Source organism: Heptranchias perlo, unplaced genomic scaffold (assembly GCF_035084215.1).
Source record: "Heptranchias perlo isolate sHepPer1 unplaced genomic scaffold, sHepPer1.hap1 HAP1_SCAFFOLD_112, whole genome shotgun sequence".
Lineage (NCBI taxonomy): Eukaryota > Metazoa > Chordata > Chondrichthyes > Hexanchiformes > Hexanchidae > Heptranchias > Heptranchias perlo.
The window spans coordinates 437,112-509,200 of NW_027138341.1; positions in this window are offsets into that span (position 1 = coordinate 437,112).

Genomic DNA, 72,089 nt, shown 5'->3' on the forward strand with positions numbered 1-72,089 from the left:
GAAATAGGTTCATTAGATGAAAACCAACAAAAATTGACAAGAACCACGAAAAGTTCTTGTATTTTAAGATAAAATCTTACTCTATTAAGAAAAAAACTTCCAGCTCGCTGAAATCTGTTCATTTGCTGAAAACCAACAAAACCACCAAAAGTTCTTGTATTTGAGGATAAAATCTTTTTGCTTTGAGAAAGAAAGATCTAGCTGACTGAAATAAGTTCATGAGATGAAAACCAACAAAAATTGACAAGAACCACGAAAAGTTCTTGTATTTTAAGCTAAAATCTTAGGCTATTAAAGAAAAAACTTCCAGCTCGCTGAAATCTGTTCATTTGCTGAAAACCATCAAAACCACGAAAAGTTCTTGTATTTGAAGATAAAATCTTTTTGCTTTGAAGAAGAAAGATCGAGCTGACTGAAATAAGTTCATTAGATGAAAACCAACAAAAATTGACAAGAACCACGAAAAGTTCTTGTATTTTAAGATAAAATCTTACTCTATTCAGGAAAAAACTTCCATCTCGCTGAAATATGTTCATTTGCTGAAAACCATCAAAACCACGAAAAGTTCTTGTATTTGAAGATAAAATCTTTTTGCTTTGAAGAAGAAAGATCTAGCTGACTGAAATAAGTTCATTAGATGAAAACCAACAAAAATTGACAAGCACCACGAAAAGTTCTTGTATTTCAAGATAAAATCTTACGCTATTAAAGAAAAAACTCCCAGCTCGCTGAAATATGTTCATTTGCTGAAAACCAACAAAACCACGAAAAGTTCTTGTATTTGAAGATAAAATCTTTTTTCTTTGAAGAAGAAAGATCTAGCTGACTGAAATAAGTTCATTAGATGAAAACCAACAAAAATTGACAAGAACCACGAAAAGTTCTTGTATTTTAAGATAAAATCTTAGTCTATTCAGGAAAAAACTTCCAGCTCGCTGAAATATGTTCATTTGCTGAAAACCATCAAAACCACGAAAAGTTCTTGTATTTGAAGATAAAATCTTTTTGCTTTGAAGAAGAAAGATCTAGCTGACTGAAATAAGTTCATTAGATGAAAACCAACAAAAATTGACAAGAACCACGAAAAGTTCTTGTATTTTAAGATAAAATCTTACTCTAGTAAGGAAAGAACTTCCAGCTCGCTGAAATATGTTCATTTGCTGAAAACCATCAAAACCACGAAAAGTTCTTGTATTTGAAGATAAAATCTTTTTGCTTTGAAGAAGAAAGATCTAGCTGACTGAAATAAGTTCATTCGATGAAAACAAACAAAAATTGACAAGAACCACGAAAACTTCTTGTATTTGAAGATAATATCTTACGCTATTAAAGAAAAAACTTCTGGCTGGCTGAAATATGTTCATTTGCTGAAAACCAACAAAACCACGAAAAGTTCTTGTATTTGAAGATAAAATCTTTTTGCTTTGAAGAAGAAAGATCCAGCTGACTGAAATAAGTTCATTAGATGAAAACCAACAAAAATTGACAAGAACCACGAAAAGTTCTTGTATTTTAAGATAAAATCTTACTCGATGAAGGAAAAAACTTCCAGCTCGCTGAAATATGTTCATTTGCTGAAAACCATCAAAACCACGAAAAGTTCTTGTATTTGAAGATAAAATCTTTTTGCTTTGAAGAAGAAAGATCTAGCTGACTGAAATAAGTACATTAGATGAAAACCAACAAAAATTGACAAGAACCACGAAAAGTTCTTGTATTTTAAGATAAAATCTTAGGCTATTAAAGAAAAAACTTCCAGCTCGCTGAAATCTGTTCATTTGCTGAAAACCATCAAAACCACGAAAAGTTCTTGTATTTGAAGATAAAATCTTTTTGCTTTGAAGAAGAAAGATCGAGCTAACTGAAATAAGTTCATTAGATGAAAACCAACAAAAATTGACAAGAACCACGAAAAGTTCTTGTATTTTAAGATAAAATCTTACTCGATGAAGGAAAAAACTTCCAGCTCGCTGAAATATGTTCATTTGCTGAAAACCATCAAAACCACGAAAAGTTCTTGTATTTGAAGATAAAATCTTTTTGCTTTGAAGAAGAAAGATCTAGCTGACTGAAATAAGTTCATTAGATGAAAACCAACAAAAATTGACAAGAACCACGAAAAGTTCTTGTATTTTAAGATAAAATCTTACGCTATTAAAGAAAAAACTCCCAGCTCGCTGAAATATGTTCATTTGCTGAAAACCAACAAAACCACCAAAAGTTCTTGTATTTGAGGATAAAATCTTTTTGCTTTGAGAAAGAAAGATCTAGCTGACTGAAATAAGTTCATTAGATGAAAACCAACAAAAATTGACAAGAACCACGAAAAGTTCTTGTATTTTAAGCTAAAATCTTAGGCTATTAAAGAAAAAACTTCCAGCTCGCTGAAATCTGTTCATTTGCTGAAAACCATCAAAACCACGAAAAGTTCTTGTATTTGAAGATAAAATCTTTTTGCTTTGAAGAAGAAAGATCGAGCTGACTGAAATAAGTTCATTAGATGAAAACCAACAAAAATTGACAAGAACCACGAAAAGTTCTTGTATTTTAAGATAAAATCTTACTCTATTCAGGAAAAAACTTCCATCTCGCTGAAATATGTTCATTTGCTGAAAACCATCAAAACCACGAAAAGTTCTTGTATTTGAAGATAAAATCTTTTTGCTTTGAAGAAGAAAGATCTAGCTGACTGAAATAAGTTCATTAGATGAAAACCAACAAAAATTGACAAGCACCACGAAAAGTTCTTGTATTTCAAGATAAAATCTTACGCTATTAAAGAAAAAACTCCCAGCTCGCTGAAATATGTTCATTTGCTGAAAACCATCAAAACCACGAAAAGTTCTTGTATTTGAAGATAAAATCTTTTTGCTTTGAAGAAGAAAGATCTAGCTGACTGAAATAAGTTCATTCGATGAAAACCAACAAAAATTGACAAGAACCACGAAAACTTCTTGTATTTGAAGATAATATCTTACGCTATTAAAGAAAAAACTTCTGGCTGGCTGAAATATGTTCATTTGCTGAAAACCAACAAAACCACGAAAAGTTCTTGTATTTGAAGATAAAATCTTTTTGCTTTGAAGAAGAAAGATCCAGCTGACTGAAATAAGTTCATTAGATGAAAACCAACAAAAATTGACAAGAACCACGAAAAGTTCTTGTATTTTAAGATAAAATCTTACTCGATGAAGGAAAAAACTTCCAGCTCGCTGAAATATGTTCATTTGCTGAAAACCATCAAAACCACGAAAAGTTCTTGTATTTGAAGATAAAATCTTTTTGCTTTGAAGAAGAAAGATCTAGCTGACTGAAATAAGTACATTAGATGAAAACCAACAAAAATTGACAAGAACCACGAAAAGTTCTTGTATTTTAAGATAAAATCTTAGGCTATTAAAGAAAAAACTTCCAGCTCGCTGAAATCTGTTCATTTGCTGAAAACCATCAAAACCACGAAAAGTTCTTGTATTTGAAGATAAAATCTTTTTGCTTTGAAGAAGAAAGATCGAGCTAACTGAAATAAGTTCATTAGATGAAAACCAACAAAAATTGACAAGAACCACGAAAAGTTCTTGTATTTTAAGATAAAATCTTACTCGATGAAGGAAAAAACTTCCAGCTCGCTGAAATATGTTCATTTGCTGAAAACCATCAAAACCACAAAAAGTTCTTGTATTTGAAGATAAAATCTTTTTGCTTTGAAGAAGAAAGATCTAGCTGACTGAAATAAGTTCATTAGATGAAAACCAACAAAAATTGACAAGAACCACGAAAAGTTCTTGTATTTTAAGATAAAATCTTACGCTATTAAAGAAAAAACTCCCAGCTCGCTGAAATATGTTCATTTGCTGAAAACCAACAAAACCACGAAAAGTTCTTGTATTTGAAGATAAAATCTTTTTTCTTTGAAGAAGAAAGATCTAGCTGACTGAAATAAGTTCATTAGATGAAAACCAACAAAAATTGACAAGAACCACGAAAAGTTCTTTTATTTTAAGATAAAATCTTCGTCTGTTCAGGAAAAAACTTCCAGCTCGCTGAAATATGTTCATTTGCTGAAAACCATCAAAACCACGAAAAGTTCTTGTATTTGAAGATAAAATCTTTTTGCTTTGAAGAAGAAAGATCTAGCTGACTGAAATAAGTTCATTAGATGAAAACCAACAAAAATTGACAAGAACCACGAAAAGTTCTTGTATTTTAAGATAAAATCTTACTCTATTAAGAAAAAAACTTCCAGCTCGCTGAAATCTGTTCATTTGCTGAAAACCAACAAAACCACCAAAAGTTCTTGTATTTGAAGATAAAATCTTTTTGCTTTGACAAAGAAAGATCTAGCTGACTGAAATAAGTTCATTAGATGAAAACCAACAAAAATTGACAAGAACCACGAAAAGTTCTTGTATTTTAAGCTAAAATCTGAGGCTATTAAAGAAAAAACTTCCAGCTCGCTGAAATCTGTTCATTTGCTGAAAACCATCAAAACCACGAAAAGTTCTTGTATTTGAAGATAAAATCTTTTTGCTTTGAAGAAGAAAGATAGAGCTGACTGAAATAAGTTCATTAGATGAAAACCAACAAAAATTGACAAGAACCACGAAAAGTTCTTGTATTTTAAGATAAAATCTTACTCTATTCAGGAAAAAACTTCCATCTCGCTGAAATATGTTCATTTGCTGAAAACCATCAAAACCACGAAATGTTCTTGTATTTGAAGATAAAATCTTTTTGCTTTGAAGAAGAAAGATCTAGCTGACTGAAATAAGTTCATTAGATGAAAACCAACAAAAATTGACAAGCACCACGAAAAGTTCTTGTATTTTAAGATAAAATCTTACGCTATTAAAGAAAAAACTCCCAGCTCGCTGAAATATGTTCATTTGCTGAAAACCAACAAAACCACGAAAAGTTCTTGTATTTGAAGATAAAATCTTTTTTCTTTGAAGAAGAAAGATCTAGCTGACTGAAATAAGTTCATTAGATGAAAACCAACAAAAATTGACAAGAACCACGAAAAGTTCTTGTATTTTAAGATAAAATCTTAGTCTATTCAGGAAAAAACTTCCAGCTCGCTGAAATATGTTCATTTGCTGAAAACCATCAAAACCACGAAAAGTTCTTGTATTTGAAGATAAAATCTTTTTGCTTTGAAGAAGAAAGATCTAGCTGACTGAAATAAGTTCATTGGATGAAAACCAACAAAAATTGACAAGAACCACGAAAACTTCTTGTATTTTAAGATAAAATCTTACTCGATGAAGGAAAAAACTTCCAGCTCGCTGAAATATGTTCATTTGCTGAAAACCAACAAAACCACGAAAGGTTCTTGTATTTGAAGATAAAATCTTTTTGCTTTGAAGAATAAAGATCTAGCTGACTGAAATAAGTTCATTAGATGAAAACCAACAAAATTTGACAAGAACCACGAAAACTTCTTGTATTTTAAGATAATATCTTACGCTATTAAAGAAAAAACTTCTGGCTCGCTGAAATATGTTCATTTACTGAAAACCAACAAAACCACGAAAAGTTCTTGTATTTGAAGATAAAATCTTTTTGCTTTCAAGAAGAAAGATCCAGCTGACTGAAATAAGTTCATCAGATGAAAACCAACAAAAATTGACAAGAGCCACGAAAAGTTCTTGTATTTTAAGATAAAATCTTGCTCTATTAAGGAAAAAACTTCCAGCTCGCTGAAATCTGTTCATTTGCTGAAAACCATCAAAACCACGAAAAGTTCTTGTATTTGAAGATAAAATCTTTTTGCTTTGAAGAAGAAAGATCTAGCTGACTGAAATAAGTTCATTAGATGAAAACCAACAAAAATTGACAAGAACCACGAAAAGTTCTTGTATTTTAAGATAAAATCTTACTCTATTAAGGAAAAAACTTCCAGCTCGCTGAAATCTGTTCATTTGCTGAAAACCAACAAAACCACCAAAAGTTCTTGTATTTGAAGATAAAATCTTTTTGCTTTGAAGAAGAAAGATAGAGCTGACTGAAATAGTTTCATGAGATGAAAAACAAAAAAAATTGACAAGAACCACGAAAAGTTCTTGTACTTTAAGATAAAATCTTACGCTATTAAAGAAAAAACTTCTTGCTCGCTGAAATCTGTTCATTTGCTGAAAACCATCAAAACCATGAAAAGTTCTTGTATTTGAAGATAAAATCTTTTTGCTTTCAAGAAGAAAGATCCAGCTGACTGAAATAAGTTCATCAGATGAAAACCAACAAAAATTGACAAGAGCCACGAAAAGTTCTTGTATTTTAAGATAAAATCTTACTCTATTAAGGAAAAAACTTCCAGCTCGCTGAAATATGTTCATTTGCTGAAAACCATCAAAACCACGAAAAGTTCTTGTATTTGAAGATAAAATCTTTTTGCTTTGAAGAAGAAAGATCTAGCTGACTGAAATAAGTTCATCAGATGAAAACCAACAAAAATTGACAAGAACCACGAAAAGTTCTTGTATTTTAAGATAAAATCTTACTCTATTAAGGAAAAAACTTCCAGCTCGCTGAAATCTGTTCATTTGCTGAAAACCAACAAAACCACGAAAAGTTCTTGTATTTCAAGATAAAATCTTTTTGCTTCGAAGAAGAAAGATCTAGCTGACTGAAATAAGTTCATTAGATGAAAACCAACAAAAATTGACAAGAACCACGAAAAGTTCTTGTATTTTAAGATAATATCTTACGCTATTAAAGAAAAAACTTCTGGCTCGCTGAAATATGTTCATTTGCTGAAAACCAACAAAACTCGAAAAGTTCTTGTATTTGAAGATAAAATCTTTTTGCTTTGAAGAAGAAAGATCCAGCTGACTGAAATAAGTTCATTAGATGAAAACCAACAAAAATTGACAAGAACCACGAAAAGTTCTTGTATTTTAAGATAAAATCTTACTCTATTAAGGAAAAAACTTCCAGCTCGCTGAAATATGTTCATTTGCTGAAAACCATCAAAACCACGAAAAGTTCTTGTATTTGAAGATAAAATCTTTTTGCTTTGAAGAAGAAAGATCCAGCTGACTGAAATGAGTTCATCAGATGAAAACCAACAAAAATTGACAAGCACCACGAAAAGTTCTTGTATTTTAAGATAAAATCTTACGCTATTAAAGAAAAAACTCCCAGCTCGCTGAAATATGTTCATTTGCTGAAAACCAACAAAACCACGAAAAGTTCTTGTATTTGAAGATAAAATCTTTTTGCTTTGAAGAAGAAAGATCTAGCTGACTGAAATAAGTTCATTAGATGAAAACCAACAAAAATTGACAAGAACCACGAAAAGTTCTTGTATTTTAAGATAAAATCTTACTCTATTAAGGAAAAAACTTCCAGCTCGCTGAAATCTGTTCATTTGCTGAAAACCAACAAAACCACCAAAAGTTCTTGTATTTGAAGATAAAATCTTTTTGCTTTGACGAAGAAGATTCGAGCTGACTGAAATCAGTTCATTAGATGAAAACCAACAAAAATTGACAAGAGCCACGAAAAGTTCTTGTATTTTAAGATAAAATCTTACTCTATTAAGGAAAAAACTTCCAGCTCGCTGAAATATGTTCATTTGCTGAAAACCATCAAAACCACGAAAAGTTCTTGTATTTGAAGATAAAATCTTTTTGCTTTGAAGAAGAAAGATCTAGCTGACTGAAATAAGTTCATTAGATGAAAACCAACAAAAATTGACAAGAACCACGAAAAGTTCTTGTATTTTAAGATAAATTCCTACTCTATTAAGGAAAAAACTTCCAGCTCGCTGAAATCTGTTCATTTGCTGAAAACCAACAAAACCACCAAAAGTTCTTGTATTTGAAGATAAAATCTTTTTGCTTTGAAGAAGAAAGATAGAGCTGACTGAAATAGTTTCATTAGATGAAAAACAAAAAAAATTGACAAGAACCACGAAAAGTTCTTGTACTTTAAGATAAAATCTTACGCTATTAAAGAAAAAACTTCTTGCTCGCTGAAATCTGTTCATTTGCTGAAAACCATCAAAACCATGAAAAGTTCGTGTATTTGAAGATAAAATCTTTTCGCTTTCAAGAATAAAGACCCAGCTGACTGAAATAAGTTCATCAGATGAAAACCAACAAAAATTGACAAGAGCCACGAAAAGTTCTTGTATTTTAAGATAAAATCTTACTCTATTAAGGAAAAAACTTCCAGCTCGCTGAAATATGTTCATTTGCTGAAAACCATCAAAACCACGAAAAGTTCTTGTATTTGAAGATAAAATCTTTTTGCTTTGAAGAAGAAAGATCTAGCTGACTGAAATAAGTTCATTGGATGAAAACCAACAAGAATTGACAAGAACCACGAAAAGTTCTTGTATTTTAAGATAAAATCTTACTCTATTAAGGAAAAAACTTCCAGCTCGCTGAAATCTGTTCATTTGCTGAAAACCAACAAAACCACGAAAAGTTCTTGTATTTCAAGATAAAATCTTTTTGCTTCGAAGAAGAAAGATCTAGCTGACTGAAATAAGTTCATTAGATGAAAACCAACAAAAATTGACAAGAACCACGAAAAGTTCTTGTGTTTTAAGATAATATCTTACGCTATTAAAGAAAAAACTTCTGGCTCGCTGAAATATGTTCATTTGCTGAAAACCAACAAAACTCGAAAAGTTCTTGTATTTCAAGAGAAAATCTTTTTGCTTTGAAGAAGAAAGATCCAGCTGACTGAAATAAGTTCATTAGATGAAAACCAACAAAAATTGACAAGAACCACGAAAAGTTCTTGTATTTTAAGATAAAATCTTACTCTATTAAGGAAAAAACTTCCAGCTCGCTGAAATATGTTCATTTGCTGAAAACCATCAAAACCACGAAAAGTTCTTGTATTTGAAGATAAAATCTTTTTGCTTTGAAGAAGAAAGATCTCGCTGACTGAAATAAGTTCATTCGATGAAAACCAACAAAAATTGACAAGCACCACGAAAAGTTCTTGTATTTTAAGATAAAATATTACGCTATTAAAGAAAAAACACCCAGCTCGCTGAAATATGTTCATTTGCTGAAAACCAACAAAACCACGAAAAGTTCTTGTATTTGAAGATAAAATCTTTTTGCTTTGAAGAAGAAAGATCTAGCTGACTGAAATAAGTTCATTGGATGAAAACCAACAAAAATTGACAAGAACCACGAAAAGTTCTTGTATTTTAAGATAAAATCTTACTCTATTAAGGAAAAAACTTCCAGCTCGCTGAAATCTGTTCATTTGCTGAAAACCAACAAAACCACCAAAAGTTCTTGTATTTGAAGATAAAATCTTTTTGCTTTGACGAAGAAGATTCGAGCTGACTGAAATCAGTTCATTTGATGAAAACCAACAAAAATTGACAAGAACCACGAAAAGTTCTTGTATTTTAAGATAAAATCTTAGGCTATTAAAGAAAAAACTTCTGGCTCGCTGAAATATGTTCATTTACTGAAAACCAACAAAACCACGAAAAGTTCTTGTATTTGAAGATAAAATCTTTTTGCTTTGAAGAAGAAAGATCTAGCTGACTGAAATAAGTTCATCAGATGAAAACCAACAAAAATTGACAAGAACCACGAAAAGTTCTTGTATTTTAAGATAAAATCTTACTCTATTCAGGCAAAAAACTTCCAGCTCGCTGAAATCTGTTCATTTGCTGAAAACCAACAAAACCACCAAAAGTTCTTGTATTTGAAGATAAAATCTTTTTGCTTTGAAGAAGAAAGATCTAGCTGACTGAAATAAGTTCATTAGATGAAAACCAACAAAAATTGACAAGAACCACGAAAAGTTCTTGTATTTTAAGATAAAATCTTACTCTATTAAGGAAAAAACTTCCAGCTCGCTGAAATCTGTTCATTTGCTGAAAACCAACAAATCCACGAAAAGTTCTTGTATTTGAAGATAAAATCTTTTTGCTTTGAAGATGAAAGATCCAGCTGACTGAAATAAGTTCATTAGATGAAAACCAACAAAAATTGACAAGAACCACGAAAAGTTCTTGTATTTTAAGATAATATCTTACGCTATTAAAGAAAATACTTCTGGCTCGCTGAAATATGTTCATTTGCTGAAAACCAACAAAACTCGAAAAGTTCTTGTATTTGAAGATAAAATCTTTTTGCTTTGAAGAAGAAAGATCCAGCTGACTGAAATAAGTTCATTAGATGAAAACCAACAAAAATTGACAAGAACCACGAAAAGTTCTTGTATTTTAAGATAAAATCCTACTCTATTAAGGAAAAAACTTCCAGCTCGCTGAAATCTGTTCATTTGCTGAAAACCAACAAAACCACCAAAAGTTCTTGTATTTGAAGATAAAATCTTTTTGCTTTGAAGAAGAAAGATAGAGCTGACTGAAATAGTTTCATTAGATGAAAAACAAAAAAAATTGACAAGAACCACGAAAAGTTCTTGGACTTTAAGATAAAATCTTACGCTATTAAAGAAAAAACTTCTTGCTCGCTGAAATCTGTTCATTTGCTGAAAACCATCAAAACCATGAAAAGTTCTTGTATTTGAAGATAAAATCTTTTTGCTTTCAAGAAGAAAGATCCAGCTGACTGAAATAAGTTCATCAGATGAAAACCAACAAAAATTGACAAGAGCCACGAAAAGTTCTTGTATTTTAAGATAAAATCTTACTCTATTAAGGAAAAAACTTCCAGCTCGCTGAAATATGTTCATTTGCTGAAAACCATCAAAACCACGAAAAGTTCTTGTATTTGAAGATAAAATCTTTTTGCTTTGAAGAAGAAAGATCTAGCTGACTGAAATAAGTTCATTAGATGAAAACCAACAAAAATTGACAAGAACCACGAAAAGTTCTTGTATTTTAAGATAAAATCTTACTCTATTAAGGAAAAAACTTCCAGCTCGCTGAAATCTGTTCATTTGCTGAAAACCAACAAAACCACGAAAAGTTCTTGTATTTGAAGATAAAATCTTTTTGCTTTGAAGAAGAAAGATCCAGCTGACTGAAATAAGTTCATTAGATGAAAACCAACAAAAATTGACAAGAACCACGAAAAGTTCTTGTATTTTAAGATAATATCTTACGCTATTAAAGAAAATACTTCTGGCTCGCTGAAATATGTTCATTTGCTGAAAACCAACAAAACTCGAAAAGTTCTTGTATTTGAAGATAAAATCTTTTTGCTTTGAAGAAGAAAGATCTCGCTGACTGAAATAAGTTCATTAGATGAAAACCAACAAAAATTGACAAGAACCACGAAAAGTTCTTGTATTTTAAGATAAAATCTTACTCTATTAAGGAAAAAACTTCCAGCTCGCTGAAATCTGTTCATTTGCTGAAAACCATCAAAACCACGAAATGTTCTTGTATTTGAAGATAAAATCTTTTTGCTTTGAAGAAGAAAGATCCAGCTGACTGAAATAAGTTCATCAGATGAAAACCAACAAAAATTGACAAGAACCACGAAAAGTTCTTGTATTTTAAGATAAAATCTTACTCTATTCAGCGAAAAACTTCCAGCTCGCTGAAATATGTTCATTTGCTGAAAACCATCAAAACCACGAAAAGTTCTTGTATTTGAAGATAAAATCTTTTTGCTTTGAAGAAGAAAGATCCAGCTGACTCAAATAAGTTCATTAGATGAAAACCAACAAAAATTGACAAGAACCACGAAAAGTTCTTGTATTTTAAGATAAAATCTTACGCTATTAAAGAAAAAACTCCCAGCTCGCTGAAATATGTTCATTTGCTGAAAACCAACAAAACCACGAAAAGTTCTTGTATTTGAAGATAAAATCTTTTTGCTTTGAAGAAGAAAGATAGAGCTGACTGAAATAGTTTCATTAGATGAAAAACAAAAAAAATTGACAAGAACCACGAAAAGTTCTTGGACTTTAAGATAAAATCTTACGCTATTAAAGAAAAAACTTCTTGCTCGCTGAAATCTGTTCATTTGCTGAAAACCATCAAAACCATGAAAAGTTCTTGTATTTGAAGATAAAATCTTTTTGCTATCAAGAAGAAAGATCCAGCTGACTGAAATAAGTTCATCAGATGAAAACCAACAAAAATTGACAAGAGCCACGAAAAGTTCTTGTATTTTAAGATAAAATCTTACTCTATTAAGGAAAAAACCTCCAGCTCGCTGAAATATGTTAATTTGCTGAAAACCATCAAAACCACGAAAAGTTCTTGTATTTGAAAATAAAATCTTTTTGCTTTGAAGAAGAAAGATCTAGCTGACTGAAATAAGTTCATCAGATGAAAACCAACAAAGATTGACAAGAACCACGAAAAGTTCTTGTATTTTAAGATAAAATCTTACTCTATTCAGCGAAAAACTTCCAGCTCGCTGAAATATGTTCATTTGCTGAAAACCATCAAAACCACGAAAAGTTCTTGTATTTGAAGATAAAATCTTTTTGCTTTGAAGAAGAAAGATCCAGCTGACTCAAATAAGTTCATTAGATGAAAACCAACAAAAATTGACAAGAACCACGAAAAGTTCTTGTATTTTAAGATAAAATCTTACGCTATTAAAGAAAAAACTCCCAGCTCGCTGAAATATGTTCATTTGCTGAAAACCAACAAAACCACGAAAAGTTCTTGTATTTGAAGATAAAATCTTTTTGCTTTGAAGAAGAAAGATAGAGCTGACTGAAATAGTTTCATTAGATGAAAAACAAAAAAAATTGACAAGAACCACGAAAAGTTCTTGGACTTTAAGATAAAATCTTACGCTATTAAAGAAAAAACTTCTTGCTCGCTGAAATCTGTTCATTTGCTGAAAACCATCAAAACCATGAAAAGTTCTTCTATTTGAAGATAAAATCTTTTTGCTATCAAGAAGAAAGATCCAGCTGACTGAAATAAGTTCATCAGATGAAAACCAACAAAAATTGACAAGAGCCACGAAAAGTTCTTGTATTTTAAGATAAAATCTTACTCTATTAAGGAAAAAACCTCCAGCTCGCTGAAATATGTTAATTTGCTGAAAACCATCAAAACCACGAAAAGTTCTTGTATTTGAAAATAAAATCTTTTTGCTTTGAAGAAGAAAGATCTCGCTGACTGAAATAAGTTCATCAGATGAAAACCAACAAAGATTGACAAGAACCACGAAAAGTTCTTGTATTTTAAGATAAAATCTTAGGCTATTAAAGAAAAAACTTCCAGCTCGCTGAAATCTGTTCATTTGCTGAAAACCATCAAAACCACGAAAAGTTCTTGTATTTGAAGATAAAATCTTTTTGCTTTGAAGAAGAAAGATCCAGCTGACTGAAATAAGTTCATTAGATGAAAACCAACAAAAATTGACAAGAACCACGAAAAGTTCTTGTATTTTAAGATAAAATCTTACTCTATTCAGCGAAAAACTTCCAGCTCGCTGAAATATGTTCATTTGCTGAAAACCATCAAAACCACGAAAAGTTCTTGTATTTGAAGATAAAATCTTTTTGCTTTGAAGAAGAAAGATCCAGCTGACTGAAATAAGTTCATTAGATGAAAACCAACAAAAATTGACAAGCACCACGAAAAGTTCTTGTATTTTAAGATAATATCTTACGCTATTAAAGAAAAAACTTCTGGCTCGCTGAAATATGTTCATTTGCTGAAAACCAACAAAACCACGAAAAGTTCTTGTATTTGAAGATAAAATCTTTTTGCTTTGAAGAAGAAAGATCTAGCTGACTGAAATAAGTTCATTAGATGAAAACCAACAAAAATTGACGAGAAACACGAAAAGTTCTTGTATTTTAAGATAAAATCTTACTCTATTAAGGAAAAAACTTCCAGCTCGCTGAAATATGTTCATTTGCTGAAAACCATCAAAACCACGAAAAGTTCTTGTATTTGAAGATAAAATCTTTTTGCTTTGAAGAAGAAAGATCTAGCTGACTGAAATAAGTTCATTGGATGAAAACCAACAAAAATTGACAAGAAAAACGAAAAGTTCTTGTATTTTAAGATAAAATCTTACGCTATTAAAGAAAAAACTCCCAGCTCGCTGAAATATGTTCATTTGCTGAAAACCAACAAAACCACGAAAAGTTCTTGTATTTGAAGATAAAATCTTTTTTCTTTGAAGAAGAAAGATCCAGCTGACTGAAATAAGTTCATTAGATGAAAACCAACAAAAATTGACAAGAACCACGAAAAGTTCTTGTATTTTAAGATAAAATCTTACTCTATTAAGGAAAAAACTTCCAGCTCGCTGAAATATGTTCATTTGCTGAAAACCATCAAAACCACGAAAAGTTCTTGTATTTGAAGATAAAATCTTGTTGATTTGAAGAAGAAAGATCCAGCTGACTGAAATAAGTTCATTAGATGAAAACCAACAAAAATTGACAAGAGCCACGAAAAGTTCTTGTATTTTAAGATAAAATCTTACTCTATTAAGGAAAAAACTTCCAGCTTGCTGAAATCTGTTCATTTGCTGACAACCATCAAAACCACGAAAAGTTCTTGTATTTGAAGATAAAATCTTTTTGCTTTGAAGAAGAAAGATCTAGCTGACTGAAATAAGTTCATCAGATGAAAACCAACAAAAATTGACAAGAACCACGAAAAGTTCTTGTATTTTAAGATAAAATCTTACGCTATTAAAGAAAAAACTCCCAGCTCGCTGAAATATGTTCATTTGCTGAAAACCAACAAAACCACGAAAAGTTCTTGTATTTGAAGATAAAATCTTTTTTCTTTGAAGAAGAAAGATCTAGCTGACTGAAATAAGTTCATCAGATGAAAACCAACAAAAATTGACAAGAACCACGAAAAGTTCTTGTATTTTAAGATAAAATCTTACTCTATTAAGGATAAAACTTCCAGCTCGCTGAGATATGTTCATTTGCTGAAAACCATCAAAACCACGAAAAGTTCTTGTATTTGAAGATAAAATCTTTTTGATTTGAAGAAGAAAGATCCAGCTGACTGAAATAAGTTCATTAGATGAAAACCAACAAAAATTGACAAGAGCCACGAAAAGTTCTTGTATTTTAAGATAAAATCTTACTCTATTAAGGAAAAAACTTCCAGCTCGCTGAAATCTGTTCATTTGCTGACAACCATCAAAACCACGAAAAGTTCTTGTATTTGAAGATAAAATCTTTTTGCTTTGAAGAAGAAAGATCTAGCTGACTGAAATAAGTTCATCAGATGAAAACCAACAAAAATTGACAAGAACCACGAAAACTTCTTGTATTTTAAGATAAAATCTTACTCTATTCAGCGAAAAACTTCCAGCTCGCTGAAATATGTTCATTTGCTGAAAACCATCAAAACCACGAAAAGTTCTTGTATTTGAAGATAAAATCTTTTTGCTTTGAAGAAGAAAGATCCAGCTGACTCAAATAAGTTCATTAGATGAAAACCAACAAAAATTGACAAGAACCACGAAAAGTTCTTGTATTTTAAGATAAAATCTTACGCTATTAAAGAAAAAACTCCCAGCTCGCTGAAATATGTTCATTTGCTGAAAACCAACAAAACCACGAAAAGTTCTTGTATTTGAAGATAAAATCTTTTTGCTTTGAAGAAGAAAGATAGAGCTGACTGAAATAGTTTCATAAGATGAAAAACAAAAAAAATTGACAAGAACCACGAAAAGTTCTTGGACTTTAAGATAAAATCTTACGCTATTAAAGAAAAAACTTCTTGCTCGCTGAAATCTGTTCATTTGCTGAAAACCATCAAAACCATGAAAAGTTCTTGTATTTGAAGATAAAATCTTTTTGCTATCAAGAAGAAAGATCCAGCTGACTGAAATAAGTTCATCAGATGAAAACCAACAAAAATTGACAAGAGCCACGAAAAGTTCTTGTATTTTAAGATAAAATCTTACTCTATTAAGGAAAAAACCTCCAGCTCGCTGAAATATGTTAATTTGCTGAAAACCATCAAAACCACGAAAAGTTCTTGTATTTGAAAATAAAATCTTTTTGCTTTGAAGAAGAAAGATCTAGCTGACTGAAATAAGTTCATCAGATGAAAACCAACAAAGATTGACAAGAACCACGAAAAGTTCTTCTATTTTAAGATAAAATCTTAGGCTATTAAAGAAAAAACTTCCAGCTCGCTGAAATCTGTTCATTTGCTGAAAACCATCAAAACCACGAAAAGTTCTTGTATTTGAAGATAAAATCTTTTTGCTTTGAAGAAGAAAGATCCAGCTGACTGAAATAAGTTCATTAGATGAAAACCAACAAAAATTGACAAGAACCACGAAAAGTTCTTGTATTTTAAGATAAAATCTTACTCTATTCAGCGAAAAACTTCCAGCTCGCTGAAATATGTTCATTTGCTGAAAACCATCAAAACCACGAAAAGTTCTTGTATTTGAAGATAAAATCTTTTTGCTTTGAAGAAGAAAGATCCAGCTGACTGAAATAAGTTCATTAGATGAAAACCAACAAAAATTGACAAGCACCACGAAAAGTTCTTGTATTTTAAGATAATATCTTACGCTATTAAAGAAAAAACTTCTGGCTCGCTGAAATATGTTCATTTGCTGAAAACCAACAAAACCACGAAAAGTTCTTGTATTTGAAGATAAAATCTTTTTGCTTTGAAGAAGAAAGATCTAGCTGACTGAAATAAGTTCATTAGATGAAAACCAACAAAAATTGACGAGAAACACGAAAAGTTCTTGTATTTTAAGATAAAATCTTACTCTATTAAGGAAAAAACTTCCAGCTCGCTGAAATATGTTCATTTGCTGAAAACCATCAAAACCACGAAAAGTTCTTGTATTTGAAGATAAAATCTTTTTGCTTTGAAGAAGAAAGATCTAGCTGACTGAAATAAGTTCATTGGATGAAAACCAACAAAAATTGACAAGAAAAACGAAAAGTTCTTGTATTTTAAGATAAAATCTTACGCTATTAAAGAAAAAACTCCCAGCTCGCTGAAATATGTTCATTTGCTGAAAACCAACAAAACCACGAAAAGTTCTTGTATTTGAAGATAAAATCTTTTTTCTTTGAAGAAGAAAGATCCAGCTGACTGAAATAAGTTCATTAGATGAAAACCAACAAAAATTGACAAGAACCACGAAAAGTTCTTGTATTTTAAGATAAAATCTTACTCTATTAAGGAAAAAACTTCCAGCTCGCTGAAATATGTTCATTTGCTGAAAACCATCAAAACCACGAAAAGTTCTTGTATTTGAAGATAAAATCTTTTTGATTTGAAGAAGAAAGATCCAGCTGACTGAAATAAGTTCATTAGATGAAAACCAACAAAAATTGACAAGAGCCACGAAAAGTTCTTGTATTTTAAGATAAAATCTTACTCTATTAAGGAAAAAACTTCCAGCTTGCTGAAATCTGTTCATTTGCTGACAACCATCAAAACCACGAAAAGTTCTTGTATTTGAAGATAAAATCTTTTTGCTTTGAAGAAGAAAGATCTAGCTGACTGAAATAAGTTCATCAGATGAAAACCAACAAAAATTGACAAGAACCACGAAAAGTTCTTGTATTTTAAGATAAAATCTTACGCTATTAAAGAAAAAACTCCCAGCTCGCTGAAATATGTTCATTTGCTGAAAACCAACAAAACCACGAAAAGTTCTTGTATTTGAAGATAAAATCTTTTTTCTTTGAAGAAGAAAGATCTAGCTGACTGAAATAAGTTCATCAGATGAAAACCAACAAAAATTGACAAGAACCACGAAAAGTTCTTGTATTTTAAGATAAAATCTTACTCTATTAAGGATAAAACTTCCAGCTCGCTGAGATATGTTCATTTGCTGAAAACCATCAAAACCACGAAAAGTTCTTGTATTTGAAGATAAAATCTTTTTGATTTGAAGAAGAAAGATCCAGCTGACTGAAATAAGTTCATTAGATGAAAACCAACAAAAATTGACAAGAGCCACGAAAAGTTCTTGTATTTTAAGATAAAATCTTACTCTATTAAGGAAAAAACTTCCAGCTCGCTGAAATCTGTTCATTTGCTGACAACCATCAAAACCACGAAAAGTTCTTGTATTTGAAGATAAAATCTTTTTGCTTTGAAGAAGAAAGATCTAGCTGACTGAAATAAGTTCATCAGATGAAAACCAACAAAAATTGACAAGAACCACGAAAACTTCTTGTATTTTAAGATAAAATCTTACTCTATTCAGCGAAAAACTTCCAGCTCGCTGAAATATGTTCATTTGCTGAAAACCATCAAAACCACGAAAAGTTCTTGTATTTGAAGATAAAATCTTTTTGCTTTGAAGAAGAAAGATCCAGCTGACTCAAATAAGTTCATTAGATGAAAACCAACAAAAATTGACAAGAACCACGAAAAGTTCTTGTATTTTAAGATAAAATCTTACGCTATTAAAGAAAAAACTCCCAGCTCGCTGAAATATGTTCATTTGCTGAAAACCAACAAAACCACGAAAAGTTCTTGTATTTGAAGATAAAATCTTTTTGCTTTGAAGAAGAAAGATAGAGCTGACTGAAATAGTTTCATAAGATGAAAAACAAAAAAAATTGACAAGAACCACGAAAAGTTCTTGGACTTTAAGATAAAATCTTACGCTATTAAAGAAAAAACTTCTTGCTCGCTGAAATCTGTTCATTTGCTGAAAACCATCAAAACCATGAAAAGTTCTTGTATTTGAAGATAAAATCTTTTTGCTATCAAGAAGAAAGATCCAGCTGACTGAAATAAGTTCATCAGATGAAAACCAACAAAAATTGACAAGAGCCACGAAAAGTTCTTGTATTTTAAGATAAAATCTTACTCTATTAAGGAAAAAACCTCCAGCTCGCTGAAATATGTTAATTTGCTGAAAACCATCAAAACCACGAAAAGTTCTTGTATTTGAAAATAAAATCTTTTTGCTTTGAAGAAGAAAGATCTAGCTGACTGAAATAAGTTCATCAGATGAAAACCAACAAAGATTGACAAGAACCACGAAAAGTTCTTCTATTTTAAGATAAAATCTTAGGCTATTAAAGAAAAAACTTCCAGCTCGCTGAAATCTGTTCATTTGCTGAAAACCATCAAAACCACGAAAAGTTCTTGTATTTGAAGATAAAATCTTTTTGCTTTGAAGAAGAAAGATCCAGCTGACTGAAATAAGTTCATTAGATGAAAACCAACAAAAATTGACAAGAACCACGAAAAGTTCTTGTATTTTAAGATAAAATCTTACTCTATTCAGCGAAAAACTTCCAGCTCGCTGAAATATGTTCATTTGCTGAAAACCATCAAAACCACGAAAAGTTCTTGTATTTGAAGATAAAATCTTTTTGCTTTGAAGAAGAAAGATCCAGCTGACTGAAATAAGTTCATTAGATGAAAACCAACAAAAATTGACAAGCACCACGAAAAGTTCTTGTATTTTAAGATAATATCTTACGCTATTAAAGAAAAAACTTCTGGCTCGCTGAAATATGTTCATTTGCTGAAAACCAACAAAACCACGAAAAGTTCTTGTATTTGAAGATAAAATCTTTTTGCTTTGAAGAAGAAAGATCTAGCTGACTGAAATAAGTTCATTAGATGAAAACCAACAAAAATTGACGAGAACCACGAAAAGTTCTTGTATTTTAAGATAAAATCTTACTCTATTAAGGAAAAAACTCCCAGCTCGCTGAAATATGTTCATTTGCTGAAAACCAACAAAACCACGAAAAGTTCTTGTATTTGAAGATAAAATCTTTTTTCTTTGAAGAAGAAAGATCCAGCTGACTGAAATAAGTTCATTAGATGAAAACCAACAAAAATTGACAAGAACCACGAAAAGTTCTTGTATTTTAAGATAAAATCTTACTCTATTAAGGAAAAAACTTCCAGCTCGCTGAAATATGTTCATTTGCTGAAAACCATCAAAACCACGAAAAGTTCTTGTATTTGAAGATAAAATCTTTTTGATTTGAAGAAGAAAGATCCAGCTGACTGAAATAAGTTCATTAGATGAAAACCAACAAAAACTGACAAGAGCCACGAAAAGTTCTTGTATTTTAAGATAAAATCTTACTCTATTAAGGAAAAAACTTCCAGCTCGCTGAAATCTGTTCATTTGCTGACAACCATCAAAACCACGAAAAGTTCTTGTATTTGAAGATAAAATCTTTTTGCTTTGAAGAAGAAAGATCTAGCTGACTGAAATAAGTTCATCAGATGAAAACCAACAAAAATTGACAAGAACCACGAAAACTTCTTGTATTTTAAGATAAAATCTTACTCTATTAAGGAAAAAACTTCCAGCTCGCTGAAATATGTTCATTTGCTGAAAACCATCAAAACCACGAAACGTTCTTGTATTTGAAGATAAAATCTTTTTGCTTTGAAGAAGAAAGATCTAGCTGACTGAAATAAGTTCATTCGATGAAAACCAACAAAAATTGACAAGAAAAACGAAAAGTTCTTGTATTTTAAGATAAAATCTTACGCTATTAAAGAAAAAACTCCCAGCTCGCTGAAATATGTTCATTTGCTGAAAACCAACAAAACCACGAAAAGTTCTTGTATTTGAAGATAAAATCTTTTTGCTTTGAAGAAGAAAGATCTCGCTGACTGAAATAAGTTCATTAGATGAAAACCAACAAAAATTGACAAGAACCACGAAAAGTTCTTGTATTTTAAGATAAAATCTTACTCTATTAAGGAAAAAACTTCCAGCTCGCTGAAATATGTTCATTTGCTGAAAACCATCAAAACCACGAAAAGTTCTTGTATTTGAAGATAAAATCTTTTTGCTTTGAAGAAGAAAGATCTAGCTGACTGAAATAAGTTCATTAGATGAAAACCAACAAAATTTGACAAGGACCACGAAAACTTCTTGTATTTTAAGATAATATCTTACGCTATTAAAGAAAAAACTTCTGGCTCGCTGAAATATGTTCATTTGCTGAAAACCAACAAAACCACGAAAAGTTCTTGTATTTGAAGATGAAATCTTTTTGCTTTGAAGAAGAAAGATCCAGCTGACTGAAATAAGTTCATTAGATGAAAACCAACAAAAATTGACAAGAACCACGAAAAGTTCTTGTATTTTAAGATAAAATCTTACTCTATTAAGGAAAAAACTTCCAGCTCGCTGAAATATGTTCATTTGCTGAAAACCATCAAAACCACGAAAAGTTCTTGTATTTGAAGATAAAATCTTTTTGCTTTGAAGATGAAAGATCCAGCTGACTGAAATAAGTTCATTAGATGAAAACCAACAAAAATTGACAAGAACCACGAAAAGTTCTTGTATTTTAAGATAAAATCTTACTCTATTAAGGAAAAAACTTCCAGTTCGCTGAATTATGTTCATTTGCTGAAAACCATCAAAACCACGAAAAGTTCTTGTATTTGAAGATAAAATCTTTTTGCTTTGACGAAGAAAGATCTCGCTGACTGAAATAAGTTCATTAGATGAAAACCAACAAAAATTGACAAGAACCACGAAAATTTCTTGTATTTTAAGATAAAATCTTAGGCTATTAAAGAAAAAACTTCCAGCTCGCTGAAATCTGTTCATTTGCTGAAAACCATCAAAACCACGAAAAGTTCTTGTATTTGAAGATAATATCTTTTTGCTTTGAAGAAGAAAGATCTAGCTGACTGAAATAAGTTCATTAGATGAAAACCAACAAAAATTGACAAGAACCACGAAAAGTTCTTGTATTTTAAGATAAAATGTTACTCTATTCAGGAAAAAACTTCCAGCTCGCTGAAATATGTTCATTTGCTGAAAACCATCAAAACCACGAAAAGTTCTTGTATTTGAAGATAAAATCTTTTTGCTTTGAAGAAGAAAGATCCAGCTGACTGAAATAAGTTCATTAGATGAAAACCAACAAAAATTGACAAGAACCACGAAAAGTTCTTGTATTTTAAGATAAAATCTTGTGCTATTAAAGAAAAAACTCCCAGCTCGCTGAAATATGTTCATTTGCTGAAAACCAACAAAACCACGAAAAGTTCTTGTTTTTGAAGATAAAATCTTTTTTCTTTGAAGAAGAAAGATCTAGCTGACTGAAATAAGTTCATTCGATGAAAACCAACAAAAATTGACAAGAACCACGAAAAGTTCTTGTATTTTAAGATAAAATCTTACTCCATTCAGGAAAAAACTTCCAGCTCGCTGAAATATGTTGATTTGCTGAAAACCATCAAAACCACGAAAAGTTCTTGTATTTGAAGATAAAATCTTTTTGCTTTGAAGAAGAAAGATCTAGCTGACTGAAATAAGTTCATCAGATGAAAACCAACAAAATTTGACAAGAACCACGAAAACTTCTTGTATTTTAAGATAATATCTTACGCTATTAAAGAAAAAACCTCTGGCTCGCTGAAATATGTTCATTTGCTGAAAACCAACAAAACCACGAAAAGTTCTTGTATTTGAAGATAAAATCTTTTTGCTTTGAAGAAGAAAGATCCAGCTGACTGAAATAAGTTCATTAGATGAAAACCAACAAAAATTGACAAGAACCACGAAAATTTCTTGTATTTTAAGATAAAATCTTACTCTATTAAGGAAAAAACTTCCAGCTCGCTGAAATATGTTCATTTGCTGAAAACCATCAAAACCACGAAAAGTTCTTGTATTTGAAGATAAAATCTTTTTGCTTTGAAGAAGAAAGATCCAGCTGACTGAAATGAGTTCATTAGATGAAAACCAACAAAAATTGACAAGAACCACGAAAAGTTCTTGTATTTTAAGATAAAATCTTACTCTATTAAGGAAAAATCTTCCAGTTCGCTGAATTATGTTCATTTGCTGAAAACCATCAAAACCACGAAAGGTTCTTGCATTTGAAGATAAAATCTTTTTGCTTTGAAGAAGAAAGATCCAGCTGACTGAAATAAGTTCATTAGATGAAAACCAACAAAAATTGACAAGAACCACGAAAAGTTCTTGTATTTTAAGATAAAATCTTACTCTATTAAGGAAAAAACTTCCAGCTCGCTGAAATCTGTTCATTTGCTGAAAACCAACAAAACCACCAAAAGTTCTTGTATTTGAAGATAAAATCTTTTTGCTTTGAAGAAGAAAGATCTAGCTGACTGAAATAAGTTCATTAGATGAAAACCAACAAAAATTGACAAGAACCACGAAAAGTTCTTGTATTTTAAGATAAAATCTTACTCTATTAAGGAAAAAACTTCCAGCTCGCTGAAATCTGTTCATTTGCTGAAAACCAACAAAACCACCAAAAGTTCTTGTATTTGAAGATAAAATCTTTTTGCTTTGAAGAAGAAAGATCTAGCTGACTGAAATAAGTTCATGAGATGAAAACCAACAAAAATTGACAAGAACCACGAAAAGTTCTTGTATTTTAAGATAAAATCTTACGCTATTAAAGAAAAAACTTCCAGCTCGCTGAAATATGTTCATTTGCTGAAAACGATCAAAACCACGAAAAGTTCTTGTATTTGAAGATAAAATCTTTTTGCTTTGAAGAAGAAAGATCTAGCTGACTGAAATAAGTTCATTGGATGAAAACCAAAAAAAATTGACAAGAACCACGAAAACTTCTTGTATTTTAAGATAAAATCTTACGCTATTAAAGAAAAAACTTCTTGCTCGCTGAAATCTGTTCATTTGCTGAAAACCATCAAAACCACGAAAAGTTCTTGTATTTGAAGATAAAATCTTTTTGCTTTGAAGAAGAAAGATCTTGCTGACTGAAATAAGTTCATTAGATGAAAACCAACAAAAATTGACAAGAACCACGAAAAGTTCTTGTATTTTAAGATAAAATCTTACTCTATTCAGGAAAAAACTTCCAGCTCGCTGAAATATGTTCATTTGCTGAAAACCATCAAAACCACGAAAAGTTCTTGTATTTGAAGATAAAATCTTTTTGCTTTGAAGAAGAAAGATCTAGCTGACTGAAATAAGTTCATCAGATGAAAACCAACAAAAATTGACAAGAGCCACGAAAAGTTCTTGTATTTCAAGATAAAATCTTACTCTATTAAGGAAAAAACTTCCAGCTCGCTGAAATATGTTCATTTGCTGAAAACCATCAAAACCACGAAAAGTTCTTGTATTTGAAGATAAAATCTTTTTGCTTTGAAGAAGAAAGATCTAGCTGACTGAAATAAGTTCATTAGATGAAAACCAACAAAAATTGACAAGAACCACGAAAAGTTCTTGTATTTTAAGATAAAATCTTACTCTATTAAGGAAAAAACTTCCAGCTCGCTGAAATCTGTTCATTTGCTGAAAACCAACAAAACCACCAAAAGTTCTTGTATTTGAAGATAAAATCTTTTTGCTTTGAAGAAGAAAGATCTAGCTGACTGAAATAAGTTCATTAGATGAAAAACAACAAGAATTGACAAGAACCACGAAAAGTTCTTGTATTTTAAGATAAAATCTTACTCTATTAAGGAAAAAACTTCCAGCTCGCTGAAATCTGTTCATTTGCTGAAAACCAACAAAACCACCAAAAGTTCTTGTATTTGAAGATAAAATCTTTTTGCTTTGAAGAAGAAAGATCTAGCTGACTGAAATAAGTTCATTAGATGAAAACCAACAAAAATTGACAAGAACCACGAAAAGTTCTTGTATTTTAAGATAAAATCTTAGGCTATTAAGGAAAAAACTTCCAGCTCGCTGAAATATGTTCATTTGCTGAAAACCATCAAAACCACGAAAAGTTCTTGTATTTGAAGATAAAATCTTTTTGCTTTGAAGAAGAAAGATCTCGCTGACTGAAATAAGTTCATTAGATGAAAACCAACAAAAATTGACAAGAACCACGAAAAGTTCTTGTATTTTAAGATAAAATCTTATGCTATTAAAGAAAAAACTCCCAGCTCGCTGAAATATGTTCATTTGCTGAAAACCAACAAAACCACGAAAAGTTCTTGTATTTGAAGATAAAATCATTTTTCTTTGAAGAAGAAAGATCTAGCTGACTGAAATAAGTTCATTAGATGAAAACCAACAAAAATTGACAAGAACCACGAAAAGTTCTTGTATTTTAAGATAAAATCTTACTCCATTCAGGAAAAAACTTCCAGCTCGCTGAAATATGTTCATTTGCTGAAAACCATCAAAACCACGAAAAGTTCTTGTATTTGAAGATAAAATCTTTTTGCTTTGAAGAAGAAAGATCTAGCTGACTGAAATAAGTTCATCAGATGAAAACCAACAAAATTTGACAAGAACCACGAAAACTTCTTGTATTTTAAGATAATATCTTACTCTATTAAAGAAAAAACCTCTGGCTCGCTGAAATATGTTCATTTGCTGAAAACCAACAAAACCACGAAAAGTTCTTGTATTTGAAGATAAAATCTTTTTGCTTTGAAGAAGAAAGATCCAGCTGACTGAAATAAGTTCATTAGATGAAAACCAACAAAAATTGACAAGAACCACGAAAAGTTCTTGTATTTTAAGATAAAATCTTACTCTATTAAGGAAAAAACTTCCAGCTCGCTGAAATATGTTCATTTGCTGAAAACCATCAAAACCACGAAAAGTTCTTGTATTTGAAGATAAAATCTTTTTGCTTTGAAGAAGAAAGATCTAGCTGACTGAAATAAGTTCATTAGATGAAAACCAACAAAAATTGACAAGAACCACGAAAACTTCTTGTATTTTAAGATAAAATCTTACCCTATTAAAGAAAAAACTTCTTGCTCGCTGAAATCTGTTCATTTGCTGAAAACCATCAAAACCATGAAAAGTTCTTGTATTTGAAGATAAAATCTTTTTGCTTTGAAGAAGAAAGATCTAGCTGACTGAAATAAGTTCATTAGATGAAAACCAACAAAAATTGACAAGAACCACGAAAAGTTCTTGTATTTTAAGATAAAATCTTACTCTATTAAGGAAAAAACTTCCAGCTCGCTGAAATATGTTCATTTGCTGAAAACCATCAAAACCACGAAAAGTTCTTGTATTTGAAGATAAAATCTTTTTGCTTTGAAGAAGAAAGATCTAGCTGACTGAAATAAGTTGATTAGATGAAAACCAACAAAAATTGACAAGAACCACGAAAAGTTCTTGTATTTTAAGATAAAATCTTACTCTATTAAGGAAAAATCTTCCAGTTCGCTGAATTATGTTCATTTGCTGAAAACCATCAAAACCACGAAAGGTTCTTGTATTTGAAGATAAAATCTTTTTGCTTTGAAGAAGAAAGATCTAGCTGACTGAAATAAGTTCATTAGATGAAAACCAACAAAAATTGACAAGAACCACGAAAAGTTCTTGTATTTTAAGATAAAATCTTACTCTATTAAGGAAAAAACTTCCAGCTCGCTGAAATCTGTTCATTTGCTGAAAACCAACAAAACCACCAAAAGTTCTTGTATTTGAAGATAAAATCTTTTTGCTTTGAAGAAGAAAGATCCAGCTGACTGAAATAAGTTCATTAGATGAAAACCAACAAAAATTGACAAGAACCACGAAAAGTTCTTGTATTTTAAGATAAAATCTTACTCTATTAAGGAAAAAACTTCCAGCTCGCTGAAATCTGTTCATTTGCTGAAAACCATCAAAACCACGAAAGGTTCTTGTATTTGAAGATAAAATCTTTTTGCTTTGAAGAAGAAAGATCTAGCTGACTGAAATAAGTTCATCAGATGAAAACCAACAAAATTTGACAAGAACCACGAAAACTTCTTGTATTTTAAGATAATATCTTACGCTATTAAAGAAAAAACTTCTGGCTCGCTGAAATATGTTCATTTACTGAAAACCAACAAAACCACGAAAAGTTCTTGTATTTGAAGATAAAATCTTTTTGCTTTGAAGAAGAAAGATCCAGCTGACTGAAATAAGTTCATCAGATGAAAACCATCAAAAATTGACAAGAGCCACGAAAAGTTCTTGTATTTTAAGATAAAATCTTACTCTATTAAGGAAAAAACTTCCAGCTCGCTGAAATATGTTCATTTGCTGAAAACCAACAAAACCACCAAAAGTTCTTGTATTTGAAGATAAAATCTTTTTGCTTTGAAGAAGAAAGATCTAGCTGACTGAAATAAGTTCATTAGATGAAAACCAACAAAAATTGACAAGAACCACGAAAAGTTCTTGTATTTTAAGATAAAATCTTAGGCTATTAAAGAAAAAACTTCCAGCTCGCTGAAATCTGTTCATTTGCTGAAAACCATCAAAACCACGAAAAGTTCTTGTATTTGAAGATAAAATCTTTTTGCTTTGAAGAAGAAAGATCTAGCTGACTGAAATAAGTTCATTAGATGAAAACCAACAAAAATTGACAAGAACCACGAAAAGTTCTTGTATTTTAAGATAAAATCTTACTCTATTAAGGAAAAAACTTCCATCTCGCTGAAATATGTTCATTTGCTGAAAACCATCAAAACCACGAAAAGTTCTTGTATTTGAAGATAAAATCTTTTTGCTTTGAAGAAGAAAGATCTAGCTGACTGAAATAAGTTCATTAGATGAAAACCAACAAAAATTGACAAGAACCACGAAAAGTTCTTGTATTTTAAGATAAAATCTTACTCTATTAAGGAAAAAACTTCCAGCTCGCTGAAATATGTTCATTTGCTGAAAACCATCAAAACCACGAAAAGTTCTTGTATTTGAAGAAAAAATCTTTTTGCTTTGAAGAAGAAAGATCTAGCTGACTGAAATAAGTTCATTAGATGAAAACCAACAAAAATTGACAAGAACCACGAAAAGTTCTTGTATTTTAAGATAAAATCTTACTCTATTAAGGAAAAAACTTCCAGCTCGCTGAAATCTGTTCATTTGCTGAAAACCAACAAAACCACGAAAAGTTCTTGTATTTGAAGATAAAATCTTTTTGCTTTGAAGAAGAAAGATCTAGCTGACTGAAATAAGTTCATCAGATGAAAACCAACAAAATTTGACAAGAACCACGAAAACTTCTTGTATTTTAAGATAATATCTTACGCTATTAAAGAAAAAACCTCTGGCTCGCTGAAATATGTTCATTTGCTGAAAACCAACAAAACCACGAAAAGTTCTTGTATTTGAAGATAAAATCTTTTTGCTTTGAAGAAGAAAGATCCAGCTGACTGAAATAAGTTCATTAGATGAAAACCAACAAAAATTGACAAGAACCACGAAAAGTTCTTGTATTTTAAGATAAAATCTTAGGCTATTAAAGAAAAAACTTCCAGCTCGCTGAAATCTGTTCATTTGCTGAAAACCATCAAAACCACGAAAAGTTCTTGTATTTGTAGATAAAATCTTTTTGCTTTGAAGAAGAAAGATCTAGCTGACTGAAATAAGTTCATTAGATGAAAACCAACAAAAATTGACAAGAACCACGAAAACTTCTTGTATTTTAAGATAATATCTTACGCTATTAAAGAAAAAACTTCTGGCTCGCTGAAATATGTTCATTTGCTGAAAACCAACAAAACTCGAAAAGTTCTTGTATTTGAAGATAAAATCTTTTTGCTTTGAAGAAGAAAGATCCAGCTGACTGAAATAAGTTCATTAGATGAAAACCAACAAAAATTGACAAGAACCACGAAAAGTTCTTGTATTTTAAGATAAAATCTTACTCTATTAAGGAAAAAACTTCCAGCTCGCTGAAATATGTTCATTTGCTGAAAACCATCAAAACCACGAAAAGTTCTTGTATTTGAAGATAAAATCTTTTTCCTTTGAAGAAGAAAGATCTAGCTGACTGAAATAAGTTCATTCGATGAAAACCAACAAAAATTGACAAGAACCACGAAAAGTTCTTGTATTTTAAGATAAAATCTTAGGCTATTAAAGAAAACACTTCCAGCTCGCTGAAATCTGTTCATTTGCTGAAAACCATCAAAACCACGAAAGGTTCTTGTATTTGAAGATAAAATCTTTTTGCTTTGAAGAAGAAAGATCTAGCTGACTGAAATAAGTTCATCAGATGAAAACCAACAAAATTTGACAAGAACCACGAAAACTTCTTGTATTTTAAGATAATATCTTACGCTATTAAAGAAAAAACTTCTGGCTCGCTGAAATATGTTCATTTACTGAAAACCAACAAAACCACGAAAAGTTCTTGTATTTGAAGATAAAATCTTTTTGCTTTGAAGAAGAAAGATCCAGCTGACTGAAATAAGTTCATCAGATGAAAATCATCAAAAATTGACAAGAGCCACGAAAAGTTCTTGTATTTTAAGATAAAATCTTACTCTATTAAGGAAAAAACTTCCAGCTCGCTGAAATATGTTCATTTGCTGAAAACCAACAAAACCACCAAAAGTTCTTGTATTTGAAGATAAAATCTTTTTGCTTTGAAGAAGAAAGATCTAGCTGACTGAAATAAGTTCATTAGATGAAAACCAACAAAAATTGACAAGAACCACGAAAAGTTCTTGTATTTTAAGATAAAATCTTAGGCTATTAAAGAAAAAACTTCCAGCTCGCTGAAATCTGTTCATTTGCTGAAAACCATCAAAACCACGAAAAGTTCTTGTATTTGAAGATAAAATCTTTTTGCTTTGAAGAAGAAAGATCTAGCTGACTGAAATAAGTTCATTAGATGAAAACCAACAAAAATTGACAAGAACCACGAAAAGTTCTTGTATTTTAAGATAAAATCTTACTCTATTAAGGAAAAAACTTCCAGCTCGCTGAAATATGTTCATTTGCTGAAAACCATCAAAACCACGAAAAGTTCTTGTATTTGAAGATAAAATCTTTTTGCTTTGAAGAAGAAAGATCTAGCTGACTGAAATAAGTTCATTAGATGAAAACCAACAAAAATTGACAAGAACCACGAAAAGTTCTTGTATTTTAAGATAAAATCTTACTCTATTAAGGAAAAAACTTCCAGCTCGCTGAAATATGTTCATTTGCTGAAAACCATCAAAACCACGAAAAGTTCTTGTATTTGAAGATAAAATCTTTTTGCTTTGAAGAAGAAAGATCTAGCTGACTGAAATAAGTTCATCAGATGAAAACCAACAAAATTTGACAAGAACCACGAAAACTTCTTGTATTTTAAGATAATATCTTACGCTATTAAAGAAAAAACCTCTGGCTCGCTGAAATATGTTCATTTGCTGAAAACCAACAAAACCACGAAAAGTTCTTGTATTTGAAGATAAAATCTTTTTGCTTTGAAGAAGAAAGATCCAGCTGACTGAAATAAGTTCATTAGATGAAAACCAACAAAAATTGACAAGAACCACGAAAAGTTCTTGTATTTTAAGATAAAATCTTAGGCTATTAAAGAAAAAACTTCCAGCTCGCTGAAATCTGTTCATTTGCTGAAAACCATCAAAACCACGAAAAGTTCTTGTATTTGTAGATAAAATCTTTTTGCTTTGAAGAAGAAAGATCTAGCTGACTGAAATAAGTTCATTAGATGAAAACCAACAAAAATTGACAAGAACCACGAAAACTTCTTGTATTTTAAGATAATATCTTACGCTATTAAAGAAAAAACTTCTGGCTCGCTGAAATATGTTCATTTGCTGAAAACCAACAAAACTCGAAAAGTTCTTGTATTTGAAGATAAAATCTTTTTGCTTTGAAGAAGAAAGATCCAGCTGACTGAAATAAGTTCATTAGATGAAAACCAACAAAAATTGACAAGAATCACGAAAAGTTCTTGTATTTTAAGATAAAATCTTACTCTATTAAGGAAAAAACTTCCAGCTCGCTGAAATATGTTCATTTGCTGAAAACCATCAAAACCACGAAAAGTTCTTGTATTTGAAGATAAAATCTTTTTCCTTTGAAGAAGAAAGATCTAGCTGACTGAAATAAGTTCATTCGATGAAAACCAACAAAAATTGACAAGAACCACGAAAAGTTCTTGTATTTTAAGATAAAATCTTAGGCTATTAAAGAAAACACTTCCAGCTCGCTGAAATCTGTTCATTTGCTGAAAACCATCAAAACCACGAAAAGTTCTTGTATTTGAAGATAAAATCTTTTTGCTTTGAAGAAGAAAGATCTAGCTGACTGAAATAAGTTCATTAGATGAAAACCAACAAAAATTGACAAGAACCACGAAAAGTTCTTGTATTTTAAGATAAAATCTTACTCTATTCAGGAAAAAACTTCCAGCTCGCTGAAATATGTTCATTTGCTGAAAACCATCAAAACCACGAAAAGTTCTTGTATTTGAAGATAAAATCTTTTTGCTTTGAAGAAGAAAGATCTAGCTGACTGAAATAAGTTCATTAGATGAAAACCAACAAAAATTGACAAGAACCACGAAAAGTTCTTGTATTTTAAGATAAAATCTTTCGCTATTAAAGAAAAAACTCCCAGCTCGCTGAAATATGTTCATTTGCTGAAAACCAACAAAACCACGAAAAGTTCTTGTATTTGAAGATAAAATCTTTTTTCTTTGAAGAAGAAAGATCTAGCTGACTGAAATAAGTTCATTAGATGAAAACCAACAAAAATTGACAAGAACCACGAAAAGTTCTTGTATTTTAAGATAAAATCTTAGTCTGTTCAGGAAAAAACTTCCAGCTCGCTGAAATATGTTCATTTGCTGAAAACCATCAAAACCACGAAAAGTTCTTGTATTTGAAGATAAAATCTTTTTGCTTTGAAGAAGAAAGATCTAGCTGACTGAAATAAGTTCATTAGATGAAAACCAACAAAAATTGACAAGAACCACGAAACGTTCTTGTATTTTAAGATAAAATCTTACTCTATTAAGAAAAAAACTTCCAGCTCGCTGAAATCTGTTCATTTGCTGAAAACCAACAAAACCACCAAAAGTTCTTGTATTTGAAGATAAAATCTTTTTGCTTTGACAAAGAAAGATCTAGCTGACTGAAATAAGTTCATTAGATGAAAACCAACAAAAATTGACATGAACCACGAAAAGTTCTTGTATTTTAAGATAAAATCTTAGGCTATTAAAGAAAAAACTTCCAGCTCGCTGAAATCTGTTCATTTGCTGAAAACCATCAAAACCACGAAAGGTTCTTGTATTTGAAGATAAAATCTTTTTGCTTTGAAGAAGAAAGATCTAGCTGACTGAAATAAGTTCATTAGATGAAAACCAACAAAATTTGACAAGAACCACGAAAACTTCTTGTATTTTAAGATAATATCTTACGCTATTAAAGAAAAAACTTCTGGCTCGCTGAAATATGTTCCTTTACTGAAAACCAACAAAACCACGAAAAGTTCTTGTATTTGAAGATAAAATCTTTTTGCTTTGAAGAAGAAAGATCCAGCTGACTGAAATAAGTTCATCAGATGAAAACCAACAAAAATTGACAAGAGCCACGAAAAGTTCTTGTATTTTAAGATAAAATCTTACTCTATTAAGGAAAAAACTTCCAGCTCTCTGAAATATGTTCATTTGCTGAAAACCATCAAAACCACGAAAAGTTCTTGTATTTGAAGATAAAATCTTTTTGCTTTGAAGAAGAAAGATCTAGCTGACTGAAATAAGTTCATTAGATGAAAACCAACAAAAATTGACAAGAACCACGAAAAGTTCTTGTATTTTAAGATAAAATCTTACTCTATTAAGGAAAAAACTTCCAGCTCGCTGAAATCTGTTCATTTGCTGAAAACCAACAAAACCACCAAAAGTTCTTGTATTTGAAGATAAAATCTTTTTGCTTTGAAGAAGAAAGATCTAGCTGACTGAAATAAGTTCATTAGATGAAAACCAACAAAAATTGACAAGAACCACGAAAAGTTCTTGTATTTTAAGATAAAATCTTCGGCTATTAATGAAAAAACTTCCAGCTCGCTGAAATCTGTTCATTTGCTGAAAACCATCAAAACCACGAAAAGTTCTTGTATTTGAAGATAAAATCTTTTTGCTTTGAAGAAGAAAGATCGAGCTGACTGAAATATGTTCATTGGATGAAAACCAACAAAAATTGACAAGAACCACGAAAAGTTCTTCTATTTTAAGATAAAATCTTACTCTATTCAGGAAAAAACTTCCAGCTCGCTGAAATCTGTTCATTTGCTGAAAACCAACAAAACCACCAAAAGTTCTTGTATTTGAAGATAAAATCTTTTTGCTTTGACAAAGAAAGATCTAGCTGACTGAAATAAGTTCATTAGATGAAAACCAACAAAAATTGACATGAACCACGAAAAGTTCTTGTATTTTAAGATAAAATCTTAGGCTATTAAAGAAAAAACTTCCAGCTCGCTGAAATCTGTTCATTTGCTGAAAACCATCAAAACCACGAAAGGTTCTTGTATTTGAAGATAAAATCTTTTTGCTTTGAAGAAGAAAGATCTAGCTGACTGAAATAAGTTCATTAGATGAAAACCAACAAAATTTGACAAGAACCACGAAAACTTCTTGTATTTTAAGATAATATCTTACGCTATTAAAGAAAAAACTTCTGGCTCGCTGAAATATGTTCCTTTACTGAAAACCAACAAAACCACGAAAAGTTCTTGTATTTGAAGATAAAATCTTTTTGCTTTGAAGAAGAAAGATCCAGCTGACTGAAATAAGTTCATCAGATGAAAACCAACAAAAATTGACAAGAGCCACGAAAAGTTCTTGTATTTTAAGATAAAATCTTACTCTATTAAGGAAAAAACTTCCAGCTCTCTGAAATATGTTCATTTGCTGAAAACCATCAAAACCACGAAAAGTTCTTGTATTTGAAGATAAAATCTTTTTGCTTTGAAGAAGAAAGATCTAGCTGACTGAAATAAGTTCATTAGATGAAAACCAACAAAAATTGACAAGAACCACGAAAAGTTCTTGTATTTTAAGATAAAATCTTACTCTATTAAGGAAAAAACTTCCAGCTCGCTGAAATCTGTTCATTTGCTGAAAACCAACAAAACCACCAAAAGTTCTTGTATTTGAAGATAAAATCTTTTTGCTTTGAAGAAGAAAGATCTAGCTGACTGAAATAAGTTCATTAGATGAAAACCAACAAAAATTGACAAGAACCACGAAAAGTTCTTGTATTTTAAGATAAAATCTTCGGCTATTAATGAAAAAACTTCCAGCTCGCTGAAATCTGTTCATTTGCTGAAAACCATCAAAACCACGAAAAGTTCTTGTATTTGAAGATAAAATCTTTTTGCTTTGAAGAAGAAAGATCGAGCTGACTGAAATATGTTCATTGGATGAAAACCAACAAAAATTGACAAGAACCACGAAAACTTCTTGTATTTTAAGATAATATCTTACGCTATTAAAGAAAAAAATTCTGGCTCGCTGAAATATGTTCATTTGCTGAAAACCAACAAAACTCGAAAAGTTCTTGTATTTGAAGATAAAATCTTTTTGCTTTGAAGAAGAAAGATCCAGCTGACTGAAATAAGTTCATTAGATGAAAACCAACAAAAATTGACAAGAACCACGAAAAGTTCTTGTATTTTAAGATAAAATCTTACTCTATTCAGGAAAAAACTTCCATCTCGCTGAAATATGTTCATTTGCTGAAAACCATCAAAACCACGAAAAGTTCTTGTATTTGAAGATAAAATCTTTTTGCTTTGAAGAAGAAAGATCTAGCTGACTGAAATAAGTTCATTAGATGAAAACCAACAAAAATTGACAAGCACCACGAAAAGTTCTTGTATTTTAAGATAAAATCTTACGCTATTAAAGAAAAAACTCCCAGCTCGCTGAAATATGTTCATTTGCTGAAAACCAACAAAACCACGAAAAGTTCTTGTATTTGAAGATAAAATCTTTTTTCTTTGAAGAAGAAAGATCTAGCTGACTGAAATAAGTTCATTAGATGAAAACCAACAAAAATTGACAAGAACCACGAAAAGTTCTTGTATTTTAAGATAAAATCTTAGTCTGTTCAGGAAAAAACTTCCAGCTCGCTGAAATATGTTCATTTGCTGAAAACCATCAAAACCACGAAAAGTTCTTGTATTTGAAGATAAAATCTTTTTGCTTTGAAGAAGAAAGATCTAGCTGACTGAAATAAGTTCATTAGATGAAAACCAACAAAAATTGACAAGAACCACGAAAAGTTCTTGTATTTTAAGATAAAATCTTCCTCTATTAAGAAAAAAACTTCCAGCTCGCTGAAATCTGTTCATTTGCTGAAAACCAACAAAACCACCAAAAGTTCTTGTATTTGAAGATAAAATCTTTTTGCTTTGACAAAGAAAGATCTAGCTGACTGAAATAAGTTCATTAGATGAAAACCAACAAAAATTGACATGAACCACGAAAAGTTCTTGTATTTTAAGATAAAATCTTAGGCTATTAAAGAAAAAACTTCCAGCTCGCTGAAATATGTTCATTTGCTGAAAACCATCAAAACCACGAAAGGTTCTTGTATTTGAAGATAAAATCTTTTTGCTTTGAAGAAGAAAGATCTAGCTGACTGAAATAAGTTCATTGGATGAAAACCAACAAAATTTGACAAGAACCACGAAAACTTCTTGTATTTTAAGATAATATCTTACGCTATTAAAGAAAAAACTTCTTGCTCGCTGAAATATGTTCCTTTACTGAAAACCAACAAAACCACGAAAAGTTCTTGTATTTGAAGATAAAATCTTTTTGCTTTGAAGAAGAAAGATCTAGCTGACTGAAATAAGTTCATTAGATGAAAAACAACAAAAATTGACAAGAACCACGAAAAGTTCTTGTATTTTAAGATAAAATCTTAGGCTATTAAAGAAAAAACTTCCAGCTCGCTGAAATCTGTTCATTTGCTGAAAACCATCAAAACCACGAAAAGTTCTTGTATTTGAAGATAAAATCTTTTTGCTTTGAAGAAGAAAGATCTATCTGACTGAAATAAGTTCATTAGATGAAAACCAACAAAAATTGACAAGAACCACGAAAAGTTCTTGTATTTTAAGATAAAATCTTACTCTATTCAGGAAAAAACTTCCAGCTCGCTGAAATATGTTCATTTGCTGAAAACCATCAAAACCACGAAAAGTTCTTGTATTTGTAGATAAAATCTTTTTGCTTTGAAGAAGAAAGATCGAGCTGACTGAAATATGTTCATTGGATGAAAACCAACAAAAATTGACAAGAACCACGAAAACTTCTTGTATTTTAAGATAATATCTTACGCTATTAAAGAAAAAACTCCCAGCTCGCTGAAATATGTTCATTTGCTGAAAACCAACAAAACCACGAAAAGTTCTTGTATTTGAAGATAAAATCTTTTTTCTTTGAAGAAGAAAGATCTAGCTGACTGAAATAAGTTCATGAGATGAAAACCAACAAAAATTGACAAGAACCACGAAAAGTTCTTGTATTTTAAGATAAAATCTTAGTCTATTCAGGAAAAAACTTCCAGCTCGCTGAAATATGTTCATTTGCTGAAAACCATCAAAACCACGAAAAGTTCTTGTATTTGAAGATAAAATCTTTTTGCTTTGACGAAGAAAATTCGAGCTGACTGAAATCAGTTCATTAGATGAAAACCAACAAAAATTGACAAGAACCACGAAAAGTTCTTGTATTTTAAGATAAAATCTTAGGCTATTAAAGAAAAAACTTCCAGCTCGCTGAAATCTGTTCATTTGCTGAAAACCATCAAAACCACGAAAGGTTCTTGTATTTGAAGATAAAATCTTTTTTCTTTGAAGAATAAAGATCTAGCTGACTGAAATAAGTTCATTAGATGAAAACCAACAAAATTTGACAAGAACCACGAAAACTTCTTGTATTTTAAGATAATATCTTACGCTATTAAAGAAAAAACTTCTGGCTCGCTGAAATATGTTCATTTACTGAAAACCAACAAAACCACGAAAAGTTCTTGTATTTGAAGATAAAATCTTTTTGCTTTGAAGAAGAAAGATCCAGCTGACTGAAATAAGTTCATCAGATGAAAACCAACAAAAATTGACAAGAGCCACGAAAAGTTCTTGTATTTTAAGATAAAATCTTCCTCTATTAAGAAAAAAACTTCCAGCTCGCTGAAATCTGTTCATTTGCTGAAAACCAACAAAACCACCAAAAGTTCTTGTATTTGAAGATAAAATCTTTTTGCTTTGACAAAGAAAGATCTAGCTGACTGAAATAAGTTCATTAGATGAAAACCAACAAAAATTGACATGAACCACGAAGAGTTCTTGTATTTTAAGATAAAATCTTAGGCTATTAAAGAAAAAACTTCCAGCTCGCTGAAATATGTTCATTTGCTGAAAACCATCAAAACCACGAAAGGTTCTTGTATTTGAAGATAAAATCTTTTTGCTTTGAAGAAGAAAGATCTAGCTGACTGAAATAAGTTCATTAGATGAAAACCAACAAAATTTGACAAGAACCACGAAAACTTCTTGTATTTTAAGATAATATCTTACGCTATTAAAGAAAAAACTTCTTGCTCGCTGAAATATGTTCCTTTACTGAAAACCAACAAAACCACGAAAAGTTCTTGTATTTGAAGATAAAATCTTTTTGCTTTGAAGAAGAAAGATCTAGCTGACTGAAATAAGTTCATTAGATGAAAAACAACAAAAATTGACAAGAACCACGAAAAGTTCTTGTATTTTAAGATAAAATCTTAGGCTATTAAAGAAAAAACTTCCAGCTCGCTGAAATCTGTTCATTTGCTGAAAACCATCAAAACCACGAAAAGTTCTTGTATTTGAAGATAAAATCTTTTTGCTTTGAAGAAGAAAGATCTATCTGACTGAAATAAGTTCATTAGATGAAAACCAACAAAAATTGACAAGAACCACGAAAAGTTCTTGTATTTTAAGATAAAATCTTACTCTATTCAGGAAAAAACTTCCAGCTCGCTGAAATATGTTCATTTGTTGAAAACCATCAAAACCACGAAAAGTTCTTGTATTTGTAGATAAAATCTTTTTGCTTTGAAGAAGAAAGATCGAGCTGACTGAAATATGTTCATTGGATGAAAACCAACAAAAATTGACAAGAACCACGAAAACTTCTTGTATTTTAAGATAATATCTTACGCTATTAAAGAAAAAACTTCTGGCTCGCTGAAATATGTTCATTTGCTGAAAACCAACAAAACTCGAAAAGTTCTTGTATTTGAAGATAAAATCTTTTTGCTTTGAAGAAGAAAGATCCAGCTGACTGAAATAAGTTCATTAGATGAAAACCAACAAAAATTGACAAGAACCACGAAAAGTTCTTCTATTTTAAGATAAAATCTTACTCTATTAAGGAAAAAACTTCCAGCTCGCTGAAATATGTTCATTTGCTGAAAACCATCGAAACCACGAAAAGTTCTTGTATTTGAAGATAAAATCTTTTTCCTTTGAAGAAGAAAGATCTAGCTGACTGAAATAAGTTCATGAGATGAAAACCAACAAAAATTGACAAGAACCACGAAAAGTTCTTGTATTTTAAGCTAAAATCTTAGGCTATTAAAGAAAAAACTTCCAGCTCGCTGAAATCTGTTCATTTGCTGAAAACCATCAAAACCACGAAAAGTTCTTGTATTTGAAGATAAAATCTTTTTGCTTTGAAGAAGAAAGATCGAGCTGACTGAAATAAGTTCATTAGATGAAAACCAACAAAAATTGACAAGAACCACGAAAAGTTCTTGTATTTTAAGATAAAATCTTACTCTATTCAGGAAAAAACTTCCATCTCGCTGAAATATGTTCATTTGCTGAAAACCATCAAAACCACGAAAAGTTCTTGTATTTGAAGATAAAATCTTTTTGCTTTGAAGAAGAAAGATCTAGCTGACTGAAATAAGTTCATTAGATGAAAACCAACAAAAATTGACAAGCACCACGAAAAGTTCTTGTATTTTAAGATAAAATCTTACGCTATTAAAGAAAAAACTCCCAGCTCGCTGAAATATGTTCATTTGCTGAAAACCAACAAAACCACGAAAAGTTCTTGTATTTGAAGATAAAATCTTTTTTCTTTGAAGAAGAAAGATCTAGCTGACTGAAATAAGTTCATTAGATGAAAACCAACAAAAATTGACAAGAACCACGAAAAGTTCTTGTATTTTAAGATAAAATCTTAGTCTATTCAGGAAAAAACTTCCAGCTCGCTGAAATATGTTCATTTGCTGAAAACCATCAAAACCACGAAAAGTTCTTGTATTTGAAGATAAAATCTTTTTGCTTTGACGAAGAAAATTCGAGCTGACTGAAATAAGTTCATTAGATGAAAACCAACAAAAATCGACATGAACCACGAAAAGTACTTGTATTTTAAGATAAAATCTTAGGCTATTAAAGAAAAAACTTCCAGCTCGCTGAAATCTGTTCATTTGCTGAAAACCATCAAAACCACGAAAGGTTCTTGTATTTGAAGATAAAATCTTTTTGCTTTGAAGAAGAAAGATCTAGCTGACTGAAATAAGTTCATTAGATGAAAACCAACAAAATTTGACAAGAACCACGAAAACTTCTTGTATTTTAAGATAATATCTTACGCTATTAAAGAAAAAACTTCTGGCTCGCTGAAATATGTTCATTTACTGAAAACCAACAAAACCACGAAAAGTTCTTGTATTTGAAGATAAAATCTTTTTGCTTTGAAGAAGAAAGATCCAGCTGACTGAAATAAGTTCATCAGATGAAAACCAACAAAAATTGACAAGAGCCACGAAAAGTTCTTGTATTTTAAGATAAAATCTTACTCTATTAAGGAAAAAACTTCCAGCTCGCTGAAATATGTTCATTTGCTGAAAACCATCAAAACCACGAAAAGTTCTTGTATTTGAAGATAAAATCTTTTTGCTTTGAAGAAGAAAGATCTAGCTGACTGAAATAAGTTCATTAGATGAAAACCAACAAAAATTGACAAGAACCACGAAAAGTTCTTGTATTTTAAGATAAAATCTTACTCTATTAAGGAAAAAACTTCCAGCTCGCTGAAATCTGTTCATTTGCTGAAAACCAACAAAACCACCAAAAGTTCTTGTATTTGAAGATAAAATCTTTTTGCTTTGAAGAAGAAAGATCTAGCTGACTGAAATAAGTTCATTAGATGAAAACCAACAAAAATTGACAAGAACCACGAAAAGTTCTTGTATTTTAAGATAAAATCTTAGGCTATTAAAGAAAAAACTTCCAGCTCGCTGAAATCTGTTCATTTGCTGAAAACCATCAAAACCACGAAAAGTTCTTGTATTTGAAGATAAAATCTTTTTGCTTTGAAGAAGAAAGATCTATCTGACTGAAATAAGTTCATTAGATGAAAACCAACAAAAATTGAAAAGAACCACGAAAAGTTCTTGTATTTTAAGATAAAATCTTACTCTATTCAGGAAAAAACTTCCAGCTCGCTGAAATATGTTCATTTGCTGAAAACCATCAAAACCACGAAAAGTTCTTGTATTTGTAGATAAAATCTTTTTGCTTTGAAGAAGAAAGATCGAGCTGACTGAAATATGTTCATTGGATGAAAACCAACAAAAATTGACAAGAACCACGAAAACTTCTTGTATTTTAAGATAATATCTTACGCTATTAAAGAAAAAACTTCTGGCTCGCTGAAATATGTTCATTTGCTGAAAACCAACAAAACTCGAAAAGTTCTTGTATTTGAAGATAAAATCTTTTTGCTTTGAAGAAGAAAGATCCAGCTGACTGAAATAAGTTCATTAGATGAAAACCAACAAAAATTGACAAGAACCACGAAAAGTTCTTCTATTTTAAGATAAAATCTTACTCTATTAAGGAAAAAACTTCCAGCTCGCTGAAATATGTTCATTTGCTGAAAACCATCAAAACCACGAAAAGTTCTTGTATTTGAAGATAAAATCTTTTTCCTTTGAAGAAGAAAGATCTAGCTGACTGAAATAAGTTCATTAGATGAAAACCAACAAAAATTGACAAGAACCACGAAAAGTTCTTGTATTTTAAGCTAAAATCTTAGGCTATTAAAGAAAAAACTTCCAGCTCGCTGAAATCTGTTAATTTGCTGAAAACCATCAAAACCACGAAAAGTTCTTGTATTTGAAGATAAAATCTTTTTGCTTTGAAGAAGAAAGATCGAGCTGACTGAAATAAGTTCATCAGATGAAAACCAACAAAAATTGACAAGAACCACGAAAAGTTCTTGTATTTTAAGATAAAATCTTACTCTATTCAGGAAAAAACTTCCATCTCGCTGAAATATGTTCATTTGCTGAAAACCATCAAAACCACGAAAAGTTCTTGTATTTGAAGATAAAATCTTTTTGCTTTGAAGAAGAAAGATCTAGCTGACTGAAATAAGTTCATTAGATGAAAACCAACAAAAATTGACAAGCACCACGAAAAGTTCTTGTATTTTAAGATAAAATCTTACGCTATTAAAGAAAAAACTCCCAGCTCGCTGAAATATGTTCATTTGCTGAAAACCAACAAAACCACGAAAAGTTCTTGTATTTGAAGATAAAATCTTTTTTCTTTGAAGAAGAAAGATCTAGCTGACTGAAATAAGTTCATTAGATGAAAACCAACAAAAATTGACAAGAACCACGAAAAGTTCTTGTATTTTAAGATAAAATCTTAGTCTATTCAGGAAAAAATTCCAGCTCGCTGAAATATGTTCATTTGCTGAAAACCAACAAAACCACGAAAAGTTCTTGTATTTGAAGATAAAATCTTTTTTCTTTGAAGAAGAAAGATCTAGCTGACTGAAATAAGTTCATGAGATGAAAACCAACAAAAATTGACAAGAACCACGAAAAGTTCTTGTATTTTAAGATAAAATCTTAGTCTGTTCAGGAAAAAACTTCCAGCTCGCTGAAATATGTTCATTTGCTGAAAACCATCAAAACCACGAAAAGTTCTTGTATTTGAAGATAAAATCTTTTTGCTTTGAAGAAGAAAGATCTAGCTGACTGAAATAAGTTCATTAGATGAAAACCAACAAAAATTGACAAGAACCACGAAAAGTTCTTGTATTTTAAGATAAAATCTTACTCTATTAAGAAAAAAACTTCCAGCTCGCTGAAATCTGTTCATTTGCTGAAAACCAACAAAACCACCAAAAGTTCTTGTATTTGAAGATAAAATCTTTTTGCTTTGACAAAGAAAGATCTAGCTGACTGAAATAAGTTCATTCGATGAAAACCAACAAAAATTGACATGAACCACGAAAAGTTCTTGTATTTTAAGATAAAATCTTAGGCTATTAAAGAAAAAACTTCCAGCTCGCTGAAATATGTTCATTTGCTGAAAACCAACAAAACCACGAAAAGTTCTTGTATTTGAAGATAAAATCTTTTTGCTTTGAAGAAGAAAGATCTAGCTGACTGAAATAAGTTCATTAGATGAAAACCAACAAAAATTGACAAGAACCACGAAAAGTTCTTGTATTTTAAGATAAAATCTTAGGCTATTAAAGAAAAAACTTCCAGCTCGCTGAAATCTGTTCATTTGCTGAAAACCATCAAAACCACGAAAAGTTCTTGTATTTGAAGATAAAATCTTTTTGCTTTGAAGAAGAAAGATCTATCTGACTGAAATAAGTTCATTAGATGAAAACCAACAAAAATTGACAAGAACCACGAAAAGTTCTTGTATTTTAAGATAAAATCTTACTCTATTCAGGAAAAAACTTCCAGCTCGCTGAAATATGTTCATTTGCTGAAAACCATCAAAACCACGAAAAGTTCTTGTATTTGTAGATAAAATCTTTTTGCTTTGAAGAAGAAAGATCTAGCTGACTGAAATAAGTTCATTAGATGAAAACCAACAAAATTTGACAAGAACCACGAAAACTTCTTGTATTTTAAGATAATATCTTACGCTATTAAAGAAAAAACTTCTTGCTCGCTGAAATATGTTCCTTTACTGAAAACCAACAAAACCACGAAAAGTTCTTGTATTTGAAGATAAAATCTTTTTGCTTTGAAGAAGAAAGATCTAGCTGACTGAAATAAGTTCATTAGATGAAAACCAACAAAAATTGACAAGAACCACGAAAAGTTCTTGTATTTTAAGATAAAATCTTAGGCTATTAAAGAAAAAACTTCCAGCTCGCTGAAATCTGTTCATTTGCTGAAAACCATCAAAACCACGAAAAGTTCTTGTATTTGAAGATAAAATCTTTTTGCTTTGAAGAAGAAAGATCTATCTGACTGAAATAAGTTCATTAGATGAAAACCAACAAAAATTGACAAGAACCACGAAAAGTTCTTGTATTTTAAGATAAAATCTTACTCTATTCAGGAAAAAACTTCCAGCTCGCTGAAATATGTTCATTTGCTGAAAACCATCAAAACCACGAAAAGTTCTTGTATTTGTAGATAAAATCTTTTTGCTTTGAAGAAGAAAGATCGAGCTGACTGAAATATGTTCATTGGATGAAAACCAACAAAAATTGACAAGAACCACGAAAACTTGTTGTATTTTAAGTTAATATCTTACGCTATTAAAGAAAAAACTTCTGGCTCGCTGAAATATGTTCATTTGCTGAAAACCAACAAAACTCGAAAAGTTCTTGTATTTGAAGATAAAATCTTTTTGCTTTGAAGAAGAAAGATCCAGCTGACTGAAATAAGTTCATGAGATGAAAACCAACAAAAATTGACAAGAACCACGAAAAGTTCTTCTATTTTAAGATAAAATCTTACTCTATTAAGGAAAAAACTTCCAGCTCGCTGAAATATGTTCATTTGCTGAAAACCATCAAAACCACGAAAAGTTCTTGTATTTGAAGATAAAATCTTTTTCCTTTGAAGAAGAAAGATCTAGCTGACTGAAATAAGTTCATGAGATGAAAACCAACAAAAATTGACAAGAACCACGAAAAGTTCTTGTATTTTAAGCTAAAATCTTAGGCTATTAAAGAAAAAACTTCCAGCTCGCTGAAATCTGTTCATTTGCTGAAAACCATCAAAACCACGAAAAGTTCTTGTATTTGAAGATAAAATCTTTTTGCTTTGAAGAAGAAAGATCGAGCTGACTGAAATAAGTTCATTAGATGAAAACCAACAAAAATTGACAAGAACCACGAAAAGTTCTTGTATTTTAAGATAAAATCTTACTCTATTCAGGAAAAAACTTCCATCTCGCTGAAATATGTTCATTTGCTGAAAACCATCAAAACCACGAAAAGTTCTTGTATTTGAAGATAAAATCTTTTTGCTTTGAAGAAGAAAGATCTAGCTGACTGAAATAAGTTCATTAGATGAAAACCAACAAAAATTGACAAGCACCACGAAAAGTTCTTGTATTTTAAGATAAAATCTTACGCTATTAAAGAAAAAACTCCCAGCTCGCTGAAATATGTTCATTTGCTGAAAACCAACAAAACCACGAAAAGTTCTTGTATTTGAAGATAAAATCTTTTTTCTTTGAAGAAGAAAGATCCAGCTGACTGAAATAAGTTCATTAGATGAAAACCAACAAAAATTGACAAGAACCACGAAAAGTTCTTGTATTTTAAGATAAAATCTTAGTCAATTCAGGAAAAAACTTCCAGCTCGCTGAAATATGTTCATTTGCTGAAAACCATCAAAACCACGAAAAGTTCTTGTATTTGAAGATAAAATCTTTTTGCTTTGAAGAAGAAAGATCTAGCTGACTGAAATAAGTTCATTGGATGAAAACCAACAAAAATTGACAAGAACCAGGAAAACTTCTTGTATTTTAAGATAAAATCTTACTCGATTAAGGAAAAAACTTCCAGCTCGCTGAAATCTGTTCATTTGCTGAAAACCAACAAAACCACCAAAAGTTCCTGTATTTGAAGATAAAATCTTTTTGCTTTGACGAAGAAAATTCGAGCTGACTGAAATCAGTTCATTAGATGAAAACCAACAAAAATTGACAAGAACCACGAAAAGTTCTTGTATTTTAAGATAAAATCTTAGGCTATTAAAGAAAAAACTTCCAGCTCGCTGAAATCTGTTCATTTGCTGAAAACCATCAAAACCACGAAAGGTTCTTGTATTTGAAGATAAAATCTTTTTGCTTTGAAGAATAAAGATCTAGCTGACTGAAATAAGTTCATTAGATGAAAACCAACAAAATTTGACAAGAACCACGAAAACTTCTTGTATTTTAAGATAATATCTTACGCTATTAAAGAAAAAACTTCTGGCTCGCTGAAATATGTTCATTTACTGAAAACCAACAAAACCACGAAAAGTTCTTGTATTTGAAGATAAAATCTTTTTGCTTTGAAGAAGAAAGATCCAGCTGACTGAAATAAGTTCATCAGATGAAAACCAACAAAAATTGACAAGAGCCACGAAAAGTTCTTGTATTTTAAGATAAAATCTTGCTCTATTAAGGAAAAAACTTCCAGCTTGCTGAAATCTGTTCATTTGCTGAAAACCATCAAAACCACGAAAAGTTCTTGTATTTGAAGATAAAATCTTTTTGCTTTGAAGAAGAAAGATCTAGCTGACTGAAATATGTTCATTAGATGAAAACCAACAAAAATTGACAAGAACCACGAAAAGTTCTTGTATTTTAAGATAAAATCTTAGTCTATTCAGGAAAAAATTCCAGCTCGCTGAAATATGTTCATTTGCTGAAAACCAACAAAACCACGAAAAGTTCTTGTATTTGAAGATAAAATCTTTTTTCTTTGAAGAAGAAAGATCTAGCTGACTGAAATAAGTTCATGAGATGAAAACCAACAAAAATTGACAAGAACCACGAAAAGTTCTTGTATTTTAAGATAAAATCTTAGTCTGTTCAGGAAAAAACTTCCAGCTCGCTGAAATATGTTCATTTGCTGAAAACCATCAAAACCACGAAAAGTTCTTGTATTTGAAGATAAAATCTTTTTGCTTTGAAGAAGAAAGATCTAGCTGACTGAAATAAGTTCATTAGATGAAAACCAACAAAAATTGACAAGAACCACGAAAAGTTCTTGTATTTTAAGATAAAATCTTACTCTATTAAGAAAAAAACTTCCAGCTCGCTGAAATCTGTTCATTTGCTGAAAACCAACAAAACCACCAAAAGTTCTTGTATTTGAAGATAAAATCTTTTTGCTTTGACAAAGAAAGATCTAGCTGACTGAAATAAGTTCATTCGATGAAAACCAACAAAAATTGACATGAACCACGAAAAGTTCTTGTATTTTAAGATAAAATCTTAGGCTATTAAAGAAAAAACTTCCAGCTCGCTGAAATATGTTCATTTGCTGAAAACCATCAAAACCACGAAAGGTTCTTGTATTTGAAGATAAAATCTTTTTGCTTTGAAGAAGAAAGATCTAGCTGACTGAAATAAGTTCATTAGATGAAAACCAACAAAATTTGACAAGAACCACGAAAACTTCTTGTATTTTAAGATAATATCTTACGCTATTAAAGAAAAAACTTCTTGCTCGCTGAAATATGTTCCTTTACTGAAAACCAACAAAACCACGAAAAGTTCTTGTATTTGAAGATAAAATCTTTTTGCTTTGAAGAAGAAAGATCTAGCTGACTGAAATAAGTTCATTAGATGAAAACCAACAAAAATTGACAAGAACCACGAAAAGTTCTTGTATTTTAAGATAAAATCTTAGGCTATTAAAGAAAAAACTTCCAGCTCGCTGAAATCTGTTCATTTGCTGAAAACCATCAAAACCACGAAAAGTTCTTGTATTTGAAGATAAAATCTTTTTGCTTTGAAGAAGAAAAATCTATCTGACTGAAATAAGTTCATTAGATGAAAACCAACAAAAATTGACAAGAACCACGAAAAGTTCTTGTATTTTAAGATAAAATCTTACTCTATTCAGGAAAAAACTTCCAGCTCGCTGAAATATGTTCATTTGCTGAAAACCATCAAAACCACGAAAAGTTCTTGTATTTGTAGATAAAATCTTTTTGCTTTGAAGAAGAAAGATCTAGCTGACTGAAATAAGTTCATTAGATGAAAACCAACAAAATTTGACAAGAACCACGAAAACTTCTTGTATTTTAAGATAATATCTTACGCTATTAAAGAAAAAACTTCTTGCTCGCTGAAATATGTTCCTTTACTGAAAACCAACAAAACCACGAAAAGTTCTTGTATTTGAAGATAAAATCTTTTTGCTTTGAAGAAGAAAGATCTAGCTGACTGAAATAAGTTCATTAGATGAAAACCAACAAAAATTGACAAGAACCACGAAAAGTTCTTGTATTTTAAGATAAAATCTTAGGCTATTAAAGAAAAAACTTCCAGCTCGCTGAAATCTGTTCATTTGCTGAAAACCATCAAAACCACGAAAAGTTCTTGTATTTGAAGATAAAATCTTTTTGCTTTGAAGAAGAAAGATCTATCTGACTGAAATAAGTTCATTAGATGAAAACCAACAAAAATTGACAAGAACCACGAAAAGTTCTTGTATTTTAAGATAAAATCTTACTCTATTCAGGAAAAAACTTCCAGCTCGCTGAAATATGTTCATTTGCTGAAAACCATCAAAACCACGAAAAGTTCTTGTATTTGTAGATAAAATCTTTTTGCTTTGAAGAAGAAAGATCGAGCTGACTGAAATATGTTCATTGGATGAAAACCAACAAAAATTGACAAGAACCACGAAAACTTGTTGTATTTTAAGTTAATATCTTACGCTATTAAAGAAAAAACTTCTGGCTCGCTGAAATATGTTCATTTGCTGAAAACCAACAAAACTCGAAAAGTTCTTGTATTTGAAGATAAAATCTTTTTGCTTTGAAGAAGAAAGATCCAGCTGACTGAAATAAGTTCATGAGATGAAAACCAACAAAAATTGACAAGAACCACGAAAAGTTCTTCTATTTTAAGATAAAATCTTACTCTATTAAGGAAAAAACTTCCAGCTCGCTGAAATATGTTCATTTGCTGAAAACCATCAAAACCACGAAAAGTTCTTGTATTTGAAGATAAAATCTTTTTCCTTTGAAGAAGAAAGATCTAGCTGACTGAAATAAGTTCATGAGATGAAAACCAACAAAAATTGACAAGAACCACGAAAAGTTCTTGTATTTTAAGCTAAAATCTTAGGCTATTAAAGAAAAAACTTCCAGCTCGCTGAAATCTGTTCATTTGCTGAAAACCATCAAAACCACGAAAAGTTCTTGTATTTGAAGATAAAATCTTTTTGCTTTGAAGAAGAAAGATCGAGCTGAGTGAAATAAGTTCATTAGATGAAAACCAACAAAAATTGACAAGAACCACGAAAAGTTCTTGTATTTTAAGATAAAATCTTACTCTATTCAGGAAAAAACTTCCATCTCGCTGAAATATGTTCATTTGCTGAAAACCATCAAAACCACGAAAAGTTCTTGTATTTGAAGATAAAATCTTTTTGCTTTGAAGAAGAAAGATCTAGCTGACTGAAATAAGTTCATTAGATGAAAACCAACAAAAATTGACAAGCACCACGAAAAGTTCTTGTATTTTAAGATAAAATCTTACGCTATTAAAGAAAAAACTCCCAGCTCGCTGAAATATGTTCATTTGCTGAAAACCAACAAAACCACGAAAAGTTCTTGTATTTGAAGATAAAATCTTTTTTCTTTGAAGAAGAAAGATCCAGCTGACTGAAATAAGTTCATTAGATGAAAACCAACAAAAATTGACAAGAACCACGAAAAGTTCTTGTATTTTAAGATAAAATCTTAGTCAATTCAGGAAAAAACTTCCAGCTCGCTGAAATATGTTCATTTGCTGAAAACCATCAAAACCACGAAAAGTTCTTGTATTTGAAGATAAAATCTTTTTGCTTTGAAGAAGAAAGATCTAGCTGACTGAAATAAGTTCATTGGATGAAAACCAACAAAAATTGACAAGAACCAGGAAAACTTCTTGTATTTTAAGATAAAATCTTACTCGATTAAGGAAAAAACTTCCAGCTCGCTGAAATCTGTTCATTTGCTGAAAACCAACAAAACCACCAAAAGTTCCTGTATTTGAAGATAAAATCTTTTTGCTTTGACGAAGAAAATTCGAGCTGACTGAAATCAGTTCATTAGATGAAAACCAACAAAAATTGACAAGAACCACGAAAAGTTCTTGTATTTTAAGATAAAATCTTAGGCTATTAAAGAAAAAACTTCCAGCTCGCTGAAATCTGTTCATTTGCTGAAAACCATCAAAACCACGAAAGGTTCTTGTATTTGAAGATAAAATCTTTTTGCTTTGAAGAATAAAGATCTAGCTGACTGAAATAAGTTCATTAGATGAAAACCAACAAAATTTGACAAGAACCACGAAAACTTCTTGTATTTTAAGATAATATCTTACGCTATTAAAGAAAAAACTTCTGGCTCGCTGAAATATGTTCATTTACTGAAAACCAACAAAACCACGAAAAGTTCTTGTATTTGAAGATAAAATCTTTTTGCTTTGAAGAAGAAAGATCCAGCTGACTGAAATAAGTTCATCAGATGAAAACCAACAAAAATTGACAAGAGCCACGAAAAGTTCTTGTATTTTAAGATAAAATCTTGCTCTATTAAGGAAAAAACTTCCAGCTTGCTGAAATCTGTTCATTTGCTGAAAACCATCAAAACCACGAAAAGTTCTTGTATTTGAAGATAAAATCTTTTTGCTTTGAAGAAGAAAGATCTAGCTGACTGAAATATGTTCATTAGATGAAAACCAACAAAAATTGACAAGAACCACGAAAAGTTCTTGTATTTTAAGATAAAATCTTACTCTATTAAGGAAAAAACTTCCAGCTCGCTGAAATCTGTTCATTTGCTGAAAACCAACAAAACCACCAAAAGTTCTTGTATTTGAAGATAAAATCTTTTTGCTTTGAAGAAGAAAGATAGAGCTGACTGAAATAGTTTCATCAGATGAAAAACAAAAAAAATTGACAAGAACCACGAAAAGTTCTTGTACTTTAAGATAAAATCTTACGCTATTAAAGAAAAAACTTCTTGCTCGCTGAAATCTGTTCATTTGCTGAAAACCATCAAAACCATGAAAAGTTCTTGTATTTGAAGATAAAATCTTTTTGCTTTCAAGAAGAAAGATCCAGCTGACTGAAATAAGTTCATCAGATGAAAACCAACAAAAATTGACAAGAGCCACGAAAAGTTCTTGTATTTTAAGATAAAATCTTACTCTATTAAGGAAAAAACTTCCAGCTCGCTGAAATATGTTCATTTGCTGAAAACCATCAAAACCACGAAAGGTTCTTGTATTTGAAGATAAAATCTTTTTGCTTTGAAGAAGAAAGATCTAGCTGACTGAAATAAGTTCATTGGATGAAAACCAACAAAAATTGACAAGAACCACGAAAAGTTCTTGTATTTTAAGATAAAATCTAACTCTATTAAGGAAAAAACTTCCAGCTCGCTGAAATCTGTTCATTTGCTGAAAACCAACAAAACCACGAAAAGTTCTTGTATTTCAAGATAAAATCTTTTTGCTTCGAAGAAGAAAGATCTAGCTGACTGAAATAAGTTCATTAGATGAAAACCAACAAAAATTGACAAGAACCACGAAAAGTTCTTGTATTTTAAGATAATATCTTACGCTATTAAAGAAAAAACTTCTGGCTCGCTGAAATATGTTCATTTGCTGAAAACCAACAAAACTCGAAAAGTTCTTGTATTTGAAGATAAAATCTTTTTGCTTTGAAGAAGAAAGATCCAGCTGACTGAAATAAGTTCATTAGATGAAAACCAACAAAAATTGACAAGAACCACGAAAAGTTCTTCTATTTTAAGATAAAATCTTACTCTATTAAGGAAAAAACTTCCAGCTCGCTGAAATATGTTCATTTGCTGAAAACCATCAAAACCACGAAAAGTTCTTGTGTTTGAAGATAAAATCTTTTTGCTTTGAAGAAGAAAGATCTAGCTGACTGAAATAAGTTCATTAGATGAAAACCAACAAAAATTGACAAGCACCACGAAAAGTTCTTGTATTTTAAGATAAAATCTTACGCTATTAAAGAAAAAACTCCCAGCTCGCTGAAATATGTTCATTTGCTGAAAACCAACAAAACCACGAAAAGTTCTTGTATTTGAAGATAAAATCTTTTTGCTTTGAAGAAGAAAGATCTAGCTGACTGAAATAAGTTCATTAGATGAAAACCAACAAAAATTGACAAGAACCACGAAAAGTTCTTGTATTTTAAGATAAAATCTTACTCTATTAAGGAAAAAACTTCCAGCTCGCTGAAATCTGTTCATTTGCTGAAAACCAACAAAACCACCAAAAGTTCTTGTATTTGAAGATAAAATCTTTTTGCTTTGACGAAGAAGATTCGAGCTGACTGAAATCAGTTCATTAGATGAAAACCAACAAAAATTGACATGAACCTCGAAAAGTTCTTGTATTTTAAGATAAAATCTTAGGCTATTAAAGAAAAAACTTCCAGCTCGCTGAAATCTGTTCATTTGCTGAAAACCATCAAAACCACGAAAGGTTCTTGTATTTGAAGATAAAATCTTTTTGCTTTGAAGAAGAAAGATCTAGCTGACTGAAATAAGTTCATTAGATGAAAACCAACAAAAATTGACAAGAACCACGAAAAGTTCTTGTATTTTAAGATAAAATCTTACTCTATTAAGGAAAAAACTTCCAGCTCGCTGAAATCTGTTCATTTGCTGAAAACCAACAAAACCACCAAAAGTTCTTGTATTTGAAGATAAAATCTTTTTGCTTTGACGAAGAAGATTCGAGCTGACTGAAATCAGTTCATTAGATGAAAACCAACAAAAATTGACATGAACCACGAAAAGTTCTTGTATTTTAAGATAAAATCTTAGGCTATTAAAGAAAAAACTTCCAGCTCGCTGAAATCTGTTCATTTGCTGAAAACCATCAAAACCACGAAAGGTTCTTGTATTTGAAGATAAAATCTTTTTGCTTTGAAGAAGAAAGATCCAGCTGACTGAAATAAGTTCATTAGATGAAAACCAACAAAATTTGACAAGAACCACGAAAACTTCTTGTATTTTAAGATAATATCTTACGCTATTAAAGAAAAAACTTCTTGCTCGCTGAAATATGTTCCTTTACTGAAAACCAACAAAACCACGAAAAGTTCTTGTATTTGAAGATAAAATCTTTTTGCTTTGAAGAAGAAAGATCCAGCTGACTGAAATAAGTTCATCAGATTAAAACCAACAAAAATTGACAAGAGCCACGAAAAGTTCTTGTATTTTAAGATAAAATCTTACTCTATTAAGGAAAAAACTTCCAGCTCGCTGAAATATGTTCATTTGCTGAAAACCATCAAAACCACGAAAAGTTCTTGTATTTGAAGATAAAATCTTTTTGCTTTGAAGAACAAAGATCTAGCTGACTGAAATAAGTTCATTAGATGAAAACCAACAAAAATTGACAAGAACCACGAAAAGTTCTTGTATTTTAAGATAAAATCTTAATCTATTAAGGAAAAAACTTCCAGCTCGCTGAAATCTGTTCATTTGCTGAAAACCAACAAAACCACGAAAAGTTCTTGTATTTGAAGATAAAATCTTTTTGCTTTGAAGAAGAAAGATCTAGCTGACTGAAATAAGTTCATTAGATGAAAACCAACAAAAATTGACAAGAACCACGAAAAGTTCTTGTATTTTAAGATAAAATCTTACTCTATTCAGGAAAAAACTTCCAGCTCGCTGAAATATGTTCATTTGCTGAAAACCATCAAAACCACGAAAAGTTCTTGTATTTGTAGATAAAATCTTTTTGCTTTGAAGAAGAAAGATCGAGCTGACTGAAATATGTTCATTGGATGAAAACCAACAAAAATTGACAAGAACCACGAAAACTTCTTGTATTTTAAGATAATATCTTACGCTATTAAAGAAAAAACTTCTGGCTCGCTGAAATATGTTCATTTGCTGAAAACCAACAAAACTCGAAAAGTTCTTGTATTTGAAGATAAAATCTTTTTGCTTTGAAGAAGAAAGATCCAGCTGACTGAAATAAGTTCATTAGATGAAAACCAACAAAAATTGACAAGAACCACGAAAAGTTCTTCTATTTTAAGATAAAATCTTAGGCTATTAAAGAAAAAACTTCTTGCTCGCTGAAATCTGTTCATTTGCTGAAAACCATCAAAACCATGAAAAGTTCTTGTATTTGAAGATAAAATCTTTTTGCTTTCAAGAAGAAAGATCCAGCTGACTGAAATAAGTTCATCAGATGAAAACCAACAAAAATTGACAAGAGCCACGAAAAGTTCTTGTATTTTAAGATAAAATCTTACTCTATTAAGGAAAAAACTTCCAGCTCGCTGAAATATGTTCATTTGCTGAAAACCATCAAAACCACGAAAGGTTCTTGTATTTGAAGATAAAATCTTTTTGCTTTGAAGAAGAAAGATCTAGCTGACTGAAATAAGTTCATTGGATGAAAACCAACAAAAATTGACAAGAACCACGAAAAGTTCTTGTATTTTAAGATAAAATCTAACTCTATTAAGGAAAAAACTTCCAGCTCGCTGAAATCTGTTCATTTGCTGAAAACCAACAAAACCACGAAAAGTTCTTGTATTTCAAGATAAAATCTTTTTGCTTCGAAGAAGAAAGATCTAGCTGACTGAAATAAGTTCATTAGATGAAAACCAACAAAAATTGACAAGAACCACGAAAAGTTCTTGTATTTTAAGATAATATCTTACGCTATTAAAGAAAAAACTTCTGGCTCGCTGAAATATGTTCATTTGCTGAAAACCAACAAAACTCGAAAAGTTCTTGTATTTGAAGATAAAATCTTTTTGCTTTGAAGAAGAAAGATCCAGCTGACTGAAATAAGTTCATTAGATGAAAACCAACAAAAATTGACAAGAACCACGAAAAGTTCTTCTATTTTAAGATAAAATCTTACTCTATTAAGGAAAAAACTTCCAGCTCGCTGAAATATGTTCATTTGCTGAAAACCATCAAAACCACGAAAAGTTCTTGTGTTTGAAGATAAAATCTTTTTGCTTTGAAGAAGAAAGATCTAGCTGACTGAAATAAGTTCATTAGATGAAAACCAACAAAAATTGACAAGCACCACGAAAAGTTCTTGTATTTTAAGATAAAATCTTACGCTATTAAAGAAAAAACTCCCAGCTCGCTGAAATATGTTCATTTGCTGAAAACCAACAAAACCACGAAAAGTTCTTGTATTTGAAGATAAAATCTTTTTGCTTTGAAGAAGAAAGATCTAGCTGACTGAAATAAGTTCATTAGATGAAAACCAACAAAAATTGACAAGAACCACGAAAAGTTCTTGTATTTTAAGATAAAATCTTACTCTATTAAGGAAAAAACTTCCAGCTCGCTGAAATCTGTTCATTTGCTGAAAACCAACAAAACCACCAAAAGTTCTTGTATTTGAAGATAAAATCTTTTTGCTTTGACGAAGAAGATTCGAGCTGACTGAAATCAGTTCATTAGATGAAAACCAACAAAAATTGACATGAACCTCGAAAAGTTCTTGTATTTTAAGATAAAATCTTAGGCTATTAAAGAAAAAACTTCCAGCTCGCTGAAATCTGTTCATTTGCTGAAAACCATCAAAACCACGAAAGGTTCTTGTATTTGAAGATAAAATCTTTTTGCTTTGAAGAAGAAAGATCTAGCTGACTGAAATAAGTTCATTAGATGAAAACCAACAAAAATTGACAAGAACCACGAAAAGTTCTTGTATTTTAAGATAAAATCTTACTCTATTAAGGAAAAAACTTCCAGCTCGCTGAAATCTGTTCATTTGCTGAAAACCAACAAAACCACCAAAAGTTCTTGTATTTGAAGATAAAATCTTTTTGCTTTGACGAAGAAGATTCGAGCTGACTGAAATCAGTTCATTAGATGAAAACCAACAAAAATTGACATGAACCACGAAAAGTTCTTGTATTTTAAGATAAAATCTTAGGCTATTAAAGAAAAAACTTCCAGCTCGCTGAAATCTGTTCATTTGCTGAAAACCATCAAAACCACGAAAGGTTCTTGTATTTGAAGATAAAATCTTTTTGCTTTGAAGAAGAAAGATCCAGCTGACTGAAATAAGTTCATTAGATGAAAACCAACAAAATTTGACAAGAACCACGAAAACTTCTTGTATTTTAAGATAATATCTTACGCTATTAAAGAAAAAACTTCTTGCTCGCTGAAATATGTTCCTTTACTGAAAACCAACAAAACCACGAAAAGTTCTTGTATTTGAAGATAAAATCTTTTTGCTTTGAAGAAGAAAGATCCAGCTGACTGAAATAAGTTCATCAGATTAAAACCAACAAAAATTGACAAGAGCCACGAAAAGTTCTTGTATTTTAAGATAAAATCTTACTCTATTAAGGAAAAAACTTCCAGCTCGCTGAAATATGTTCATTTGCTGAAAACCATCAAAACCACGAAAAGTTCTTGTATTTGAAGATAAAATCTTTTTGCTTTGAAGAACAAAGATCTAGCTGACTGAAATAAGTTCATTAGATGAAAACCAACAAAAATTGACAAGAACCACGAAAAGTTCTTGTATTTTAAGATAAAATCTTAATCTATTAAGGAAAAAACTTCCAGCTCGCTGAAATCTGTTCATTTGCTGAAAACCAACAAAACCACGAAAAGTTCTTGTATTTGAAGATAAAATCTTTTTGCTTTGAAGAAGAAAGATCTAGCTGACTGAAATAAGTTCATTAGATGAAAACCAACAAAAATTGACAAGAACCACGAAAAGTTCTTGTATTTTAAGATAAAATCTTACTCTATTCAGGAAAAAACTTCCAGCTCGCTGAAATATGTTCATTTGCTGAAAACCATCAAAACCACGAAAAGTTCTTGTATTTGTAGATAAAATCTTTTTGCTTTGAAGAAGAAAGATCGAGCTGACTGAAATATGTTCATTGGATGAAAACCAACAAAAATTGACAAGAACCACGAAAACTTCTTGTATTTTAAGATAATATCTTACGCTATTAAAGAAAAAACTTCTGGCTCGCTGAAATATGTTCATTTGCTGAAAACCAACAAAACTCGAAAAGTTCTTGTATTTGAAGATAAAATCTTTTTGCTTTGAAGAAGAAAGATCCAGCTGACTGAAATAAGTTCATTAGATGAAAACCAACAAAAATTGACAAGAACCACGAAAAGTTCTTCTATTTTAAGATAAAATCTTAGGCTATTAAAGAAAAAACTACCAGCTCGCTGAAATCTGTTCATTTGCTGAAAACCATCAAAACCACGAAAAGTTCTTGTATTTGAAGATAAAATCTTTTTGCTTTGAAGAAGAAAGATCGAGCTGACTGAAATAAGTTCATTAGATGAAAACCAACAAAAATTGACAAGAACCACGAAAAGTTCTTGTATTTTAAGATAAAATCTTACTCTATTCAGGAAAAAACTTCCATCTCGCTGAAATATGTTCATTTGCTGAAAACCATCAAAACCACGAAAAGTTCTTGTATTTGAAGATAAAATCTTTTTGCTTTGAAGAAGAAAGATCCAGCTGACTGAAATAAGTTCATTAGATGAAAACCAACAAAAATTGACAAGCACCACGAAAAGTTCTTGTATTTTAAGATAAAATCTTACGCTATTAAAGAAAAAACTCCCAGCTCGCTGAAATATGTTCATTTGCTGAAAACCAACAAAACCACGAAAAGTTCTTGTATTTGAAGATAAAATCTTTTTTCTTTGAAGAAGAAAGATCTAGCTGACTGAAATAAGTTCATTAGATGAAAACCAACAAAAATTGACAAGAACCACGAAAAGTTCTTGTATTTTAAGATAAAATCTTAGTCTATTCAGGAAAAAACTTCCAGCTCGCTGAAATATGTTCATTTGCTGAAAACCATCAAAACCACGAAAAGTTCTTGTATTTGAAGATAAAATCTTTTTGCTTTGAAGAAGAAAGATCTAGCTGACTGAAATAAGTTCATTGGATGAAAACCAACAAAAATTGACAAGAACCACGAAAACTTCTTGTATTTTAAGATAAAATCTTACTCGATTAAGGAAAAAACTTCCAGCTCGCTGAAATCTGTTCATTTGCTGAAAACCAACAAAACCACCAAAAGTTCTTGTATTTGAAGATAAAATCTTTTTGCTTTGACGAAGAAAATTCGAGCTGACTGAAATCAGTTCATTAGATGAAAACCAACAAAAATTGACAAGAACCACGAAAAGTTCTTGTATTTTAAGATAAAATCTTAGGCTATTAAAGAAAAAACTTCCAGCTCGCTGAAATCTGTTCATTTGCTGAAAACCATCAAAACCACGAAAAGTTCTTGTATTTGAAGATAAAATCTTTTTGCTTTGAAGAAGAAAGATCTAGCTGACTGAAATAAGTTCATTAGATGAAAACCAACAAAAATTGACAAGCACCACGAAAAGTTCTTGTATTTTAAGATAAAATCTTACGCTATTAAAGAAAAAACTCCCAGCTCGCTGAAATATGTTCATTTGCTGAAAACCAACAAAACCACGAAAAGTTCTTGTATTTGAAGATAAAATCTTTTTTCTTTGAAGAAGAAAGATCTAGCTGACTGAAATAAGTTCATTAGATGAAAACCAACAAAAATTGACAAGAACCACGAAAAGTTCTTGTATTTTAAGATAAAATCTTTTTTCTTTGAAGAAGAAAGATCCAGCTGACTGAAATAAGTTCATCAGATGAAAACCAACAAAAATTGACAAGAACCACGAAAAGTTCTTCTATTTTAAGATAAAATCTTAGGCTATTAAAGAAAAAACTACCAGCTCGCTGAAATCTGTTCATTTGCTGAAAACCATCAAAACCACGAAAAGTTCTTGTATTTGAAGATAAAATCTTTTTTCTTTGAAGAAGAAAGATCCAGCTGACTGAAATAAGTTCATCAGATGAAAACCAACAAAAATTGACAAGAACCACGAAAAGTTCTTGTATTTTAAGATAAAATCTTAGTCTGTTCAGGAAAAAACTTCCAGCTCGCTGAAATATGTTCATTTGCTGAAAACCATCAAAACCACGAAAAGTTCTTGTATTTGAAGATAAAATCTTTTTGCTTTGAAGAAGAAAGATCTAGCTGACTGAAATAAGTTCATTAGATGAAAACCAACAAAAATTGACAAGAACCACGAAAAGTTCTTGTATTTTAAGATAAAATCTTACTCTATTCAGAAAAAAACTTCCAGCTCGCTGAAATCTGTTCATTTGCTGAAAACCAACAAAACCACCAAAAGTTCTTGTATTTGAAGATAAAATCTTTTTGCTTTGACAAAGAAAGATCTAGCTGACTGAAATAAGTTCATTAGATGAAAACCAACAAAAATTGACATGAACCACGAAAAGTTCTTGTATTTTAAGATAAAATCTTAGGCTATTAAAGAAAAAACTTCCAGCTCGCTGTAATATGTTCATTTGCTGAAAACCATCAAAACCACGAAAGGTTCTTGTATTTGAAGATAAAATCTTTTTGCTTTGAAGAAGAAAGATCTAGCTGACTGAAATAAGTTCATTAGATGAAAACCAACAAAAATTGACAAGAACCACGAAAAGTTCTTGTATTTTAAGATAAAATCTTACTCTATTCAGGAAAAAACTTCCAGCTCGCTGAAATATGTTCATTTGCTGAAAACCATCAAAACCACGAAAAGTTCTTGTATTTGTAGATAAAATCTTTTTGCTTTGAAGAAGAAAGATCGAGCTGACTGAAATATGTTCATTGGATGAAAACCAACAAAAATTGACAAGAACCACGAAAACTTCTTGTATTTTAAGATAATATCTTACGCTATTAAAGAAAAAACTTCTGGCTCGCTGAAATATGTTCATTTGCTGAAAACCAACAAAACTCGAAAAGTTCTTGTGTTTGAAGATAAAATCTTTTTGCTTTGAAGAAGAAAGATCCAGCTGACTGAAATAAGTTCATTAGATGAAAACCAACAAAAATTGACAAGAACCACGAAAAGTTCTTCTATTTTAAGATAAAATCTTACTCTATTAAGGAAAAAACTTCCATCTCGCTGAAATATGTTCATTTGCTGAAAACCATCAAAACCACGAAAAGTTCTTGTATTTGAAGATAAAATCTTTTTGCTTTGAAGAAGAAAGATCTAGCTGACTGAAATAAGTTCATTAGATGAAAACCAACAAAAATTGACAAGCACCACGAAAAGTTCTTGTATTTTAAGATAAAATCTTACGCTATTAAAGAAAAAACTCCCAGCTCGCTGAAATATGTTCATTTGCTGAAAACCAACAAAACCACGAAAAGTTCTTGTATTTGAAGATAAAATCTTTTTGCTTTGAAGAAGAAAGATCTAGCTGACTGAAATAAGTTCATTGGATGAAAACCAACAAAAATTGACAAGAACCACGAAAACTTCTTGTATTTTAAGATAAAATCTTACTCGATTAAGGAAAAAACTTCCAGCTCGCTGAAATCTGTTCATTTGCTGAAAACCAACAAAACCACCAAAAGTTCTTGTATTTGAAGATAAAATCTTTTTGCTTTGACGAAGAAAATTCGAGCTGACTGAAATCAGTTCATTAGATGAAAACCAACAAAAATTGACAAGAACCACGAAAAGTTCTTGTATTTTAAGATAAAATCTTAGGCTATTAAAGAAAAAACTTCCAGCTCGCTGAAATCTGTTCATTTGCTGAAAACCATCAAAACCACGAAAGGTTCTTGTATTTGAAGATAAAATCTTTTTGCTTTGAAGAATAAAGATCTAGCTGACTGAAATAAGTTCATTAGATGAAAACCAACAAAATTTGACAAGAACCACGAAAACTTCTTGTATTTTAAGATAAAATCTTGCTCTATTAAGGAAAAAACTTCCAGCTCGCTGAAATCTGTTCATTTGCTGAAAACCATCAAAACCACGAAAAGTTCTTGTATTTGAAGATAAAATCTTTTTGCTTTGAAGAAGAAAGATCTAGCTGACTGAAATAAGTTCATTGGATGAAAACCAACAAAAATTGACAAGAACCACGAAAAGTTCTTGTATTTTAAGATAAAATCTTACTCTATGAAGGAAAAAACTTCCAGCTCGCTGAAATCTGTTCATTTGCTGAAAACCAACAAAACCACCAAAAGTTCTTGTATTTGAAGATAAAATCTTTTTGCTTTGAAGAAGAAAGATAGAGCTGACTGAAATAGTTTCATTAGATGAAAAACAAAAAAAATTGACAAGAACCACGAAAAGTTCTTGTACTTTAAGATAAAATCTTACGCTATTAAAGAAAAAACTTCTTGCTCGCTGAAATCTGTTCATTTGCTGAAAACCATCAAAACCATGAAAAGTTCTTGTATTTGAAGATAAAATCTTTTTGCTTTCAAGAAGAAAGATCCAGCTGACTGAAATAAGTTCATCAGATGAAAACCAACAAAAATTGACAAGAGCCACGAAAAGTTCTTGTATTTTAAGATAAAATCTTACTCTATTAAGGAAAAAACTTCCAGCTCGCTGAAATCTGTTCATTTGCTGAAAACCATCAAAACCACGAAAAGTTCTTGTATTTGAAGATAAAATCTTTTTGCTTTGAAGAAGAAAGATCTAGCTGACTGAAATAAGTTCATTAGATGAAAACCAACAAAAATTGACAAGCACCACGAAAAGTTCTTGTATTTTAAGATAAAATCTTACGCTATTAAAGAAAAAACTCCCAGCTCGCTGAAATATGTTCATTTGCTGAAAACCAACAAAACCACGAAAAGTTCTTGTATTTGAAGATAAAATCTTTTTTCTTTGAAGAAGAAAGATCTAGCTGACTGAAATAAGTTCATTAGATGAAAACCAACAAAAATTGACAAGAACCACGAAAAGTTCTTGTATTTTAAGATAAAATCTTTTTTCTTTGAAGAAGAAAGATCCAGCTGACTGAAATAAGTTCATCAGATGAAAACCAACAAAAATTGACAAGAACCACGAAAAGTTCTTCTATTTTAAGATAAAATCTTAGGCTATTAAAGAAAAAACTACCAGCTCGCTGAAATCTGTTCATTTGCTGAAAACCATCAAAACCACGAAAAGTTCTTGTATTTGAAGATAAAATCTTTTTTCTTTGAAGAAGAAAGATCCAGCTGACTGAAATAAGTTCATCAGATGAAAACCAACAAAAATTGACAAGAACCACGAAAAGTTCTTGTATTTTAAGATAAAATCTTAGTCTGTTCAGGAAAAAACTTCCAGCTCGCTGAAATATGTTCATTTGCTGAAAACCATCAAAACCACGAAAAGTTCTTGTATTTGAAGATAAAATCTTTTTGCTTTGAAGAAGAAAGATCTAGCTGACTGAAATAAGTTCATTAGATGAAAACCAACAAAAATTGACAAGAACCACGAAAAGTTCTTGTATTTTAAGATAAAATCTTACTCTATTCAGAAAAAAACTTCCAGCTCGCTGAAATCTGTTCATTTGCTGAAAACCAACAAAACCACCAAAAGTTCTTGTATTTGAAGATAAAATCTTTTTGCTTTGACAAAGAAAGATCTAGCTGACTGAAATAAGTTCATTAGATGAAAACCAACAAAAATTGACATGAACCACGAAAAGTTCTTGTATTTTAAGATAAAATCTTAGGCTATTAAAGAAAAAACTTCCAGCTCGCTGAAATATGTTCATTTGCTGAAAACCATCAAAACCACGAAAGGTTCTTGTATTTGAAGATAAAATCTTTTTGCTTTGAAGAAGAAAGATCTAGCTGACTGAAATAAGTTCATTAGATGAAAACCAACAAAAATTGACAAGAACCACGAAAAGTTCTTGTATTTTAAGATAAAATCTTACTCTATTCAGGAAAAAACTTCCAGCTCGCTGAAATATGTTCATTTGCTGAAAACCATCAAAACCACGAAAAGTTCTTGTATTTGTAGATAAAATCTTTTTGCTTTGAAGAAGAAAGATCGAGCTGACTGAAATATGTTCATTGGATGAAAACCAACAAAAATTGACAAGAACCACGAAAACTTCTTGTATTTTAAGATAATATCTTACGCTATTAAAGAAAAAACTTCTGGCTCGCTGAAATATGTTCATTTGCTGAAAACCAACAAAACTCGAAAAGTTCTTGTGTTTGAAGATAAAATCTTTTTGCTTTGAAGAAGAAAGATCCAGCTGACTGAAATAAGTTCATTAGATGAAAACCAACAAAAATTGACAAGAACCACGAAAAGTTCTTCTATTTTAAGATAAAATCTTACTCTATTAAGGAAAAAACTTCCATCTCGCTGAAATATGTTCATTTGCTGAAAACCATCAAAACCACGAAAAGTTCTTGTATTTGAAGATAAAATCTTTTTGCTTTGAAGAAGAAAGATCTAGCTGACTGAAATAAGTTCATTAGATGAAAACCAACAAAAATTGACAAGCACCACGAAAAGTTCTTGTATTTTAAGATAAAATCTTACGCTATTAAAGAAAAAACTCCCAGCTCGCTGAAATATGTTCATTTGCTGAAAACCAACAAAACCACGAAAAGTTCTTGTATTTGAAGATAAAATCTTTTTGCTTTGAAGAAGAAAGATCTAGCTGACTGAAATAAGTTCATTGGATGAAAACCAACAAAAATTGACAAGAACCACGAAAACTTCTTGTATTTTAAGATAAAATCTTACTCGATTAAGGAAAAAACTTCCAGCTCGCTGAAATCTGTTCATTTGCTGAAAACCAACAAAACCACCAAAAGTTCTTGTATTTGAAGATAAAATCTTTTTGCTTTGACGAAGAAAATTCGAGCTGACTGAAATCAGTTCATTAGATGAAAACCAACAAAAATTGACAAGAACCACGAAAAGTTCTTGTATTTTAAGATAAAATCTTAGGCTATTAAAGAAAAAACTTCCAGCTCGCTGAAATCTGTTCATTTGCTGAAAACCATCAAAACCACGAAAGGTTCTTGTATTTGAAGATAAAATCTTTTTGCTTTGAAGAATAAAGATCTAGCTGACTGAAATAAGTTCATTAGATGAAAACCAACAAAATTTGACAAGAACCACGAAAACTTCTTGTATTTTAAGATAAAATCTTGCTCTATTAAGGAAAAAACTTCCAGCTCGCTGAAATCTGTTCATTTGCTGAAAACCATCAAAACCACGAAAAGTTCTTGTATTTGAAGATAAAATCTTTTTGCTTTGAAGAAGAAAGATCTAGCTGACTGAAATAAGTTCATTGGATGAAAACCAACAAAAATTGACAAGAACCACGAAAAGTTCTTGTATTTTAAGATAAAATCTTACTCTATGAAGGAAAAAACTTCCAGCTCGCTGAAATCTGTTCATTTGCTGAAAACCAACAAAACCACCAAAAGTTCTTGTATTTGAAGATAAAATCTTTTTGCTTTGAAGAAGAAAGATAGAGCTGACTGAAATAGTTTCATTAGATGAAAAACAAAAAAAATTGACAAGAACCACGAAAAGTTCTTGTACTTTAAGATAAAATCTTACGCTATTAAAGAAAAAACTTCTTGCTCGCTGAAATCTGTTCATTTGCTGAAAACCATCAAAACCATGAAAAGTTCTTGTATTTGAAGATAAAATCTTTTTGCTTTCAAGAAGAAAGATCCAGCTGACTGAAATAAGTTCATCAGATGAAAACCAACAAAAATTGACAAGAGCCACGAAAAGTTCTTGTATTTTAAGATAAAATCTTACTCTATTAAGGAAAAAACTTCCAGCTCGCTGAAATATGTTCATTTGCTGAAAACCATCAAAACCACGAAAGGTTCTTGTATTTGAAGATAAAATCTTTTTGCTTTGAAGAAGAAAGATCTAGCTGACTGAAATAAGTTCATCAGATGAAAACCAACAAAAATTGACAAGAACCACGAAAAGTTCTTGTATTTTAAGATAAAATCTTACTCTATTAAGGAAAAAACTTCCAGCTCGCTGAAATATGTTCATTTGCTGAAAACCATCAAAACCACGAAAAGTTCTTGTATTTGAAGATAAAATCTTTTTGCTTTGAAGAACAAAGATCTAGCTGACTGAAATAAGTTCATTGGATGAAAACCAACAAAAATTGACAAGAACCACGAAAAGTTCTTGTATTTTAAGATAAAATCTTACTCTATTAAGGAAAAAACTTCCAGCTCGCTGAAATCTGTTCATTTGCTGAAAACCAACAAAACCACGAAAAGTTCTTGTATTTCAAGATAAAATCTTTTTGTTTCGAAGAAGAAAGATCTAGCTGACTGAAATAAGTTCATTAGATGAAAACCAACAAAAATTGACAAGAACCACGAAAAGTTCTTGTATTTTAAGATAATATCTTACGCTATTAAAGAAAAAACTTCTGGCTCGCTGAAATATGTTCATTTGCTGAAAACCAACAAAACTCGAAAAGTTCTTGTATTTGAAGATAAAATCTTTTTGCTTTGAAGAAGAAAGATCCAGCTGACTGAAATAAGTTCATTAGATGAAAACCAACAAAAATTGACAAGAACCACGAAAAGTTCTTGTATTTTAAGATAAAATCTTACTCTATTAAGGAAAAAACTTCCAGCTCGCTGAAATATGTTCATTTGCTGAAAACCATCAAAACCACGAAAAGTTCTTGTATTTGAAGATAAAATCTTTTTTCTTTGAAGAAGAAAGATCTAGCTGACTGAAATAAGTTCATCAGATGAAAACCAACAAAAATTGACAAGCACCACGAAAAGTTCTTGTATTTTAAGATAAAATCTTACGCTATTAAAGAAAAAACTCCCAGCTGGCTGAAATATGTTCATTTGCTGAAAACCAACAAAACCACGAAAAGTTCTTGTATTTGAAGATAAAATCTTTTTGCTTTGAAGAAGAAAGATCTAGCTGACTGAAATAAGTTCATTAGATGAAAACCAACAAAAATTGACAAGAACCACGAAAAGTTCTTGTATTTTAAGATAAAATCTTACTCTATTAAGGAAAAAACTTCCAGCTCGCTGAAATCTGTTCATTTGCTGAAAACCAACAAAACCACCAAAAGTTCTTGTATTTGAAGATAAAATCTTTTTGCTTTGAAGAACAAAGATCTAGCTGACTGAAATAAGTTCATTGGATGAAAACCAACAAAAATTGACAAGAACCACGAAAAGTTCTTGTATTTTAAGATAAAATCTTACTCTATTAAGGAAAAAACTTCCAGCTCGCTGAAATCTGTTCATTTGCTGAAAACCAACAAAACCACGAAAAGTTCTTGTATTCAAGATAAAATCTTTTTGTTTCGAAGAAGAAAGATCGAGCTGACTGAAATAAGTTCATTAGATGAAAACCAACAAAAATTGACAAGAACCACGAAAAGTTCTTGTATTTTAAGATAATATCTTACGCTATTAAAGAAAAAACTTCTGGCTCGCTGAAATATGTTCATTTGCTGAAAACCAACAAAACTCGAAAAGTTCTTGTATTTGAAGATAAAATCTTTTTGCTTTGAAGAAGAAAGATCCAGCTGACTGAAATAAGTTCATTAGATGAAAACCAACAAAAATTGACAAGAACCACGAAAAGTTCTTGTATTTTAAGATAAAATCTTACTCTATTAAGGAAAAAACTTCCAGCTCGCTGAAATATGTTCATTTGCTGAAAACCATCAAAACCACGAAAAGTTCTTGTATTTGAAGATAAAATCTTTTTTCTTTGAAGAAGAAAGATCTAGCTGACTGAAATAAGTTCATCAGATGAAAACCAACAAAAATTGACAAGCACCACGAAAAGTTCTTGTATTTTAAGATAAAATCTTACGCTATTAAAGAAAAAACTCCCAGCTCGCTGAAATATGTTCATTTGCTGAAAACCAACAAAACCACGAAAAGTTCTTGTATTTGAAGATAAAATCTTTTTGCTTTGAAGAAGAAAGATCTAGCTGACTGAAATAAGTTCATTAGATGAAAACCAACAAAAATTGACAAGAACCACGAAAAGTTCTTGTATTTTAAGATAAAATCTTACTCTATTAAGGAAAAAACTTCCAGCTCGCTGAAATCTGTTCATTTGCTGAAAACCAACAAAACCACCAAAAGTTCTTGTATTTGAAGATAAAATCTTTTTGCTTTGACGAAGAAGATTCGAGCTGACTGAAATCAGTTCATTAGATGAAAACCAACAAAAATTGACATGAACCACGAAAAGTTCTTGTATTTTAAGATAAAATCTTAGGCTATTAAAGAAAAAACTTCCAGCTCGCTGAAATCTGTTCATTTGCTGAAAACCATCAAAACCACGAAAAGTTCTTGTATTTGAAGATAAAATCTTTTTGCTTTGAAGAAGAAAGATCTAGCTGACTGAAATAAGCTCATTAGATGAAAACCAACAAAAATTGACAAGAACCACGAAAAGTTCTTGTATTTTAAGATAAAATCTTACTCTATTAAGGAAAAAACTTCCAGCTCGCTGAAATCTGTTCATTTGCTGAAAACCAACAAAACCACCAAAAGTTCTTGTATTTGAAGATAAAATCTTTTTGCTTTGAAGAAGAAAGATCTAGCTGACTGAAATAAGTTCATTAGATGAAAACCAACAAAAATTGACAAGAACCACGAAAAGTTCTTGTATTTTAAGATAAAATCTTAGGCTATTAAAGAAAAAACTTCCAGCTCGCTGAAATCTGTTCATTTGCTGAAAACCATCAAAACCACGAAAAGTTCTTGTATTTGAAGATAAAATCTTTTTGCTTTGAAGAAGAAAGATCTATCTGACTGAAATAAGTTCATTAGATGAAAACCAACAAAAATTGACAAGAACCACGAAAAGTTCTTGTATTTAAGATGAAATCTTACTCTATTCAGGAAAAAACTTCCAGCTCGCTGAAATATGTTCATTTGCTGAAAACCATCAAAACCACGAAAAGTTCTTGTATTTGTAGATAAAATCTTTTTGCTTTGAAGAAGAAAGATCGAGCTGACTGAAATATGTTCATTGGATGAAAACCAACAAAAATTGACAAGAACCACGAAAACTTCTTGTATTTTAAGATAATATCTTACGCTATTAAAGAAAAAACTTCTGGCTCGCTGAAATATGTTCATTTGCTGAAAACCAACAAAACTCGAAAAGTTCTTGTATTTGAAGATAAAATCTTTTTGCTTTGAAGAAGAAAGATCCAGCTGACTGAAATAAGTTCATTAGATGAAAACCAACAAAAATTGACAAGAACCACGAAAAGTTCTTCTATTTTAAGATAAAATCTTACTCTATTAAGGAAAAAACTTCCAGCTCGCTGAAATATGTTCATTTGCTGAAAACCATCAAAACCACGAAAAGTTCTTGTATTTGAAGATAAAATCTTTTTCCTTTGAAGAAGAAAGATCTAGCTGACTGAAATAAGTTCATTAGATGAAAACCAACAAAAATTGACAAGAACCACGAAAAGTTCTTGTATTTTAAGCTAAAATCTTAGGCTATTAAAGAAAAAACTTCCAGCTCGCTGAAATCTGTTCATTTGCTGAAAACCATCAAAACCACGAAAAGTTCTTGTATTTGAAGATAAAATCTTTTTGCTTTGAAGAAGAAAGATCGAGCTGACTGAAATAAGTTCATTAGATGAAAACCAACAAAAATTGACAAGAACCACGAAAAGTTCTTGTATTTTAAGATAAAATCTTACTCTATTGAGGAAAAAACTTCCATCTCGCTGAAATATGTTCATTTGCTGAAAACCATCAAAACCACGAAAAGTTCTTGTATTTGAAGATAAAATCTTTTTGCTTTGAAGAAGAATGATCTAGCTGACTGAAATAAGTTCATTAGATGAAAACCAACAAAAATTGACAAGCACCACGAAAAGTTCTTGTATTTTAAGATAAAATCTTACGCTATGAAAGAAAAAACTCCCAGCTCGCTGAAATATGTTCATTTGCTGAAAACCAACAAAACCACGAAAAGTTCTTGTATTTGAAGATAAAATCTTTTTTCTTTGAAGAAGAAAGATCTAGCTGACTGAAATAAGTTCATTAGATGAAAACCAACAAAAATTGACAAGAACCACGAAAAGTTCTTGTATTTTAAGATAAAATCTTCGTCTATTCAGGAAAAAACTTCCAGCTCGCTGAAATCTGTTCATTTGCTGAAAACCATCAAAACCACGAAAAGTTCTTGTATTTGAAGATAAAATCTTTTTGCTTTGAAGAAGAAAGATCGAGCTGACTGAAATATGTTCATTGGATGAAAACCAACAAAAATTGACAAGAACCACGAAAACTTCTTGTATTTTAAGGTAATATCTTACGCTATTAAAGAAAAAACTTCTGGCTCGCTGAAATATGTTCATTTGCTGAAAACCAACAAAACTCGAAAAGTTCTTGTATTTGAAGATAAAATCTTTTTGCTTTGAAGAAGAAAGATCCAGCTGACTGAAATAAGTTCATTAGATGAAAACCAACAAAAATTGACAAGAACCACGAAAAGTTCTTCTATTTTAAGATAAAATCTTACTCTATTAAGGAAAAAACTTCCAGCTCGCTGAAATATGTTCATTTGCTGAAAACCATCAAAACCACGAAAAGTTCTTGTATTTGAAGATAAAATCTTTTTGCTTTGAAGAAGAAAGATCGAGCTGACTGAAATAAGTTCATTAGATGAAAACCAACAAAAATTGACAAGAACCACGAAAAGTTCTTGTATTTTAAGATAAAATCTTACTCTATTGAGGAAAAAACTTCCATCTCGCTGAAATATGTTCATTTGCTGAAAACCATCAAAACCACGAAAAGTTCTTGTATTTGAAGATAAAATCTTTTTGCTTTGAAGAAGAAAGATCTAGCTGACTGAAATAAGTTCATTGGATGAAAACCAACAAAAATTGACAAGAACCACGAAAACTTCTTGTATTTTAAGATAAAATCTTACTCGATTAAGGAAAAAACTTCCAGCTCGCTGAAATCTGTTCATTTGCTGAAAACCAACAAAACCACCAAAAGTTCTTGTATTTGAAGATAAAATCTTTTTGCTTTGACGAAGAAAATTCGAGCTGACTGAAATCAGTTCATTAGATGAAAACCAACAAAAATTGACAAGAACCACGAAAAGTTCTTGTATTTTAAGATAAAATCTTAGGCTATTAAAGAAAAAACTTCCAGCTCGCTGAAATCTGTTCATTTGCTGAAAACCATCAAAACCACGAAAGGTTCTTGTATTTGAAGATAAAATCTTTTTGCTTTGAAGAATAAACATCTAGCTGACTGAAATAAGTTCATTAGATGAAAACCAACAAAATTTGACAAGAACCACGAAAACGTCTTGTATTTTAAGATAATATCTTACGCTATTAAAGAAAAAACTTCTGGCTCGCTGAAATATGTTCATTTACTGAAAACCAACAAAACCACGAAAAGTTCTTGTATTTGAAGATAAAATCTTTTTGCTTTGAAGAAGAAAGATCCAGCTGACTGAAATAAGTTCATCAGATGAAAACCAACAAAAATTGACAAGAGCCACGAAAAGTTCTTGTATTTTAAGCTAAAATCTTGGGCTATTAAAGAAAAAACTTCCAGCTCGCTGAAATCTGTTCATTTGCTGAAAACCATCAAAACCACGAAAAGTTCTTGTATTTGAAGATAAAATCTTTTTGCTTTGAAGAAGAAAGATCGAGCTGACTGAAATAAGTTCATTAGATGAAAACCAACAAAAATTGACAAGAACCACGAAAAGTTCTTGTATTTTAAGATAAAATCTTACTCTATTGAGGAAAAAACTTCCATCTCGCTGAAATATGTTCATTTGCTGAAAACCATCAAAACCACGAAAAGTTCTTGTATTTGAAGATAAAATCTTTTTGCTTTGAAGAAGAATGATCTAGCTGACTGAAATAAGTTCATTAGATGAAAACCAACAAAAATTGACAAGCACCACGAAAAGTTCTTGTATTTTAAGATAAAATCTTACGCTATTAAAGAAAAAACTCCCAGCTCGCTGAAATATGTTCATTTGCTGAAAACCAACAAAACCACGAAAAGTTCTTCTATTTGAAGATAAAATCTTTTTTCTTTGAAGAAGAAAGATCTAGCTGACTGAAATAAGTTCATTAGATGAAAACCAACAAAAATTGACAAGAACCACGAAAAGTTCTTGTATTTTAAGATAAAATCTTAGTCTATTCAGGAAAAAACTTCCAGCTCGCTGAAATCTGTTCATTTGCTGAAAACCATCAAAACCACGAAAAGTTCTTGTATTTGAAGATAAAATCTTTTTGCTTTGAAGAAGAAAGATCTAGCTGACTGAAATAAGTTCATTGGATGAAAACCAACAAAAATTGACAAGAACCACGAAAACTTCTTGTATTTTAAGATAAAATCTTACTCGATTAAGGAAAAAACTTCCAGCTCGCTGAAATCTGTTCATTTGCTGAAAACCAACAAAACCACCAAAAGTTCTTGTATTTGAAGATAAAATCTTTTTGCTTTGACGAAGAAAATTCGAGCTGACTGAAATCAGTTCATTAGATGAAAACCAACAAAAATTGACAAGAACCACGAAAAGTTCTTGTATTTTAAGATAAAATCTTAGGCTATTAAAGAAAAAACTTCCAGCTCGCTGAAATCTGTTCATTTGCTGAAAACCATCAAAACCACGAAAGGTTCTTGTATTTGAAGATAAAATCTTTTTGCTTTGAAGAATAAAGATCTAGCTGACTGAAATAAGTTCATTAGATGAAAACCAACAAAATTTGACAAGAACCACGAAAACGTCTTGTATTTTAAGATAATATCTTACGCTATTAAAGAAAAAACTTCTGGCTCGCTGAAATATGTTCATTTACTGAAAACCAACAAAACCACGAAAAGTTCTTGTATTTGAAGATAAAATCTTTTTGCTTTGAAGAAGAAAGATCCAGCTGACTGAAATAAGTTCATCAGATGAAAACCAACAAAAATTGACAAGAGCCACGAAAAGTTCTTGTATTTTAAGATAAAATCTTGCTCTATTAAGGAAAAAACTTCCAGCTCGCTGAAATCTGTTCATTTGCTGAAAACCAACAAAACCACCAAAAGTTCTTGTATTTGAAGATAAAATCTTTTTGCTTTGAAGAAGAAAGATAGAGCTGACTGAAATAGTTTCATTGGATGAAAAACAAAAAAAATTGACAAGAACCACGAAAAGTTCTTGTACTTTAAGATAAAATCTTACGCTATTAAAGAAAAAACTTCTTGCTCGCTGAAATCTGTTCATTTGCTGAAAACCATCAAAACCATGAAAAGTTCTTGTATTTGAAGATAAAATCTTTTTGCTTTCAAGAAGAAAGATCCAGCTGACTGAAATAAGTTCATCAGATGAAAACCAACAAAAATTGACAAGAGCCACGAAAAGTTCTTGTATTTTAAGATAAAATCTTATTCTATTAAGGAAAAAACTTCCAGCTCGCTGAAATATGTTCATTTGCTGAAAACCATCAAAACCACGAAAAGTTCTTGTATTTGAAGATAAAATCTTTTTGCTTTGAAGAAGAAAGATCCAGCTGACTGAAATAAGTTCATCAGATGAAAACCAACAAAAATTGACAAGAACCACGAAAAGTTCTTGTATTTTAAGATAAAATCTTACTCTATTAAGGAAAAAACTTCCAGCTCGCTGAAATATGTTCATTTGCTGAAAACCATCAAAACCACGAAAAGTTCTTGTATTTGAAGATAAAATCTTTTTGCTTTGAAGAAGAAAGATCTAGCTGACTGAAATAAGTTCATTGGATGAAAACCAACAAAAATTGACAAGAACCACGAAAAGTTCTTGTATTTTAAGATAAAATCTTACTCTATTAAGGAAAAAACTTCCAGCTCGCTGAAATCTGTTCATTTGCTGAAAACCAACAAAACCACGAAAAGTTCTTGTATTTCAAGATAAAATCTTTTTGCTTCGAAGAAGAAAGATCTAGCTGACTGAAATAAGTTCATTGGATGAAAACCAACAAAAATTGACAAGAACCACGAAAAGTTCTTGTATTTTAAGATAAAATCTTGCTCTATTAAGGAAAAAACTTCCAGCTCGCTGAAATCTGTTCATTTGCTGAAAACCATCAAAACCACGAAAAGTTCTTGTATTTGAAGATAAAATCTTTTTGCTTTGAAGAAGAAAGATCTAGCTGACTGAAATAAGTTCATTAGATGAAAACCAACAAAAATTGACAAGAACCACGAAAAGTTCTTGTATTTTAAGATAAAATCTTACTCTATTAAGGAAAAAACTTCCAGCTCGCTGAAATCTGTTCATTTGCTGAAAACCAACAAAACCACCAAAAGTTCTTGTATTTGAAGATAAAATCTTTTTGCTTTGAAGAAGAAAGATAGAGCTGACTGAAATAGTTTCATTAGATGAAAAACAAAAAAAATTGACAAGAACCACGAAAAGTTCTTGTACTTTAAGATAAAATCTTACGCTATTAAAGAAAAAACGTCTTGCTCGCTGAAATCTGTTCATTTGCTGAAAACCATCAAAACCATGAAAAGTTCTTGTATTTGAAGATAAAATCTTTTTGCTTTCAAGAAGAAAGATCCAGCTGACTGAAATAAGTTCATCAGATGAAAACCAACAAAAATTGACAAGAGCCACGAAAAGTTCTTGTATTTTA